The 72,089-nt window shown below is 41.7% G+C and overlaps 4 protein-coding genes across 5 annotated transcripts; 2 read left to right on the top strand and 2 right to left on the bottom strand.

Annotated features, from left to right (window-relative positions):
- The first annotated feature begins 2,175 nt into the window (after positions 1-2,175).
- LOC134078917 (uncharacterized) lies at positions 2,176-2,832 on the top strand. Its single transcript, XM_062535082.1, has one exon. The coding sequence runs from the start codon at positions 2,176-2,178 to the stop codon at positions 2,830-2,832; it is 657 nt and encodes a 218-aa protein (XP_062391066.1).
- Positions 2,833-12,349: 9,517 nt separating this feature from the next.
- On the bottom strand, positions 12,350-28,406 carry LOC134078696 (uncharacterized). The gene is made up of 9 exons (XM_062534804.1): positions 27,519-28,406; positions 23,624-23,914; positions 15,531-15,633; positions 15,183-15,343; positions 14,839-14,905; positions 14,696-14,714; positions 14,478-14,554; positions 14,356-14,368; positions 12,350-14,242 (listed from the first exon to the last, which is right to left on the bottom strand). Exons 2-9 carry the CDS (start codon positions 23,730-23,732, stop codon positions 14,150-14,152), a joined length of 642 nt encoding a protein of 213 aa, XP_062390788.1. The 5' UTR covers positions 23,733-23,914; positions 27,519-28,406; the 3' UTR covers positions 12,350-14,149.
- Positions 28,407-29,416: 1,010 nt separating this feature from the next.
- On the top strand, positions 29,417-36,631 carry LOC134078916 (uncharacterized). The gene is made up of 2 exons (XM_062535081.1): positions 29,417-29,505; positions 33,715-36,631. The coding sequence occupies exons 1-2, from the start codon at positions 29,417-29,419 to the stop codon at positions 36,512-36,514; spliced, it is 2,889 nt and encodes a 962-aa protein (XP_062391065.1). The 3' UTR covers positions 36,515-36,631.
- Positions 36,632-41,852: 5,221 nt separating this feature from the next.
- Positions 41,853-71,325, bottom strand: LOC134078694 (uncharacterized). 2 transcript variants are annotated; one of them, XM_062534803.1, is made up of 3 exons: positions 71,263-71,325; positions 64,921-64,966; positions 41,853-48,590 (listed from the first exon to the last, which is right to left on the bottom strand). In XM_062534803.1, exon 3 carries the CDS (start codon positions 48,312-48,314, stop codon positions 42,183-42,185), a length of 6,132 nt encoding a protein of 2,043 aa, XP_062390787.1. In that variant the 5' UTR covers positions 48,315-48,590; positions 64,921-64,966; positions 71,263-71,325; the 3' UTR covers positions 41,853-42,182. The 2 variants fall into 2 exon arrangements, with proteins under 2 accessions (XP_062390787.1, XP_062390786.1); XM_062534802.1 differs by lacking the exons at positions 64,921-64,966; positions 71,263-71,325 and adding an exon at positions 55,624-55,750.
- Positions 71,326-72,089: the final 764 nt, after the last annotated feature.

Below are 72,089 nucleotides of genomic sequence, written 5' to 3'. Positions count from 1 at the left end.
TAATAAGTCGCCATAATTCAAACCTTCGCCATTTCAATATACTTTTGAAATTCAAAAATCTGTTCGCAATTTCTCTTGGGCAACCCCTCAAGATCATTTTACTGCTGAAATGACATGATTTCGATAAACTGTCTAGGAGAAGTGTTTCAAAATACATGATGTGCAAAAATCATAATCATAATCATAACTCAAATTCTTCTAATATTTACTATAGAGTGTAAATGTAAGAGTTGTTCAGATTAATAGAACACACATGCCCACCAAATCTGGGCCATTTTCGTGAATGCATGTGTCAACCACAGCAGACAGCGCGATAGGTGGCGCTATAGAGTCCCTGAGCCACGCCCTAGGCCAGAGCTCTGTCACTGAGTAGCCACATAAACTCCACATGTAGCTGCCAAAATACAAGAGTTTTGGAGCATGCTAAGTTGGTGAAAAAAGGGCGCACAGGGTAAGACGATGAAAGAATAATAATAATAATAATAATAATCTGAGCAAAAACAATAGGGCCTTGCACCTACGGTGCAGCCACTTTCAGTGGCCGCACCTCGGTGCTCGGGCCCTAACAAGTCGCTACACAGATTGATACACAGATATAAAATATTTAAATATTAACGTTTTTCATTGTGTTTGGACCGCTTTGGTGGTTTAAATGACGATTTCAATCACTACAATGCCTTACTGCGTCTGTATCACTGCAGTGTTCGAATTACCATGGGGCCCGGTAGTGCCCAGCCCCCTTAGTTCTGGCCAGGGCACTACTAGTTTTGCTCGAAATCACTGTCTGAGTATGGATGCACGCGTGAACGCAGAGCAATATAGACTTTATTGCACGAAAGAGCTGAAGCGGGGCTTTCCAACGAGACTAGACACTTGTCTGTACGATCAAGTATGACAATTAAAAAAAATCATGAAGTTAAATCAAAGTATATCATATTTACAGTCTATATTGGTCTGCGTTCACGCGTGCATCCATACTCTCGCTTGAATCATGCGCGAAACCGGCATCGCACAGACATGCCACGCATATCAAATGAAAGAGGAGAAACATAGTTTTCTATTGATACCAAATACATCGATCCTTTTGTGTCACAAAAACAGAGGAAGTGACAAACAAATAATAATGTCATATAGCTTATGCTACCATTACTCTCGTTTGACTTACTCGTACCCACGATTAAAACGATATGGCACGCAAACCAGATGAAAGGGGAGACACAGAGCAATCCACAGATACCAGATGCAACCTTCTAGGTCATAAAACAGACAAAGTGACAGCAAAATAATAACTTCATTTAGCTCCACTTAGGCCTACTCCATGTTTTTGTGGCATAATAGCCTATGTTCATTATCATATGTTTCTCTATGGCAAGGCACATTCATAATCCGGTTTTGAGATCCTAGCAAACTCCGGTGCAGCAGCCAAATATGTTGCTGCGGTGGACATGTTATGTCTCAAGGTGCCACAAGGTGTCCGACCGAGGAGGACCAAGATTTTCTTCGCTTTATTTGGTGGCCAAATGGAGATGTCACTAAAGACCTGGTGGAATATAGGATGACGGTACATCTGTTTGGCGCAGTCTCCTCCCCCAGTTGTGCTGCCTTTGCACTGAGAAAAACTGCTGATGATAATCAGTCCAAGTGTTCAGGGGAAGTACTGCAATCTATTAAACAAAATTTCTATGTGGATGATTGTTTGAAGAGCTCTGCCACGGCACAGGAAGCTATCCTGATGATTAAAGACCTCATTGGTCTATGCTCAAAGGGGGGTTTCTGCTTGGAAAAGTGGATTAGCAACAGTCGTGTTGTTTTACAAGCCATTGCTGAGGATCAAAGGGCTCAAGACCTGAAGGAGTTGGACCTTGATTGTGACAAGCTTCCAGTGGAAAGAGCTTTAGGCTTACAGTGGTGTGTGGAGACAGACACCTTCAAGTTCAAGATGGAGATGAAAAGGCAGCCTCTCACTAGACGTGGTATGCTTTCAATCACAAGCTCAGTGTATGATCCTATAGGTTTCCTGGCGCCAGTCACTTTACTTGCCAAAATGTTGCAGCAAGAACTCTGTAGACAGATTTACCACCTGACATCTTGCATCAATGGAAAGGATGGTTAGAAGACCTGGATTTGCTAGCAACGTTCAGTGTGACCAGATGCATCAAGCCGGTGCATTTTGGAATGATTGAGAACATCCAATTGCATCACTTTGCGGATGCAAGTGAAGGCGGTTATGGAACCGTAACGTACATTCACATGTCAAATACATCAGGCAACATTCAGGTTTCCCTTCTTCTGGGCAAGGCCAGAGTGACTCCGCTGAAGGCTGTAACGATTCCACGGCTGGAGTTGACAGCGGCTGTCCTTGCAGTCAGAGTAGATGCAATGTTGAGAGCAGAGCTGAAACTTAAACGGAGTCACTCAGTCTTCTGGACTGATAGCACTTCAGTGCTTAAGTACATTAACAATGAGGATAAACGTTTTCATACATTTGTGGCAAATAGAATCACAGCTATCAGAGATGCATCTGAGCCATCACAGTGGCGACACGTCCGTACCCAAGACAATCCAGCAGATGAGGCATCGAGAGGACTTAAGGTGACAGACTTGCTGAAGAACGACCGGTGGCTTGAAGGGCCTGCATTTCTCTGGAGGAACGAGGAGGACTGGCCTAAAGCCGTACTGGACATTACTATGGACTCCAGTGACGAAGAGGTTAGAAGGGAGGAGACCGTAAATGCCATTAATATATATGATGCATCTAATCCTACTGATCATCTCATTGTCTATTTTTCTGACTGGAGGCGACTGAAAACAGCAGTCGCCTGGTTCTTCTGAATAAAATCTATGTTGTTGGAACGGAGTCGCTTGAGGAAGCAGTTGGAAACTCCTTTGGCCGGCAAACCAACAAGACAAGACAACATCCTGGCGTTGCATCTTAACTCTGGACGAGCTGTTGAGAGCGGAAGTGGTCATCATTCGCTATTGCCAACGATGACAATTCAGTGAGGAGATTGCTGCTTTATCATCTCAGGTGACCGTAAGATGTCAGAGTTCCCTATACCGGTTAGATCCAGTTCTGGATGATGGACTCCTGAGAGTTGGAGGGAGGTTGAGTAAAGGGGTAATGCCTGAGGAGGCCAAACATCCACTCATACTCTCCATGGATCAGCACATCTCTATGCTCATTATTAAACATGTGCACCAGAATCTGGGCCATAGTGGACGCGCTCAAACATTGTCCACAGTGAGGAAGAGGTACTGGATTACAAAAGCCAATTCTGCTGTACGCAAGGTTATTACTGAATGCAGCTTCTGTAAGCGCTATAATGGTAGAGCAATAGAGCAAAAAATGGCAGATCTTCCAAGGGTGAGGGTCCTCCCTGATTTACCACCATTCACCAACACGGGAGTAGATTACTTTGGCCCGGTCGAAGTAAAGAAGGGAAGATCGACCTGCAAACGATATGGAGCTATATTTAGCTGTATGGCAAGCAGGTCTGTCCATTTAGAATTAGCAGGGTCATTGGAAACAGACGCTTGCATCAATGCTTTGCGACGTTTTATCAGCAGGATAGGACACAACTAAGGTCTGATAACGGCACCAACTTCATAGGAGCAGAAAGAGAGCTGAGGGAGGCTTTTGCTGCTTTGAATCATGTCCAAATTCAAGGAACCCTTTCTCAGGTCGATATTCGCTGGACCTTCAATCCACCAGCAGGCTCACACCATGGAGGAGTGTGGGAGCGAATGATCCGCCATCCAATAATCCAAATGATTTGGAGCCACTCACTCCTAATCACCTTCTACTTATGAAGGGTAAACCAGCTTTGCCACCTGGAGTGTTCGGGCCTCATGATCAGTATGTGAAAAGACGATGGAGACAGGTTCAGTATATCTCGGACCTTTTCTGGAAAAGATGGGTACGAGAATATCTGCCCTTACTCCAAGAGAGACAAAAGTGGAATCAGAAGAAAAAAAGTTTGAGCACAGGAGACATTGTGGTAATTATGGATTCCTCAGCCCCACAGGGTTCTTGGCCATTGGGCAAGGTGCTTGAGGTCTTTCCAGACAAACAAGGTCATGTACGTTCTGTGAGGCTACAAACCAAGTCCAGTAGAATTGAAAGGCCTGTAACGAAACTGTGCTTGGTGCATGAAGTTTAACTTGTCTGTATGAAACTTGATTGTTATTGGGTTTATTGCAACATTCTTGGTGCTTTGTTGTATTTCATTTGAATTGTTATGTCTGCCTGCCATTAAAGCAACACCATGTAGTTTTTCAACCTTTTGGGGTTCGGATTACGAACCGGTACGAACCAAAGAACTACAAAATTCGACTGCTTTACGGCATAGGGCACACTTCCCCCACCACTTCCTCAAATTCTGTGCGAGCGTTGAATAGACAGTTGATGCCTTATAAACATGAGCTACGTGATCTTTTGGCGTTTGAATAAAATAAAACCCATGAAATTATATTCCTATGATGATATGCTAAAATGCATGCTATGGGCTAGGCTACCTGGAATAGCTATACATTTCACACGCAACGCAGGCAGTCCGAGTTTGCCCAAGACGTGAGAACTCCTCCTGCAGAAATCGGCTTATCAACAAAAGCATGTGTATCCTAGCTCTGTCATCTAGTGTCATCATGCTGCCAACCAAACCGCACGGGAGCTGGTTATGTGTGACAATTATCTTGAAAAACAAAGTTATCACGTGTAAGATTCTGTCATCATATTATAAGAGCTCTGCCTCTCCAAACATTTTGGGCGTGCAAATATAGCCTATGCCACTATGGAGGTAAATACCATAGAATACAATATCTGGTGACCATCATTTTTTTTATGTTATAAAGACAATAAAAATGAACACCCTAGATTAGGCTACGCTATTGCTCATAAATATCGTAATCGTTTTTTTAAAAATAAGTAATTGACCAACAATGACCAACATCATCCCAATACCGAGAACGTGCACAGACCTGAGCTGAAAGCCTAGTTTTACAAATGTATCACATAACTGGTATCGTAGCACCACATAATTTAATATTTAATGTGCAGCCTCAAGTCTAGCCTATACTGTACGCTATGTCTAACTTGCTTCTGGTGTAACCGTGACAGATTTTACGACATAAGTAGAAGAAATTACCGTTTCCCAACTGTAGGGGGACCCCGACAGCAAAACTTACATGGTGTTGCTTTAACAAATAGGGGCCGGTATGTAGCAGCCAAATATGTTGCTGTGGTGGACATGTTATGTCTCAAGGTGCCACAAGGTGTCGCTGTGTATCTTTGTGGGTATCAGGTACATAGGTAGGAACCTTACTGTTGTGGTTAGGTGTTGACCCCGGAAGGGCAAAAGGTTTTTGACCGTTCTACCGTGGAGGTGCGTTTGCCATGCTGTTTTAGTTTAGTTTAGTTTAGTTTATTTATTTAGCACAAATTGAAGTATCTGTGCAAGGTGGGAACGAAGCCTAGAAGGCTTGTACAAAGTTCCACACCTATTGCCACATTAGGATTCACTTGTAACATGCAAACTAAACATTACACATGTTCACTCAAAAAAAAAGGAAACATTGAATGCAAAATAGTTACTTTGATCAAATCAAAGCTAGGATCAAGACAAAAGAAGAAAAAGACAAATCTCAAAAATAGATATTGAGAGAGAAGAAAGGACACAGGCAAAAATTGCTTCATATTACCAGTAAGTGTGTCTTCAACTGCTTTTTAAAAGCAGTGGAGGAAGAAATTGATCTAAGCTGTGGACTTAAAGCGTAAGTTTGGCGGAAAATGAAAATAAAGCTATTTTCTGAATGAAAATACATCAACTAAGCCGTGGAGGAAGTAATTTTCGCTCATCACGCAGTACAGAGCTAGCACTGGCAGGACCTACAGCCCAAAATCGCAAACAGTGGGTTAGCATGGGGCTTTCAGCCATGCGCTTTCAAAATCGCATTTTTAAACCATTAACATTGCTCAAAACAGCGGCAAACCTCGTCAGCAGCTTGCTCTAGGTGTCTACACATAAAACGAAGCACCAATCAGTCTGTAAACTTTGGAATAGTCTGTATACACGTAGAATCAGTTCGAGACCGCAACCCAGTCTGAAGCACAGAAATGCCACGCGAGATCTCACACGAGAGCTCGTGGACTTTCCTTCGTGAGGAACTGGAAGGGGTTAGTGTTCATAACAGTCTTCTTTTATAAACGTTGGGTTCGTGAGCCAAGTTGTTGGTGGTTCGTTTTATGTGTAGACACCTAGAGCAAGCTTCTGACGAGGTTTGGCGCTGTTTTGAGCAATGTTAGTGGTTTAAAAATGCGATTTTGACTACCCGTAGGAATAGCTCCCGTGCTTCCGTGTGAGATCTCGCGAGACATTTCTGTGCTTCAGACGGGGTTGCGGTCTCAAATTGATTCCACGTGTATACAGACTATTCCAAAGTTTACAGACTGATTGATTCTACAAATGTTGTGTCAAAATCAGAACTAAGGTCTTTTCTAGGAATGACATTGTTATTGTTTGAGATATATAGTGAAACTCCCCCTCCTCTTTTACCCTTTCTATTGGAATGAAATGCATTATAGCCTGATAGGGGGTATAGATTAATAATATCATTATTGAGCCATGTCTCTGAAAAAGCCATGATTGAAAAAGAGTGGGTCAAGGTTGACATCAAGGTTTTAAGAGCATCATCATTTCTGGGGAGGCTTCTAATATTTAAATTGAAAAATGAGAATGTTTTTTGATAAAGATTGGGGCTATCTATGGAAGAGAACAACTTATTCAGTTGGATTTCAGAATAGTACTCACAAGACGATTTTAGTGACTTCAAATGAATGTTATTGGTATCAGGATTAAAGAAAGTTTCATATATACCATTATTATGACCGCCGCTAGCATAGCGAAGCGGTCATATAGTTGTTGTCAAAGTTTTTTTTTTTTTTTTTTTTTTTTTTTCCGTCATCGGTTCTGAATTTTGGTCAACGATTCCCAGGACACCGTAACACCGGGGCACATGAAACTTGGTGGGCATGTAGCCCCAGTAGACTTGTACGGAAAAATTTCGTTTCGTCCCCGGGGGTCACTCCCCCCCCGCGCGGCCCCCGCCCGAAGCCCAAAAATTGCAGTTTTTCCTACATAACTGCCTGAACCGTGGCACCGAGGATGACAAATTTTTTATGGTATGTTGGTCTCAAGAGCTCGCATCAACTTAGCTTATAACCAGTCATTTGTGATTTGCACCCCCATGGTAAAAATTGAAAATGTAATGTAATATTGCTTTAATTGCCCCTATCTTCAGATGAGATGCTATGAACTGCACCAACTTTCATGTGTGTGATTAACCTGACACCCTCTGGGAGTATGCCAAGTTTTGTGGAATTTCATCCATGGGGGGCTATAATAAATGTATTTATGTGTGCATTTAGTGAATGGTCCCTCAAGGGGCTGTTCTACACTGAAGCCTTGGATGGCCCGTGCCCCATGTAGCTGTGTCACTGGCCACCCCAGTGGCTACCCTGTGGTTACCAAATAAAACAATTATGTATTTATTACGATTTTATACGAGAACGTCAAAAGCAGAACTAATGCAACAACGTTAAAACACTGCAGCCTGCTGCCACTGGTGTGTGGCGCTGGCGCTGCTGAGTGAATGATAGATCAGATCAGATAGAAGAAGACAAACGAAGAAGATGGAGTTGTGATTTCTCAGTTCCGAATGGCGGCCATATTGGAATTTTCGTTACTGTCGCTAGTTTCACACTACTTGATTTCTCATGTTGCAGTAAGCTAAACGATTTCATCTCTTACGTGACTTGTTGTTCTTGCACGTAACTGTGTAACCGTCAGACTTATAAAGAAGTTGGTAAATGTCTTTACGTTTAGAAACGTAATCAAGCAAAGCCTACAATGTCAGTAGGCCTACTCAAACCACCAGTCGCAGGCTTAGGACTAGGTAAGTAAAACATCCCTTCTCTATATCTCTACTATTTTCATTTTAAAAACTGTATTTAAAGCGAACGCCTGTTTCCAAAATGTATTTATAGAGTCTGTACATGTGGTCCCTAGCTTGGTTTGCCCGAAAATTAAGTGGAAATATCCTTTAGAAGTGTTTACTTTAGGCGCTAGTTAGCATGTAACAGCATCTGAATTAATGAACTGGCATGGTGCATTTATACCTGACGATCTCTTTCAAGTAATTTAAATAAAAACCGGACCTCATGGTTAGTATTTATAGAGTCTGTACATGTGGTCCCTAGCTTGGTTTGTCTGAAAATTAAGTGGAAATATCCTTTAGTAGTGTTTGTACTCTAGGCACCAGTTAGCATGTAACAGCATGTGAATGAATGAACTAGCCACTAGCATGGTGCATTTATACCTGACGATCTCTTTCAAGTTATTTGAATAAAAAACTGACATCATGGTTAGTATTTATAGAGTCTGTACATGTGGTCCCTAGCCTGGTTTGTCTGAGAATTAAGTAGAAATATCCTTTGGAAGTGTTTGTACTCTAGGCGCTAGTTAGCATGTAACAGCATCTGAATGAATTAACTGGCCACTACTGTATGGTGCATTTATTACCTGACGATCTCTTTCAAGTCATTTAAATAAAAAAAATGATATCATGGTTAATATTTGTAGAGTCTGTACATGTGGTCCATTGCTTGGTTTGTCTGAAAATTAAGTGGAAATATCCTTTAGAAGTGTTTGTACTTTAGGCGCTAGTTAGCATGTGCCAGGTGTCATACCATTGCAGTAATCATCTCACTAAACCAATCTGTTCAACAGAGTTTGCCAGTCAGACCACTACACCTTTGCCAGCACCACCACCCAGCAAGCTTCATCAACTCCAGCCATGCCGGTAAATACAGTGCCTATTGACAGCCTACACACCCCTGTTCAAATGCCAGTAGCTTTGTTCATTGTTAAATCCTGTTGTTCTGTGTTATTGTGTTTTGGAAAGGTATTGCATTACATTACTCTTCACCTTTTGCTTTTGTAGGCTAGTAGAAAACATGTTGATGGTAGTGAAAAGGTAGTAAATTCAGCTCAATTTTGCTATTTTGGGAGGAAACACCACCAAAGATGCTGTTTAAGAGGATGCTGGGCCGGGCTTTGAGGAGGTCCCTGGCGCTCCAAATTAATTAGACTGGTGCAGCAGGAAAGGTGGCTTTTAAGTCCTTACATCTGAAGAGTGTGTTGCATAATATCATTATTAAAAATAATTTTAATAAATTGTTTAAGCATGTACAATAAATAAAGCATGTAAATGAGCATGTAAAATAAATAAACAAAAGCATGTAAAATAAATAAATAAACAAAATGTATTGAACCTAATACTATGTGTGGTGAGTCTGTGTGATAGTTGCTGAGGATAAATGTTTTTATATTGGATTATTAAATTACAGAATACATTTATAGGTTTCTCATCAGCAGGCACTGTCTTCACCTTAGTAAATTTGGTAACTTTGGTAAGCCCTGTAAATAATTGTAAATTGTTCTGATTGAGGGCAAATGGAAAGTGTTATAATGTATTATTGCTATTTTAGTACATCATTTTCATTATTATGGCCATAAATAAGGCCAATTAGAAGCTGGTGGGTAGTAAGCGGCAAAAGGGTGGCCCTTTATCTGGAGCCACCTCTGAGCCGCCGGTGGACCGCCAGAGAACTGATGAGCAAAACTCCAGCGGGCCACTGGTGGGTACCCGCGTTGGACCGCCAACTCTGCCGCTGGTTTGTAACAGTAATTTTAGCATTGCCCATGGTGGATTAAATGATTGCAAAATATTTATTGAGGTGAGTTTAACAAGTGTAATTTCATTGGCATATAATTCAGGCCTAAAGTAGATGGCTAAATGGCTACAATAGAAGGATACACGAAAAGCCCAAACTACCAAAATCTTCATATTTTATTACCACAGTTTCTATCTATAGGCCTCTCTTATTTGGTATACTGACTAGACATTATTGAACAAACAGAGGCTATTCATCTGTATTTCAGTATCTCAGTATCTCAGTAGGTTAAAGTATTTTTAGATACCTCCCTGAAATTACTTTTTGCAGGTTGTGATGTTGACGTTACTGTCAAAATGGCGTAACTGTTAAATTCCAATATAGTGAGTAGGCTATTGGCAAAACCGATTTCCATTTTTATGTTGAGCCGGCAGGGGGCTCAGTTTAAAAAGTAACCAAGTTCACACACACACATATCAACAGATTCACAAGCACAGATAAACACACTTCCACGGATTCCACACACACACACGCACACATGCACATTCACACACACTCAGACAGACACACACACATCTTTATACAAGCAAACTCACACATGCACACACTCATATACACATGAGCTGCAAGAGAAGGAGATATATACATACAGTATATTGCACAAATCGGAGATACAGGAAAGTTGACAAGCGTAATTCGTTTTGGAGAGAATGTGCAGAACTGAGCGGCGGTCATATTGTGTACCGCTATGCGGTGCATCTAGTTGTACATATACCGCTCAAAAGGGTTGAAAAAAGAATCAGTGACAAGGGGGACAGCCATTTCTTGTATGGTAGATCTGAATGTTGTATTGACCATTGATGGTAACGTGAGAGTCTGTAGTGCTTGGGATCAGCAGTCCGATTGACAGTGCATAAGATGAGGTCAGACATGTCACGAAACCGACTGATGTCAGAACATACCACTTGTTGCAGAGAAAGACCATGATCAGAAACGACAGTATGCCTAGTCAAGTCAATTCAAGTCAAGTTTATTTATATAGCGCATTTCATACACAGAGGTCATTCAATGTGCTTTACATAAACAAAAACCAAACAGTAATAGCAGATAAAAGCATAGATGAGCAAAGAGTAATAATAATAATAATAATAGTAATAATGATAAAATAAAAAATAAAAAGAAAGCAATAAAGAATAATTAACATAAAAGACATAAGGTGGAATAACTAGAAGACAGGTCTGTTTTTAACAGATAGACTTTGCCAGAGTCTAATTTAGCAAACCAGTGATAGTGATCCTTCTCAAACACCAGAGCTGTTGCTACTCTTTGGAGATTCATTGACGTAGGCCCATCTGTGTGCGCACACAATATTTCCTTTCTTACTGGGCCTAGGCCTAGTCCTATCATTACTGTCTGCCTAAAAAGTGAAGTTATTGGACTTAACATTTGAATGTCTCGAGTTCGGAAATGTCGCTCACTGCCATGACTCGTTCTTCTTCCGGTGTCGCTCCTTTGGTACGGATGAAAACTTTGCAGTTCCTTATCCAGGTCGCTTTAATCTTGTTCTCCTTTCTGAGGAACCGTGCTACTTTTGCAATGACTTTTGCAACGTCAAATAAATGGATTACATTCCGAAGCAAGGACAACGCTTGGGGCTCTTCTTAACGGTAACAAGACACTAAAACGTGTCAACCAGGTCATTCCGGGGCCTAACATCTCAGTAGATTGGCGGTAGGCCAATCTTCTATAACATCCGGTATGGTATTTTTTTGACAAATTTGTTTGACAAATTTGGTTGCCTCCTCTCTTGTCGTACTCAGTAAGTCAAAATTAGGAGGAGCTGCTTCAATAGGTGTAGACTGTAGAGTCGCTAGTAGCTTGATCAAGTCAGGTTTCAGTTAAGAGCATAAATTCAAAAGTTTGTGGCCACAGATATAGTTAATTAACACTAGACTTGCCTACAAGAGATCTGACATTCAGAAGTGCTATTGTCAGCCACACGGCTGGGTAACTTTGCCACCAATGTACCCCGTACTCACTCCCTACTCCCCCAAGTCCAGATGCCCAGAACACAGAAGCAACACAAGTGAAATAAGTATACAAATACAATTGTTTATTTTAAGTCAATAACTTAATCTAAGTATTAAAACAATGTTCTAAAATGAATGTTCCGTCTGCAGGTCCCAGTCACCGTTCAATGGCTGCTGTTGTATGGAGCAGCAGAAAATCCACCAGATGAGAGCCGTCTGCAATGGGAATCCCGTAGGCCATCCCGTGGTCGGCGTTCGTGGCTTGCGTTCGTGGTCGGCGTTCGTGGCCTGGTCAACTCCAGTCTCGTCCCAGCTGCCAGGCCTGTTGTCTCCGCCCGAATTCCCCGTAAGTCTGTATTCCTCCCCCTTTATACACCTCAGTTCATTCACTGATAGGCTAGGCAATAATTGTTCGTAATTGTTCATGGCAAAAGGTGGTAACGAGTCATTTGTGCACACCAATGGAAGTCCGTGTTAGGAATGGTACTATCAGGGGTGTGATTGGCAAAGGACAAAAAAAAAGGAAAATATATCCGACCCCTATATACACCCCCCCCATCCCCCCCCCCCCCCACCACCACCCCTTTTAATACGCGAGTCAGTGGTCCTTGGGGGCTAAAGTTTGTGAACTGCTGCTCTAGTGTATAGCTAAGGTACTATAGTATCGGCTACTGTGCACTTCAATGTAATTTACTAGGGGCGTCCGGGGGCATGCACCCCCGGGAGAAAATTTTGAAAAATAACCCCTTAAATGATGACATCTGATGACTTTTATGAGAACTATTGATAGACTGAGATACATATATTTCAAACATTATAACATATTACAAAATAGTCTATAAGGCCTAAAGAAAACACATTTATAGCAAAGTAGTCAAGGGCCTGCTTAAGACTAAAGCAGATATGGCTGAAATATAGGCTATCATGATCATTTTGCCAACAATGATGTAGAATTATGGATTTTCTCAGTTCATGTTTTGTTTCAACTTAAACCAACATAAAGTTATAATGTTGACTACATTATTTAGTAGGCTATAGGCCTATGATAACATTTAGCCTGCCCCCTTACAGTCGTCTAGTCCTGTACAATATAGGCCTATTGATGCTGATTGAAGAGGTTGCTTGAAGGTTATTGATATTTAAGTTGGAAAGAAAATCAAATTGCACCACTCCCTCTCCTTCCAAGGTAACATGTCCTCCTCTCCTCCTAAAATAAATGGCAGGCCCTACTGGTATAGGCTACATAGTTGTTCAAGTGCACACACTCAATGGAGAGCTAGAATTAAAATTCAGAATGTGCCTTTAAATAGGCAACTTTTTTCCATGTATCAGCACAATGCTACAATAGGCCATTTCCACTAAAATAAATCAGCTCAATATTATGTGCAAGAGTCAAGACTGATGTTTACCAAGAATGCCAAAGTGTCAATCTCTTAGCACTATCATAATACGTTTTCTCATAGTGAGATGTCTATCCCGAAATATGTTTTGAATGACATGGGGCGCACGGAGGTGAACGGCTGGACAAACGCGGAATGACAGGTGTTAACTAAACAATTTAGTAGACCTAAGCTAAGGTAGACGGGCTTTGTGGTGAAAACGATGAAAACCAGTAGGCTAGTCTGTCACAGCTATCTTCAAGCACAGTAGCCTAGACTAGTTTACACGCGCAGAAATTAAAAGTACCAGGAGATTGTCGTCATTATCGGAAAATTCAGACACGTCAAACTGGACGCGAACGCGAAGCAAAGACTTAATAAATACTACTTAACTTAATAATAATACTTAAACAAATAATTTGACCTTTACCGTTTCATGGCTTCTGCTAAGAAACAAATAGTTTACCACACACTCACACATCGAACTTGCATCAAACATTCATCAACCCGTCTGCTTTCACTTTCAATGAATTCCACTAGTGAGAGAACGGACTAGGCTTGCGGAGTGATATGAATGAAAGAAGCACCATACCCGTCGTCATTGTCAGCGGCCTATTATAAAGCAATGGTCTGTGTTTAGGCTACAGAAATAAACCTCTGAACCCCCCCCCCCCTAAAAAAAAACTCAGCGGATCTATACGAATTGCGTGGGTCTCATTTTCAGGCCTAAAAAAACGGAATTCCGTTTAAAAACGGAAGAATCACACCCCTGTACTATAATCACGTCACTCTAAGTATAGGCACTGCAATCGGTGATTCAATTATGAAAACGGCAAAAAGTACACAGCAATATATAAAGCAAATCACACACACACAGTGAATCACAGCAATCCAAATAATATGCTATTCCTTATACAGTCCCATTTGGCTGACACTATTTTAGCCAGAACTGTAGGCCTGTGGTCAACAAGGGGGTCCCCGGGGAGTTCATGTCGATTTAGTTGACTTGGTCATGTATCATCTTCGCTGGAACTCCTCCTTTCTTCAGGCATCATGGGGGCAGACTGTTCAGGAGAATCTTTTGATGAGCTGATTTCCTGCATCTATGACATAGATTCATTGTTAATCAGAATCAGTGTCTACAACTCATGTATGGTGGATGCCTGAATCATTTGATATGATACTTAAAATGGAAAACAAACGGCTTAAAGCTTACCGGACATTGATGGCTAAAGTGAAAGGGAAACAAGAAACAGAGGGATAAAATGAAGCTAACATCTTGCATTGCATTCAAAGAAGTAAACATGACTAACTGAATACACATATTATAGTGCTTGCCTTGATTGTTCTGAATCCTCAATAGGCTCAAAAGACTCAATAGGCTCAATAGGCTCATTTGCTGTTTCTTCTGCAGACTGGGAAAACAATTTAATTCACCCTTAATGATGGCACACTTTATACAACATATCTGTTATATGTAGAAACCACATTGTATAATATACAGTATTTTGATGACATTTTGATGTTTTGTAAGATGAGAACAGAACATCTCTCACCTTACGTCTCGACACAAATCTGTTGAAAATATAGAGGGGACAAGTGTAGTTTCAGTAACAACATATAACCCTTTATATAACCCAACCCTTTTGTACATGTGTGTTGGAAAGTAGTATGTATAAATACTGTATTACAGTATTACCTGTACAGTAGGCCTAATGTGAAAACACCAAGCCCAATGAAAGAAATCCAGAAAAAAACGTAATGTCCTGTAATGACAGAGTGAAAAGTACAGACAGGGAAGTGAATCACATTCCTAATGACCTTTTGCTATATATCATACAGATCAAGGGGGTTGATTCAATGCAGCCGATAATTTAATAATAACATCCAGATGTCCAATTTGATGCTGTCTAAGTAAATAAATATAAATATAGTAAACCTCATTAATCTACAGGAGCATTCTTAGAAAATCATGATTGAAAGAATCAATTAATGAGTACCAAAGGGAAAAAGTTGGAATTGAAAAAAAAAAGAAAAACTCACTTTCATTTTTGTGAGTGTATAGGTGTAAGAAACCTGTTGCTGACCCATACATATTTGAAACCTCACAATCGTACAGGCCATTCATGTCAGATGTAAATTCCTGAAAGTGGAGTTTGTTTACATCTGCTTTAACTCCATTTCCAGAGATGAGACGTCCATCCCTAAACAGAAGATATTGATGGTTAATTCTCTGATTCTGATTCTGAACTCTTATCTCATACTTTTCTAATTAACAGTAGTCAGTGCAAACCACTTATTAAAAAAAAGGTTCCATATACAGGTTCACATTTGACATTTTGCTTCAGAAAGTTTATGATTGAACTTAACAAACACCCTCCAACAAACTACCTTCTCCATGTGTATTTTACAGCCTCTGGATTCCCGTCAACTTGACACTTAAATCCTAAAGACGGACTCTCCAGAAGGGTAACTCTAGGAGGCAAAGGGGGATCTAAAAGAGAATATCAGTTGTACACATATCAAGTTGACAATTTCCAACATCATGGACAGACCCCCAAGTAACATGTACACAAACATTATAATCACCTTCAAACCAAAGTCCTTTCTGTGATGGACTATCATAACAAAAACATTAAATTAAATGTAAAGACTAATTACACCAATAAGGATATTTTTCTTCAATATGCAACATTCTACAGCACAGTTTTAAGCAATAAGCCCGGAGAGGCCGTAATTTACGCTGATTTTAGAACAGCTAAGGGTCAACTAGGGAGTGTAAACTACAGACTTGAGTGGCTTACTGGTTTTCTAAAACGGTTACTACTTCTTTCTGGCAAGATTTTATGAAATATATTAAGAAATATATTTTCTCCATTTTTGCCAAGCAACATTCAGACACAGCTACTCTAACTTTTGTGTAAGTTGAGGTACAGATGGTACGGGTTGAGAATGCTCCTTTCTTTCCCGCACATCGGGACTCCCGAAGCATCGGGAAAACTGCAACCGCAAGGGGGCAACATAGACCGCCCTAATAATATGAAGGTTCGGCTCATGGAAAAACCCGAGGACTTGGTGGTGACAAGCGGAGAAAAGAGACATGACGCTCGGCATGTTAGATTGCAGTTGCAGAGTTTTTGAATGTTTACAGCCTACCTCACAGCTCTCTCACTCGACGTAGCCTATAACTCAGTCAGTCCAGCAGAGATGCCAGAGCAACGTTTTGGTCAATGGAGAGGGAGAGAAATGCTTCGCATATCCGTCTCATTTAATCATTAAAATTAAAGTGATGACTGGCGAAATTAATCAAACGATGTTTCAATAAACCATTGTTGAAATGAATGAAAATGGTTTTAGAAACATATAGGCCTATCAGAAGGAAATAGCCTTCAATTCAACCTGAAATACTCGAAAGGCAACCAGATTAATTCATGAATTCATTACGGTTACAAGACCGCATTTCCGTGAATAGGCTATTATTGTCAACGTCAAGGCGAAGACGAAAGAGATGGACAAGATGGACATTTTGGCAACATTTACATGCTAGGAATACTTAGAAATGTGTAGGCTATTTTAAACGGAGGCATGTTCATTTTAACGGCGACGCTGGGTAGCCAGCACTTGTTATCACAGATTTTGTCCCCACCACTTTTGACGACTGAAAATAAAATGTATTTAACAGAAATCTCTTTAATACATGCCTATGCTTGTCACTTTACTTATAGCCTAACCGTAGGCCACATGCATGGAGAAGATCGCGCATTTTGTAACATTGTAACAATGGATGGTCAGATATGCGATAGGGCAGTGAGGGTAATTCATTGTAACCATCGACTAGCAGGCCTAGCTCCGCAAAATAAGTTTCTAGCAACGTATGTATCGTATGCATGTTCATGTTGATTCAGAGATTAATAACTAACGTCAGTTTAACATGTCAGAACTTTTGATCGGCGTTTCAAGTACATGTGCCGAATAAAGCCTGTTAAGATTCACATCCAACTGTGGCGCAAGTGGTTGAAGCATAGGAGTCGTACGCCAGCGACCGGGGTTCGAAACCCAGTAGAGGCACCTCTCCGGAAATCATCAAAACACAATGCATTGATTTATTAAAAAAAATTAAAGACTTTCTGTTTTGAGATTCATTTTATGTTTGCGATGTCTGCTGAAAAGAAAAGTTAATATGTTAATTCGTGGTTCAGCGCGCACTCACACACATTTTTACATTGACATAGTGTCGGGCTCAAGTGTCGTCCTCAGTGCCGCATAATGTAGTGAACTGGTTAGACGAGTGTGGGGGAGGGGGAATGATCGCACAAGACAATTGCTCTTCATGAAATGAATCTCACAGGCGGCTGTCGATTTTTAAATGTAGCCTACTACACCACTTGCGAAATCGGACGTGGCACATAGCCTAATTATTAGGCTACTGGATAGCAAATCCATAGACTTTGTTATATCCTTGGGGGAGATAATAATTAGGCCTATCAAATTAAAAGCACACTACGACAGGTAGGCTATACTTGTGTGATCACGCAACACAAGAGAGCATTTAGCGATGGGACAGTTGTGAATGAGTGCTTAACACCCTGGAGTCTAAATATCCCCGGGGGATTTGAAAAACTGTTCCAAACACACATCTCAATCTCTGCTTTTATCATATTATAGAAACACCATTAGAAGCCTTTAATCAACTCATTTTCAAATATATAACCTATGTTTTAAGAGAATATGGCAATGATAATGGCACTTTCTAAAAACAATAAATTCTTAGGATTTGTCCTCTCACCTGCAGCAGGCCCATTCAAAAGCCCATCCACCTAATTTGCATTTGAAAGAGCCAATCACTAAAGTGACACATTTAGTCTAGCCTACTTTATGAGTTTTTTTTGACCCCTCTAATAAATTAGTCCTACTACGATAATGGAGGAAGGGCTGCCTAACTGTTCCCCCTAAGAGTTTTTTCATAAGATAAAATGTTTACTCTATTTAAGTTTAGGATTTGGTAGACAAGACAACCTCGGAAAAGTTCTTCAGATAAACAATGTTTTATTGAATTAAAGGAAAGAAAATGTATCGCCAGGGTTTCGGGGCTTGCGAAGGCATTCGTTGATCTTATCGATGCAGTCCTTGCGGCCACTTCTCCCCATCGTAGGAAACTTTCTGCTTAGTGTTGACAACACAAAGGTCTTGACGTTGTGTGGCAGTGCTTGCTTGCCCTTCGATCCATCCCAGTTGGTGGTTTTGCACCAGGCTCTGTAGTGCTCCTTTGTGGTGATGGCTCTGAAGAGCAGGCATCCGTATCTACCAACGTTGCCGCGACTCTGTTGGTGAATTCGAGCATGTTGTTCTGGGCCAACAGCAAGCAAAGTCACGTCATCGTGCTGAGAAGGAACTTGAATGCTGTTGTCGAATGTGGCAGAGAATACAGAAGAAGACGTTAACTATTACTTATATATTCTTATGACGAAACGCGAAGAAAAAATACGAGGACTGACCATCTCGCCTCTCCGCGTTTCCCCCAATATCATGGCGACAAAGAGAAATACATATGATTTGACATTTTAATGTTTGTAGCGCGCCAGTTTACCCAGTGTGTGTGCATTGAGTAGTTCCTTAAAATACGGAACAAAGAGCGTCCCGTAGGCTATCTGTTCAATACAGAAGAAGACTTTAACTATTACTTATATATTTCTTATAACGAAACGCGAAGAAAAAATACGAGGACTGACCATCTCGCCTCTCCGCGTTTCCCCCAATATCATGGCGACAAAGAGAAATACATATGATTTGACATTTTAATGTTTGTAGCGCGCCAGTTTACCCAGTGTGTGTGCATTGAGTAGTTCCTTAAAATACGGAACAAAGAGCGTCCCGTAGGCCATCTGTTCAATACAGAAGAAGACTTTAACTATTACTTATATATTTCTTATAACGAAACGCGAAGAAAAAATACGAGGACTGACCATCTCGCCTCTCCGCGTTTCCCCCAATATCATGGCGACAAAGAGAAATACATATGATTTGACATTTTAATGTTTGTAGCGCGCCAGTTTACCCAGTGTGTGTGCATTGAGTAGTTCCTTAAAATACGGAACAAAGAGCGTCCCGTAGGCTATCTGTTTAATACAGAAGAAGACTTTAACTATTACTTAGGCTATTTTCTAATCCTTATAGATCGCAAATGGATCTTATAACGAAACGCGAAGAAAAAATACGAGGACTGACCATCTCGCCTCTCCGCGTTTCCCCCAATATCATGGCGACAAAGAGAAATAACTATGATTTGACATTTTAATGTTTGTAGCGCGCCAGTTTACCCAGTGTGTGTGCATTGAGTAGTTCCTTAAAATACGGAACAAAGAGCGTCCCGTAGGCTATCTGTTTAATACAGAAGAAGACTTTAACTATTACTTATATATTTCTTATAACGAAACGCGAAGAAAAAATACGAGGACTGACCATCTCGCCTCTCCGCGTTTCCCCCAATATCATGGCGACAAAGAGAAATACATATGATTTGACATTTTAATGTTTGTAGCGCGCCAGTTTACCCAGTGTGTGTGCATTGAGTAGTTCCTTAAAATACGGAACAAAGAGCGTCCCGTAGGCTATCTGTTCAATACAGAAGAAGACTTTAACTATTACTTATATATTTCTTATAACGAAACGCGAAGAAAAAATACGAGGACTGACCATCTCGCCTCTCCGCGTTTCCCCCAATATCATGGCGACAAAGAGAAATACATATGATTTGACATTTTAATGTTTGTAGCGCGCCAGTTTACCCAGTGTGTGTGCATTGAGTAGTTCCTTAAAATACGGAACAAAGAGCGTCCCGTAGGCTATCTGTTTAATACAGAAGAAGACTTTAACTATTACTTAGGCTATTTTCTAATCCTTATAGATCGCAAATGGATCTTATAACGAAACGCGAAGAAAAAATACGAGGACTGACCATCTCGCCTCTCCGCGTTTCCCCCAATATCATGGCGACAAAGAGAAATAACTATGATTTGACATTTTAATGTTTGTAGCGCGCCAGTTTACCCAGTGTGTGTGAATTGAGTAGTTCCTTAAAATACGGAACAAAGAGCGTCCCGTAGGCTATCTGTTTAATACAGAAGAAGACTTTAACTATTACTTATATATTTCTTATAACGAAACGCGAAGAACAAATACGAGGACTGACCATCTCGCCTCTCCGCGTTTCCCCCAATATCATGGCGACAAAGAGAAATAAATATGATTTGACATTTTAATGTTTGTAGCGCGCCAGTTTACCCAGTAGTAAAGTAGTATTGAGTAGTTCCTTAAAATAGCCTACGGAACAAAGAGCGTCCCGTAGGCTATCTGTTTAATACGGAAGAAGACTTTAACTATTACTTATATATTTCTTATAACGCTGGCTGTAGGCGATTTCTATAACCATTTTCATTCATTTCAACAATGGTTCATTGAAGTGTCGTTTGAATAATTTCGCCAGTCATCACCTTCATTTTAATGATTCAATGAGATTAAGGAGTCGACTATTGACGGATATGCGGTCTTCATCATTAAATGCAGTTGAAACTTTCTGCCACCTGGTGGTTGTTTGGGTACATTGCCTTAGACTCGGAAAAAATCGGCTTGACGCACTGCGGGATCTCTTCGGGAGTCCCGCGGGAGAAGGTGCATTCTCAACCCGTACCCACTGTAGCGCATTACTAACGAAATGCAGTCAAGGTGTATGTTTGTGTTGGGTTTTATAATGGCATCGAATGTGATTCAGGCAATCATAATCAAGGATCAGAACTACTGTATCTGTTTTAGAACAAAAATAACTCTTCAACAGAAGGTGATCTCTGGAATAACAATAGGACTTCAAACAACAGCAAACTACAGGTTGTGTATTGTCATTCTTCTACATCCTTCATCCTACATAGATTTCTCGAAAACATGCGCGCGCGCACACAAGGGGCAGAAAGCACCATGAACAGCATTAAGCAGCTGCTCTCTGTGAAAAGATTAAAATGAATTTTAATGCCGAAAACAGCACTATTCCAAATGACGATGGTTAGAGAATGTTCAGGAATGTAAAGTAATGCATTTATTTGCCAGAAACCACCAAAACCGCCAAAAAGACGATGTTATATAAATAATGAAAACGAACGACAAACTCTGAAATAAACCCTGAAATGAGATGTTATCATCATTTAGACAACAGTGGCATACAAAAAATGCCGACTGTATAGCTTACAGCAGCTGGTTATTAGGTTAACTTTATGTTATGACCGGCCATCCGGCGTCTTCTGCCCCTCGGCTGTGCGTGCATCTAGTTTTGCTAGTAAATGGGAAATCTGTGTATAAATAAAAAAAAGTCAAGGGTATTGATTCCAGAATCTAAAAGCACAAGAGATGGTTTCAGCTCAACAATTACCCCAATAGGCTACAGGCCTATAGGGTGAATACATCATGACTGACAATTTCAAATATCCACAGGAGAGATGTTATATTTCTAGTTCTACAACTAGAACTTACGCTCAATTTCTTTTCCCTTCAGTAGAACCTACTCCATCGTGAATATCTTGATCCACCTTCGCTTATTATATCTGTCCAACCAGCGAATAGAGGGCGTGCCCGAGGGCAATTACATTTAAGTTTCAAGCCTACCGTTACCGCTGTGTCCCCCTGTGGTTAACATAAGTCATTACCAAACGTTAGTGGTTGAACTCTAAGCGTCCACAAACCAGGAAATACACGTTAGCAAATGGATCTAGGCCAGACTCTCTGCGAAGTCAGAGTTATGGTTTCCATATTGGAAATGATGAAGCCAAACAACCAAGCCTATTTACAGTTAAGTGTAAGTTTGGCGGATATTGAAAATACATTTTTCTGAATGAAAATACATCAACTAAGCCGTGGAGGAAGAAATGTTCGCTCATCACGCAGTACAGAGCTATCACGGGCAGTAGCGACAGCCCAAAATCGCAAACAGTGGGTTAGCATGGGGATTAGAGCCACACGCTTTCAAAATCGCATTTTTAAACCACTAACATTGCTCAAAACAGCGCCAAACCTCATCAGTAGCTTGCTCTAGGTGTCTACACATAAAACGAAGCACCAATCAGTCTGTAAACTTTGGAATAGTCAGTATACACGTAGAATCAATTCGAGACCGCAACCCCGTCTGAAGCGCAGAAATGTCTCGCGAGATCTCACACGAGAGGTCGTGGACTTTCCTTCGTGAGGAGCTGGAAGGGGTAAGAGTTCATAACAGTCTTCTTTTATAAACGTCAGGTTCATGAGCCAAGTTGTTGGTGCTTCGTTTTATGTGTAGACACCTAGAGCAAGCTTCTGACGAGGTTTGGCACTGTTTTGAGCAATGTTAGTGGTTTAAAAATGCGATTTTGACTACCCACAGGAATAGCTCCCGTGCTTCCGTGTGAGATCTCACGAGACATTTCTGTGCTTCAGACGGGGTTGCGGTCTCGAATTTATTATACGTGTATACTGACTATTCCAAAGTTTACAGACTGATTGGAGCTTCGTTTTATGTGTAGACACCTAGAGCAAGCTACTGATGAGGTTTGGCGCTGTTTTGAGCGATGTTAGTGGTTTAAAAATGCGATTTTGAAAGCGTGTGGCTCTAAGCCCCGTGTTAACCCACTGTTTGCGATTTTGGGCTGTCGCTCCTGCCCGTGATAGCTCTGTACTGCGTGATGAGCGAAAATGACTTCCTCCACGGCTTAGTTGATGTATTTTCATTCAGAAAATAGCTTTATTTTCAATTTCCGCCAAACTTACACTTTAATAACAAAAACACTAACAAAGCAAACTTTGTGGGCAAATAAACATTACAAGCACAGCCTTTCACTGGGATTAATGTGGTATACCTCACACAATGTGGTCATGATTTGTCCCTTTTTTGGCCATTCAAACTATTGTAAACTTTTGCTCACATAATTACTATGTTGCTGACTTTGTCCAGTAGGTGGCAGTGCAGGGTAGGAAATAGAGCAGTAGAAGTAGTTAAAGGCAAACTATGCAAGATTTTCTGGTAGTGGAACGTAATAGGGGAATCGTTCACCTAGCATAACCATACAGCATAGCCAGCAATGCAGCTTCAAGAATTGCCGACCCGATGACATCTCCAGAGAATCACAAATATCTTGATTCAGCTTTGTTTACTCCGGCAAGTCCATCTCCGTCCAATCAGCGAACAGAGGGCGTTCCCAAGAGCGATTACGTTTCAAGCCTATCATTATTGTTGTGTCCCCCGTGGTTATCATACGTCATTACCAAACTAGTTAGTGATTGAACTCGAATGAATTCAAACTTCAGACAAGCGTCCACAAAACAGGAAATAAACGTTTGCCAATGGATCTATGGCACATTTTACAGAAATGCTAATGAATGTGTGCTGTCCTTATAAATAAGTAAATAAAAAAAATACATAATCTTATTAGCTGGAACCCAACTCTAATTTCCATGGCACTGTTACTCACAATGTGCGCTGAGGGAGTAATTGATTGTCAGCTCTTCGCCATTCAGCGTTGGGTGTCTGATCAAACACTGGACCTCCTTCCGGTAGAGGTCTCTGGAGGGCACACCCATGAGATTGGAGGTGACATTGGTAGTCCCGTCTGGGTTCTCAGTAGAGTTTGTCTTAAATGTAACTATAGGGGAGTTGGTAATCCATGACACTTCAGCAGCAGGGAAAGCATTGTCTGCACTGCAAGTTGCAAGTGTTGCCTCACATTTGCCAACCAATGGTGTGATGGTTACCTTGGGTTGAGCTAATGGAATCCAAAAGAAAACATTATTTGCCAAGGGTAAATTCACAAGTAAGACATAGTGTTTTTTTTCACCTCTAAAAACAAATGTGAATCTGTGAACTTTGCCATTAAAGAGGAACTATGCAGGATTGGCGATTTCATCTCTGGTTTCGGTTTCGTTGTTCGTTTTCGCTCGTTTTATGCTTGCATTTTCTCTGCAGAGCTTCCCCGACAGCTTTAGCGTGTATATTTATACATGTATAGGCTATATTTAAATATATAAATTGCAGGCGTGGTTCTTCGTCTCAGACTTCCAGATGTAAACAAAGAGCGATCGTCTCCTGCAGAAAGTTGCATAGGGTCTCTTTAAATATGAAATTTGCGAACAAAACATTTCTCAAGGCTTTTACTTAAGAGAGCATGGCACAGTCCAGGCAGCAGGTGCAGGCTGAATAACATTTGACGGATTTCTCAATCCAATACCTGACTGATAAGATTACCTCATTAATAGTTCTGATATGCAACCATATATTTAGGAGCACACATCTGGACGAGATGTAAAACATCACTGAGATCACTTCCTTCAATCCTAAATTACACATTTTGCAATGTTAACAAAAGTGAAGGTCTACTTGAAAGTAGAGATGCACCGATCGATCGGCCGCCGATTGGAATCGGCCGATTTTCACGTGATCGGCCACGACCGGCGACCGGCCGGTCAGTCTGAGACATGCCGATTTTATGCCGGTCAAATGCACTCGCACGTACTTGTAACAACATCACACTCACACAGCTGAGTTTGCAAAGTTTGATGAAGCTAGGCCAACAGTCAGGGCTGGATAAAGCGCTAATACTGAGTTTTTCTATGCAGCGAACGCTGTGCTTTGCCACATTGCGTGGAATTTACTATACTAACACTTGTCCTAACCAGATCCAAGCGAGCGACTGTCAAGATTGTCTGTCTACACTGAATCCGTTAAATATGCCATTGTGTTGCGTCACGGGATTCCATATTTCTCATTGAAAATAGTAGAGCAATGCGAGCGTCAAAAAGAAAATAGAAACGGGGCGTCCGACAAAAGTTCTCTCAAAACGTCGCGCTGCTCGCGTTGCAGTCAGGACACTCCAATTGAAAACAATGGAATTAAATTGATTTTATCGCTAATGTTCGCTCGCATCGCGTTCGGTTAGGACACGGTGTTACACCTTGTCCTAACCGAACGCAATGCGAGCGAACATTGGCGATAAAATCCATTTAATTCCATTGTTTTCAATTGGAGTGTCCAGACTGAAGCGACGCGAGCAGCGCGACGTTTTTAAGAGAACTTTTGTCGGACGCCCCGTTTCTATTTTCTTTTTGTCGCTCGCATTGCTCTACTATTCTGAATGAGAAATATGGAATCCCGTGACACAACACAATGGCATATTTAACGGATTCAGTGTAGACAGACAATATTGACAGTCGCTCGCTTGGATCTGGTTAGGACACGGTGTAAGCTGTCACTTCAGGTTACAGCGCTCATCAAAGCCCGTCCTTGCCGCTAATTGCGTACCCACAGCTGAACCACAAGCGCTATCAATAAGCAGCGACATAGCCTTTACTCAACTCAAGGTGAGACACGGCAGGAATAAACATAGTTTTGCTTCGGTTTGCCAACTTATCATGTATTCTTTCACACTACTACAACAACTAAGTCCGATTTACACATTTAGAGGTTTATTTCATTACCTTTTGTCCGATCACGCCTGTATATTTCTTCTAAATTCGCCAAAAGTTAGCATTCTAACGTGTCATAAACTACCGCGACCGTGATACAAAACATATCATGCGTGGTGTCGTTGGAAAGCTGAGCTCCTGCATGACGTTTTGCCATCCAAATATGGACACTTCCTTAGTATCCGCAAGCAATCGCGAAAGTTCAAAGAATTGAGTGTGGACTGAGAATGTATGTCATTTGCTGTGTTTCAAGGCTTCTCAAAATTATTTTTTTTTTGTTGTCATTTTCCAACATCTCAGCCTATGTACCACTAACTTCAGTTATCAGTATTCTGAAGATATTTACAGTTGGATATTGCATATGGATGTGAGAAGAAAAGAAATAGTGTACCTAGTGCATTTCTACATGTGTGAAATGAATGTCCCACACTGGGATTAATGCAGCTGAAGAAGACTTGAAGAAGAATCTGTCTATTCACATTTTTCTACCAGCCATTGATAAGTTGATTACATTTCTAACATGTTGTATTAAAGAAAATATAGGCTAGAAAATAACTCTTTGTTTGTGCTGTAAAGTGGTTAGAAGAAATTAAATCGGAATCGGCTAAAATCGGTATCGGCCGGTCAAACTCGATGAAAAATCGGAAATCGGAATCGGCCAAAAAATTGCAATCGGTGCATCTCTACTTGAAAGTTGGATTTTCTCAATGTGTAAATTAAAGACACAGACATAAGAAGGATAACTATAATGTATGGTGGAATAGCACTTGGGAGCACTTTGACGCGGCACAGTAATATCCTCACTCCAAAGTGAAACTCCAAGAGTGATGATATTACTGCACCGAGTCAAAGTGCTCCCAAAATGCTATACCACCATACAATATAGTTATCCTTCTTACCCGCTTGGAAAAATGCCACGTTTTATTTTGGGTCACCATAGTTGGTCGTGTAACTACTCATGTAACTGTATTTTAATAGGGAAAACGTGGAGGTGTTCGGTCGCTTCTAACTTCTTCTCTGTTTAGATCCTAAATTGAAATCTTTCATGGGGTCCAAGATTTCTGGCGGCGCCCCTGTTGTATGCATTGAAACGCGAGAGGTGTGTATCAACTCGTCTTAGCACAAGAGTAATATCATTTATGTTTCATAGGTTAAGTTTATTCAGAGACTACACTGCCTAATCAAAAGGCAAACACCATTACAATCATATTTGTGCATGGTGTTTCTGCCTAGAACTAAAAGTTACCACCAGAATGTGTTTTTATTTCTTTTTCTTCACCGATGGCCCTGACATTATCCAGGCAATCGCAAACATTTTATTAAGATAAAGTGAAGTCAAGTGCATTTAAGATTGTTATCACATTTACACAGACGTAGGTGCTGAATAAAGAGCACCGCAGGGAAGTTAGATGGTGTTTTTGATGTTTCTCAACAATAAACGGTGTGAAACCAACGTTGCAAGATGTCGCCGACTGTATAGCTAGTCGCTAAACGTGTCACTAGAGATGCCCAAAAGTTGCTAAATGGGGACAGCCATTCGACCCCTGACCAGTAGGAAAAATGTGGCCATGGGTGAGCAGTGCTCAACCACTCTCCCGTGCCCACATCCACGGCTGAAGTGCCCTTGAGCAAGGCACCTAACCCCTCACTGCTCCCTGCGCACTGCTGTGGCAGGCAGCTCACTGCTCTGGACTAGTGTGCTTCACCTCACTGTGTGCGGTGTGTTTCACTAATTCATGGATCGGGATAAACGCAGAGAGCAAATTTCCCTCACAGGATCAAAACAGTATACTTATACGGACGCCTCATATTATATCATAAGTATGAGATCATTATCTTCAAGGACAATGAACACACACATCACAACTTCCACCAATTAAATTATGTTGGATTATACTAAAGACTTACTGTACACAGTATTCCACAGAATTCAGTATTCCGAAACAGCTGCTATTAATGTAAGTTATGTCCATAAGTCATGTGGCTGACCAGAGGCTGGTCCCACAGCACGAAGTACATCCGGGAACATGCCTCTTCCTCTTGACTGGAGTGCTTCAGTTCGTTCCGAGCAACACAGGATGGTGACGGTCATTGTTCAGTCTCAAAGATCCATAGTTATGGACATAACTTACCATCTATTTAGACCTCTCTCTGACCGGCACGGCACCATGGTCTTACAACAGATGACTAGTATCAAAAGTATAGCGAAGATTCCCTTCACTTAGTCTGTTCGGCTGCAGCCATGAGAACAGTGCCGCTGACTGTGGTTGAGGTCGCATTCATTCTATAAAACCTGGCAAAAGTACATGGAGTACTCCAGGACGCAGCCGTACACGTCAGCAAGAGTAACCCATGAGTGCTCAGTGCTGCTACCCATGAAGTGGCCATGCTACGAGTAGAGTGAGCCACCAGGCCCTCAATACCCTGTTCAGAGCATGCCTGGGAAATAGTGTCCACTAGCCAGTGTGACAAGCGCTGTTTGGACACTGGCTGACCCAATTGGTTATCAAAGAGCTGAGTGTGATCCTGTCTCAGTTGCTGTGTACAATCAACATGAGCACGAAAAAACCTTACTGGGCACAGTAGTGTATGAAGAGCCACCCCTGTTTGACAGGCTGGCTCATGGTGAAATGCCTCCAGTTCAATAGGCCTGTTAACTGACTAAGGATTGAACACCTTGGGGTGGAAGAATGGATTTGGCCAAAGTCATAATGCTGTATCTGAGGTTTCCACCTCCTGCAGCTCAGAGAGTGCATGCAGCTCACAAAAACATGGTGTTTTTTTCCAGTTAGCCTATTTGATGCTCATTGAGCTCATTGATGCAAATCAAACAGGCTAATAGGCTAACTGGAAAAAAACACCATGCCAATCTCTAGCTATGGTGAAGGGTATGTGATGATGTTGGGCTATTTTAATTCCAGAGGCCAAGGGAACTTTATCTGGATGCATAGTATCCTGGACCCATGAAATAGCTGGACTTTAAAAATATAAAAAAAAATATCCTGCTCCTATTTAAAGGAATATTTCGGTATTTTACACTTTAAGCCCATTTTCTGTATTGCCCAGCATGAAAACAAGTGTTTGACACCGAAATCTCGACGATTGAGCCTGTTTGTGGAATTGGGCAGCTTTAGAATGGAGCTCTGTATGGCTTTAACATTGCTCGCTTTGTGCATGGACTATTCTGTCCTTAAAACACCCCTAAACGTTCATTTTTAAAAATGTGCAGCTCACTGAGTGGTTACTGGTCTTCAACGATATTCCATAGCAAGTTTCGCAGTGAAATTCAAATTCTGTTGTGTTATATTAGGCACACACGGTTGTGAGATATCTGAAAAAGTACTTCCGGGATTTCGAAAATCATGATAAAAGATGACAGAAGCTGTATTTCGCTGCTAAACTTGCTATAGAAGATCGTTGAAGACCAGTAACCACTCGGTGAGCTGCACATTTTTAAAAAACGAACGTTTAGGGGTGTTTAGCTAACCAGCTAGCACCCGTTACGCATCATTCAAAATAAAGTGTACTTTAGGCTATACTATTCATTAGCTTAATATTTAATTTGAATGTGAAATACTGAAATCAAAGTGAAAGTTGACAGGGGCGCATTACATATTTGTATTAGGTTATGTTTGTAGCCCTAAGTGCGCTAATAGTGAAAGAAAGCACTCCTTAGCCTGTTTCATACAGCCTTTATTGTGATGTTAAGAGGTGCGAGACAAAAAAAAAAGTAGGCTACTTTAATTGGAATGATTTTAGCTGTGTGATTTATCACGGGCACGGGTCGGGTAACGGGCCAAATATTAATGGGTGTGGGCAGATGCGGATTTCATTTTGATATCACGGGTGACGGGTCGGATCTGGTGCTGAACTTTACAGGTCTGTGCGGGCACGGGTATCCAAAAACAGACACGTGCAGGACCCATTAAACGTAATGGCAACCACTCATGCAAACTTGCGGGGAAAAATAAGTTGGCCTAGGAGCTGTGTATCAAAACTTAATGACAGCCACTCCAACCACATGCAAACGAGTTAGGAGTACATTGAACTGTAACGGACTTATTCAAGATAGCTATCAAACAAAATTGCCAACCTTCAAGCGAACATGCAGGGGACAGAAACAGAAGCCAACTGCAACAGGCAGAGGGCTAGTTTATGTTAACCAATGTATCAACTTAAATAACCATTTTAACATTCAACCCTTCACACGATTGTGTGGGGAAACAAGAATTAAAATAAGCAAGGTTTGGTAACCTCAGAGAGGAATCGCGTATCAATCCTCAGGGACTAAAGGCACCTGCACAAGTAACGTGACAGATAGGGGATTTTTCAATTTCAAACTTAAGTCTCGGAAGCGAGAAAGAAGAGAGGAAGAACCATATTGGTGTGGTCACAAAGACAGCAAGACAGCGGCTCTTCTTTCTGCGACGTCTGTGAAAATTTGGCATGGACCACAATATATTGACCAACTTTTACTGCTGTGTATGGTAACTGCACTGCCCAGCAGGGATGGAAATTAACTTTTTTGCCCACCTGCCACTGTGGCAGGTAGATTTTAAAATCTACCAGCCACTCAACATTTTTACCAACCAATATATTCAACCGTTCCATACATTATACTGCCAAGTAGAGATGTAACGGTATGAAAATTTAACCCCACAGTTATAGTGACCAAAATTATCCCGGTTTTCGGTATTATCGCGGTATTGTGTTCAATAAGAAAGCACTGATAGGCCTACACAAGCTGAAATAGTTTTTAAAAAGTGTGACTGTCTATTACATTACACTAGGCAAAACCTTATTGCCTTAAGCTGGATACAGATAATTCAGAGCAGTGGCAATCCTAGTCTCTGCTCAACCCTGCTCAGAAAATGGCTTGTCTTGTTTCTATTTCATATTTGAATTCATACACTTTATATATTTTGTTAACAATTTATAGCATATGCATAATTAGGCTACTCAAAATAGTCAGTCATTTTAATACTTCATATTGATTAAACTTGTCTTTAATGATATTACAGGGGTGGTGTGTATAGGTCTAATTGAGTGCCTGTCACTTTAAAAAGTACGTGAATATAATTAGGTTTCATTCGGTTTTAGGAAAATCATGCATAGTTCAAGGATACATGTTTTCATTAAATAACGTGAATGTTCAAGAAAAGTAAGAAGGTAAGGAAAATATTTCTGGCGTCAAAGAAAAGATAAGTGTCTTCCAAATGTTAACTTCTATGATTTAGGGAGGTTACCGTGGTATCTTATGACATGTGAGTGAGTTGTCCGTTCATTTTTTCCTTGGTCATGTTTAATTGGCTGGGTGCTTAACTTAGGTACCATGACTCGGAGTTTGGTATATCAATCTGTTATATATATCCAATGTATTTCCTACCTAAACGTATTAACCGGTAGCCTCGTTGTAAATGTATACAGTCAATTGTAGGCTATCTAGCTGCCACGTTAACTGGAAGAGTAGGCAATGAGTAGGCGAGTAGACGCAATGATGAGAGCCAACTAAGCGCTCCGTTCCAGAATGTTTGTTGTGATCGTTATATCGATGTTGAGGATTATTGATACAAGGCGTGTGTTCTTATCTCTGCGGCAACTGCTAATATTCTGATTAAATAAACAACTAGAAGTAGAAGTAGTTGCTTACCCGCCACAGTGGCGGGTGTGTTGACATATTTCACCCGCCAGCGCGCAAAACTACACGCATTTGGCGGGTGGCTAATTTCCATCCCTGCTGCCCAGGATCAAAAAGTGCTACAAAGAGTTACTCAAAGAGTACAAAGAGATCAGCACAGCATATTACAAGGACTGAGTTACCATTACCATCCATCCAGGACATCTACAGTCAGCGATGTAAAAGAAAGGCCAAGCGTATTGTTTCTGACCCCAGTCATCCCAGCCACCATCTCTTCAACCTCCTGCCTTCAGGCCGACGAAACAAGAGCCTAAGGACCTGTTCCAGCAGATACCCTACCCTCAAGTCATCAGGATGCAGAACTGTCCTATTATATATATATATTAGTGATGCGCGGGTCGGCCCGTAACCCGCGGGTAACCCGCGGGTCGGGTTGGGGCGGGTAAAGAAATTATCACTTTATTTGCGGGGCGGGTTGGGGCGGGTCATTAAAAACAAACTTACATTTTAAAATCCATGTATGTTGCGTGCAATTCCCTATAGCCTATATTAATGGAACCGTATGTAGGATTGTGGCCAAAACGAGCCCACTGCAATTACTTTCAAAATACTGTTGCGCGGCGTATCGCCTCTCCCTCCCCTCTGAGTCGCGGCTGCCAGCTTGCTGCAGGATCCAACAGGAACAGCAACAGGCTGCTAGCTTTCAATGGCAAGTGCTAATGTTGTTTTCCTCAGCATAATGACAGAGAAACGAACTCTGATAATGCATTGCTAACGTCAGCAATGACTAGCCGTTATTATTTCCCAAACAATTCCTCTACCTTTTCAATTCAATGAGCCACCTCCTCCATATGGCTCCACATAACGTTACTTTGCACAAACATGCATAACTTGTTTGTTCGACTGTCATAGGCTATTTGAAATGTCAATTTACACTATAGTAGCTTACAAGTAGGCTAGGTTAGCCAAACTGATGAATCTTTATCTGTCCAGGAGCAAATTAACAACACTGACTGTCTTCAAATTCTTCTCCGTTTTCAGCCGCCTCAATCTCCTATACAAATCCTTGTTTTCTTTCGGACGTATTTCGTAGGCTATAATGTTTAACCTAGATTACAAACGCTGCTTTGTAGGTTTTTGCTGTGTATTTCTAGATGTTTTAAATGTGTAGCCTATCATCTTGTTATAATGACCTGATTATCGTTCATATTCATAATCATAGCCTTTGTTGTTGCCAGTTTACAGGCGATGTTTCCAAGCACTTACAATGCCCAGTAGCCTATGTAATAGTCGCGGGTGCGGGGCGGGGCGGGTTGTCAAAATAGATACAGTGGTGCGGGGCGGGCTGGGGCGGATCAAATAATTTCATAAAAGCGGGACCCGCGGGTTGAAAAAATACCCGACCCGCGCATCACTAATATATATATATATATATATATGTATATGTGTATATATATATATATATATAAACTGCTCACAAAAAGTAAGGAAACTTGACTTTGGCCCATTATATCTCCCCTTTAGTAATACCAACCAGTAAAGTTTTTAATATCATTTTTATCGTTGATTTGTCACCTTTACAATGAGGTATAGCTTGTAAGCATAGGGCAATCATGGAATGAGCAATACAGCCAAATGTCTGAGTAGTGCCAACCAAAAATGTGCCAAAATGGCCAGTAATAGGGTTCTGCTGCCAGACATCTCGTTTTGGGCTTCAAGTGCTACCAGGTGAGTTTAGATACTGGGATGAGATTCTGGAGCCAGTGGCAATTCCATATCTCCAGAATATGGGACCAAATGCCATCCTCCAGGATGACAACGCTCGCCCCCATAGAGCTGGGATCATCAGAGAGTACCTCCAGAATTTGGGAGTGGAGAGGATAGAATGGCCTGCCGTGACGTGAGTCCAGACCTCAACCCAATTGAACACTTGTGGGATCAGCTTGGGTGTGCTGTACGTGCCAGAGTCACCAACAGAACCAGGTTGGCTGACTTAACAGATCCTTATCGAGGAATGGAATGCCATCCCACAGCAGAATGTAGCCAGGTTGGTGACCAGCATGAGAAGAAGGTGCCAAGCTGTTGTGGCTGCATATGGATCCTCTACACGCTACTGAGGACCCTGACACTGAGTATAAAATGAACGAATGTATGCCTAAGATGTTTTGTTTCCCTCATTTCTGTGGAAGAGTGCAATCGTCAATGCTTGAAGTAACAAAGGTGAATTCCAACAGCATAACAGGCCATTTTGGCACATTTTTCGTTGGCACTACTTACACGTTTGCTTGTATTGCTCATTCCATGGGAGCCCAATGCTTACAAGCTGTACCTCATTGTAAAGGTGACTAATAAACGATGAAAATGACATAAAACACTTAAGTGATTGGTATTATTAAAGTGGAGATATAATGGGCCAAAGTCAAGTTTCCTTACTTTTTGTGAGCGGTTTATATATATATATATCAGCCAGTTACGACAGGAGTTAAGATGCCTGGGACGCCAGTACAAGCAGGCAAGGGAGGAGGAGAAGGCAGGCTTGGCAGAACTTCGCAGTATGTTGAGGAAAAGACTTACCACTCTCAGACGGGCAGAGTGGCACAGGAAAAGGGGCAGGGAAAGAGCGAGGAGACGTGCTGCCTTCATCGCAAACCCCTTTGGGGTAACCAGGAAGATCCTCGGGCAGAAACGAGGTGGCAAACTTACCTGCTCACAGGAGGAGGTAGATGCTTACCTCAGCACCACCTACAGTGATGCTGCAAAGGAAAAGGACCTCAACCCTTGCAGCACCCTGCTAACCCCCCCAGATCCAATCACAGGGTTTAACATCAAGGAGCCCACCCTAAAGGAGGTTGAAGAGGTCATCAGAGCGGCAAGAACCAGCTCAGCACCAGGTCCCAGCGGAGTGCCATATGTGGTGTACAAGAGATGCCCAAGGCTGTTGAAGCGGCTCTGGTTGATCATCAAAGCCATCTGGAGAAGAGGTAGGGTGGCCCAGCAGTGGAGACATGCCGAGGGCATCTGGATCCCCAAGGAGGAGAATTCCCGCTCGATCGAGCAGTTCAGGGTCATCTCACTTCTAAGCGTGGAGGGCAAGGTCTTTTTCAGCATTGTCTCCCAACGCATGACGGAGTTCCTCCTGAGAAATGCCTACATAGACACATCGGTGCAGAAGGGTGGAGTTCCAAGGGTGCCTGGTTGCATAGAGCACACAGGTGTAGTTACCCAGCTGATCAGAGAAGCAAGAGAGGGCAAAGGAGATCTTGCGGTGCTGTGGCTGGATCTAGCAAATGCCTATGGCTCTATCCCGCACAAGCTGGTGGAGACTGCACTCAACCTGCATCATGTTCCAACTAAGATCAGGGACCTCATCTTGGACTATTACAGTTGTTTTAGTCTGAGAGTCACCAATGGAGCATTAACATCTGCATGGCATTGTTTGGAAAAGGGCATAATCACTGGTTGCACATTGTCGGTGATTCTGTTCTCCTTAGCCATGAATATGCTGGTGAAGTCAGCAGAAGTGGAGTGCAGAGGACCCCTCACAAAGTCAGGTACCCGTCAGCCCCCTATAAGGGCATTTATGGATGACCTCACGGTGACCACAACATCAGTACCAGGGTGCAGGTGGATCTTAAAAGGCCTTGAACAACTCATCAGCTGGGCAAGGATGGAATTCAAGCCCGCTAAATCTAGGGCACTGGTAGTGAGGAAAGGGAAGGTGACTGACAGGTTTCGTTTCTCTGTGGGAGGCACCCCAATTCCATCAGTTACAGAGAAGCCTGTCAAGAGCCTGGGCAAGATGTTTGACAGTACCCTGAAGGACACCGCAGCTCTGCAAGCAACCAGCAGTGAGCTGGGAACCTGGCTTTCAGCGGTGGACAAGTCTGGGCTGCCAGGCAAGTTCAAAGCCTGGATTTACCAGCATGGCATCCTGCCACGACTCCTCTGGCCACTGCTGGTCTATGAGGTTCCGCTTACTACTGTTGAGGTGTTTGAGAGGAGGATAAGTCAACACCTGCGCAGGTGGTTGGGGCTGCCTCGAAGCCTCAGCAGCATAGCACTCTATGGCTGTAAGAACAAGCTGCAACTTCCTTTCAGCAGTCTGTCGGAGGAGTTTATGGTCACCCGGGCCAGGGAGGTGCTGCTGTACAGGGACTCCAATGACACCAAGGTCTCCTCAGCTGGCATCGAGGTTCGAACTGGAAGGAAGTGGAAAGCATGTGAGGCAGTCAAGCTGGCTGAACGGCGGCTGCAACATGGCGAGCTGGTGGGCACGGTGGCATCAGGGCGAGCAGGATTGGGAAGCTCTCCAAGGCCAGTCTACAGCAAGGCCCAAGGGAAAGAAAGGCGCCGGCTAGTCCAAGATGAAGTCCGGGCTGGCGTGGAGGAAGGCCGCTCCTGCAGGTCAGTAGGCATGCGGCAACAGGGGGCTTGGACACGTTGGGACCAGGCATTGGACCGTAAGATCACCTGGGCAGAGCTGTGGAAGGCTGAACCACACCGGATTAGATTCCTGATCCAGTCAGTCTATGACACCCTCCCTAGCCCATCCAACCTGTTTTGCTGGGGCCTAGCAGAGACTCCAGCTTGTCCCTTGTGCCAGAGAAGGGGATCTCTGGAGCATATCCTGAGTTGTTGCCCGAAGGCCTTGGGAGAGGGGCGCTATCGCTGGCGTCACGACCAGGTGTTGAGGGTTATAGCTGAGGTGATCACAGCAGCGATAGCTCACAGCCGGAAGCAACATCCAGCAAGGCAATCCATCGCCTTTGTTAAAGCAGGGGAGAAGACACAACAGCGTCCAAGTCCACCAGGAGGACTCCTGGCAACAGCACGTGATTGGCAGCTGAAGGTCGACCTTGGGAGGCAGCTCAAATTTCCAGAGAACATCACTGTGACAACACTCAGGCCAGACATGGTCCTGGTGTCAGAAACATCAAGACAAGTGGTCCTGCTGGAGTTGACTGTCCCCTGGGAAGACCGTATGGAGGAGGCCTTTGAGAGGAAGAGAGCCAAGTATGAGGGACTGGTAGGCGATTGTCGAAGCAGCGGATGGAAGACCCGATGTGACCCCATCGAGGTTGGCTGCAGAGGCTTCGCAGGCCAGTCCCTGTACCAGGTATTGAAGCGCCTGGGTGTGAGAGGGCTGCAGATGCGGAGAGCCATCAGGAGCATCACCGATGCCGCAGAAAAGGCATCCAGATGGCTGTGGATCAAGCGGGGCGATCCGTGGAAAACCAAAGCTACTTGGGCACAAGCTGGGGACTGATCACCTCCAGCTGGGTCGCCTGGGTGAGGGTGTCTGATGTTGAAAGACCCGAAACACCCGAGGACCCCAGGTTACATCACTGATGATGTGCCCAAGTTGCATCAGAAGATGTATGTAAGAACCAATATATATATATATATATATATATATTTATTATATGGCTCTCTAGAATGTTGAGGGAGCTCCCATTCACTTTGAATGGGCCTCTCAATGTTCTACCGGTCCGTTATATCTGCATATTGACCGCTCCGAAGGTATAATGACCGCTGCCAATGGCAACGGGTTCACTCCGCTAGTTGTTGCGGAAGCCACGAAACGGTAGCCAAGTTATTGCTAAAGACACATTGAGATAAGTTGATTTTCTCGCTTTGGCAAGTAGCCATATAATAAGCGCGATAATGTATAGAACGCCGGTCATTATCTGAAAATAATTCCCTTCTGTACGAAGCAAAACCCCTCCACTGCGCGTCGGGGTTCTGTCCGTCCTGTCGGGAATTATTTTCCGATAATGACCGGCGTTCTATACATTATCCCTTACATATGTGTGTGTGTGTGTGTGTGTATGTGTATGTAAATATGTATATACAGTGGGGAGAAAATGTATTTGATACCATGCTAAAGTTGCCTAAAAAGAGGAATATAAAATCATCATTTGATCTTAGTGTCTTAATTAAAAAAATGAGTAAAAATAAAACTGCTAAGTACACCAATTTTCTTTGTGATTGAAGAATGTATCGTAAATAAATAAATGTTCTTCCTAAATGCTAGGGGAAGGAAGTATTTGACCCCCTATGTAACCCTATGGGAATTTAACCCTATGAGCCCGACAGACGCAAAGTGCGTCAAAAAACGCACACATTTTCTTTGTTACATTGCTCCGCTATTATTAGTCACAGCGAGATGAGACTTATATTGCAGGAAAGAGCAGAACCGGGGCTTTCCAACAATACTAGACACTTGTCTGTACGATCAAGTATGAAAATAAAATAAAATCATGAAGTTAAATCAAAGTATATCATATTTACAGTCCATATTGCTCTGCGTTCACCGGCGCATCCAGAACTCTCGCTTGAATTACTCGCGGACCACGCATCGCACAGACATGACACGCATATCAAATGAAAGAGGAGAAGCAGAGCTTTGCATTGATACCAAATACATCGATCATTTCGTATTATAAAATCAGACGAAGTTACAAACAAATAATAATGTCATATAACTTTGGCTACCTTTCCTCTCGTTTGATTTCCTCGTGAAATCGCGATCAAAAAGATATGGCACGCATGTCAGATGAAAGAGGAGAGCTAGAGCTATCCACAGATACCAAATGCAACCTTCTAGGCCATAAAACAGACGAAGTGACAGCAAAATAATAACTTCATTTAGCTCCACTTACCTCGTGTTTTTGTGTGGCATAATAGCATGTTCATAATCCAATGTTTTCATGTGTTTCTCTATGGCAAGTCACGTTCATAACACGGTTTTGAGATCCTAGCAAACTCCTGTATGGTATCCAATTCAAGACTCATATTGCATCCAAATTTGTTTGACAAATAAACACTTTTTGCCTTTACTTTGTTCATTGCAATGCAGTAAAACAAATATTATAGAGAATCATCATCTGTGCACGTCATGTGTGCTACCGCAAACAAGTCATGTCAGATCAGCTAGTGTCACAAATATGGAGTGCAAAAAGTGCCAAAAAGTCATTTTTTCATCACTGAATAAAAATTGGCATTTATTTCTGGAAGGCACACACCACATATTTCTGTAAATTGCTCAGCCCCAAAGTGTACCTCCACCATGGTTCTTATATTGCCATTTTCAGGACAGTCAGGCCTACACAACCATGCAAGTTTCGTCGAGATGTGAGCTTGCTGTGGTGAGATACACGTCAAAATGTAAGAATTTGTATAGTACGCTTTTCAAATTTTTATTATTTAAAAATCTAAATCAAATCAATGCAAGTATTTATACATGATATTGTGGCAGATCTGGATAGCCTAGACTGTGCTAAAAAAAAGCAATATGTAGCATGTGTGAATGGCACTTACAATGACCAGGATAAATGCTTCTAACTAGAGGTAGTGAAAATGCCCTTAAAACAGCTTAGGGCTCATATTAACACATAGGGCTTACATAGGGGCAGGCAGATTTTTATTTTTTAAGGCCAGCTATTTCATGGATCCAGGATATGCATCCTGATAAAGTTCCCTTGGCCGTTGGAATTAAAATAGCCCCACATCATCACATACCCTTCACCATAGATAGAGATTGGTAGATAGAGATTGGCATGGTGCTTTTTCCAGTAGGCCTATTAGCCTGTTTGATGCTCATTGAGCTCAATGCAAATCAAACAGGCTAATAGGCCTACTGGAGACAGCAACACCCCCGCCAAAGACATCACACATGCCTGCCCTTAGGATTCCCTTGCCCTCACACACTCATACACACATACACACACTTACAGTGCCTATAGAAAGTCATCATACCCTTTTGAAATAGTTACTTTTTTTGTCTTATAGCCTGAAATCAAAACCCATTTTAAAAACAATCTTTTTCAGTTTTATTCACAAATGTAGGTGCACATAGTGCTGTGCGATATGGACAAAAAGTTATATCCCGATATAGGCTATTCTATACCACGATAACGATATATATCCCGATATAGAATTCCTACTTAAAATTATATATTTACAGCCACACATTAATGCAAATTTTTCTTATAATTTCAAAAAAAAAAAAATTCATCAGTTGTGGTTGTGTACAGTAGGTGTAATTAAGTGCCTGTCACTTTAAGAAATACGTGAGAGAAAATAATGACGTTAAACCCAATAGTAAGCCTAAATGATCTAAATGCCATAGCCTAGATTGGTTAGCAACATACATTTGAGAGATGCAAATGAGCAAATCAACTTGATATTAGCCTATACAGGGCTGTACGCTAAGCTTTTTCACTAGGAGCGCAGGTGCTCCTAAATGAAAAAGTTTAGGAGCACAGAAAAAAATTTAGGAGCACTATGAAATTTCCTTGAAAACCTTCTTGCCTTAAAGGGATAATCCGGAGTGAAATGCACTTTAGATCAATTTTTCGGACTATTGGGAGTACATACGTTGAGTTGACACCAAAATCATGTCATTCGGATGTATTTTGAGAAAGTTCGAGTTCACCGTTTTTAGCCAAAACTCGTTAGCCTGGAAGTGACCGGGGCAGGTCCTTTCGCCACTACAAAACGCTATTTTTATACCTCTTCTACTGTTCCAAACAACGCTACACTTACGTGGTAGTGAGTAGAGGGTCCCTAAAGCCAAACCGAAGTATCCCCGCGTCTTTATGTGGTCGGATAGAGAGTCCAGAATGAATTTAATCGAGTCAGTACGTTCCGGAAATGGCGCTGCGGCAGCTGCGCAACGCTTCAACAACACTTTACTAACATTTCCGGAAAGGTACTGACTCGATTAAATTCATTCTGGACTCTCTATCCGACCACATAAAGACATGAGGATACTTCGGTTTGGCTTTAGGGACCCTCTACTCACTACCACGTAAGTGTAGCGTTGTTTGGAACAGTAGAAGAGGTATACAAATAGCGTTTTGTAGTGGCGAAAGGACCTGCCCCGGTCACTTACAGACTAACGAGTTTTGGCTAAAAACGGTGAACTCGAACTTTCTCAAAATACATCCGAATGACATGATTTTGGTGTCAACTCAACGTATGTACTCCCAATAGTCCGAAAAATTGATCTAAAGTGCATTTCACTCCGGATTATCCCTTTAAGCAGGATACAGATCATTCACAGCAGTGGCAATCATAGTCTCTGCTCAAACCCTACACACACAGAAAATGGCTTGTCTTGTTTCTATTTCATATTTTGAATTCAGAATTTGTATACATTTTGTTATCAATTTATAGCATTTTAGGATCTGCATAATTACTTATAGCTTAAAATATTCAGTAAACTGAATACTTCATAGGCTATTGATTACACTGTAATGATATTACAGGGGTGGTGTGTAAGGTCTAATTGAGTGCCTGTCACTTTAAGATGTACGTGAACATAATTAGGTTTCATTCGGTTTTAGGAAAAGAGTCAAGCATAGTTCAAGGATACATCATGTTTTCATTAAATAACTTAAATGTTCAAAAAACTAACAAAGGTAAAGACAAATATTTCTGGTTGTTCCGTTTTCTCCCCACGGAAAGGGCAACCCAGTGCACAAAGAGGATATTACTCGGTATTCCACATTTGTTTGTTTATTTTTCTTTAAATGCAGCCAACAGTCAGTCAGTCAGAATCATCAGTCAGGTAATAAACCTGAAATGAATGAGGAATGCAATGTTTCAAATTTCATGTGCATAGTTTAAACACAGCCCCTCAATTCTGTCTAAATAGCCCATTAACAATAAGCAACAATAAATAACATTTACCCATATCAAATACCATCAAATATGTATAACTCATAATAGAACAGCACAAATCATACGCATTAATCAAAGTACAAATATACAATACTAAATAATAATAATTTGAATGTACGCTTCACACTTCAAACATTTAGGCTATGCACCATATTAAAGTCCAACCAAACTGCTATGCAAATGCTGGCAATCATTAGTATAAGCAGGTAACTGCAGGTAACTACAGCTGAACTACAGCTCCCAAAATGCCCCGCGGCAAACCAGGAAGTGAAATACCAGCCAGCAATTCATACCACAAACATTTACAAATCTAAGAAAGTACACATGAACGGACACATGTGGGCACAATGCAATGTCAAGTCTGAATGTTAACTTTATGTCCTACAGCTTGCCACCGTATCAATTTATAACTCTAGAGCATAGCATTATAATGAGTTAACTGAACTGCTTAACTTTACATCTACCGGAGCACAGCTTTCTCTAAACAATGGACGCAAACACAGCAAACATAGCATAGCGACAGCAGACAACATGAAGCGTACAACATAAAGGCAGACAAGAAACATTTGAGATAGAGAGAGCTTACCAAGTGGCTGCACACCGGGTTGAAATTCATTTCAAACTAAACGAATCTCGCGCTTCCTTTTAACACACTCAATGCTGGTCACATGACTCACGGCACACTCAACTCTTAAAGAGATACTACACTATTTGGCAGCTACACCTCTGTTTATCTCAGTTTCTCTCCATAAGTGCAATTGTAATTCTGGTTTAAGGTAAGTATATATGAAAATAAGAAATAACAACTTTACAAATTATAATTCCACAGGAAACACAACACCTCCCACTTAAGTTCCTGATCTCATGATCCAGGGAACTTACCAAACTCATTCAAGACCCCTCTTAGTGACACCATCTTTGATTTTTTTTTTTTTTTTTCTTTTACATCACACACATTATTTTTCTTTTTTCACAATTTTCTTTTTCTTTGCACAATGTCTCTGTAAGTGTCTGATGAGCATCTTAGTCCAATGTCCAAGTCAATCACATCCCTGTGGCAGGTGTGTGGTGTACTGCCCGGGTATGTGAGGTATGAGATGTGTATGCTCTTACTTCATGTATGTGCAAAGTGATTGGCATGGTGGCAGCGCTAGGCTTACACCAACCAGCCAGCAGGGGTCAGGGCAGTGACAGGGTGACAGGGGTTTGGGCCAGAATGAGAGGGTTTGGGCCAGGGGAAGAGGGGTTCAGGAAGAGGCGGGTTTCATGGCAGCTGGTGGATGAAGTTTTTCCTCCACTGGGAGAAGGACCACCAGTCTTCTCACGTCTCTTCTAATTACAGTCATGGGCAGTGAAGAACTCCTCTTCTTCTGGCCACCTGCCAGGGAAACAGGAAGGCCAGCACACGTTGCAATGTCAGCATCCCTGACAATCCCTTTGCTGTCAGGATAAACTGTCAGAATTCGGCCCAGACGAAACTGACCTCTCAAAGCATTTGGGTCAGCAATCCAGACAAGGTCGCCGGCTTTGACGTTCCTCTCTGTCCGGTGCCACTTGTGTCGAATGAACAGATTTGGGCCAGCTAGTTCCCTCCACTTTGCCCAGAACTGGTCCACTCCAATTTGAATAGCCCTTAGACGACGCCAGGAATGGGTCTCTAGGTCAAGCCCGCTGGTGTCTCCTCCAAGCGATGCTCGACCCAGTATAAGGGAGTTGGGTGTTAAATACCCAACCGAATCCTCCTGTTCTTGAGCTCTGGCATCGATTGGGCGTTCATTTGTCAGGTTGGCCGCCTGATAGAACAGAGTTTGGAGCTCTCCCCATGTGAGAGACCCTGTAGCTCCTCCAAGGCTCATGAGCGCCCTCTTCAAAAGCTTCACAGCAGCTTCTGCCGCTCCATTCCTGTGGGGTGCATCTGCAGGGTGAAAATCCCACTTCCACTCAGTCCCATTCTTAGCAGCTACATCTTCTATGGACACAGCTTGCAGGCAAGCCAGATGTTTATGCAACTCATGCATAGCCGGCTTGGCCCCAACAAAGTTGGTACCTCTGTCGGACCATAGTTTCCTTGGATGCCCCCTCAGAGCAACAAAGCGGGAGTATGCTTGGAGGAAGCTTTCTGATGACTGGTCATCGGTGAGATCCGCATGGATGGCTCTCGAGGTCATACAACAGAAAACAATGCCCCAGACCTTCTTGCTTGTCCTTCGTTTAACAGAGTCTTTCACCTCGAAGGGGCCAAAAAGGTCGAGGGTGGTATACTCAAATGGGCTTGCTCTTTTAGTACGCTCTTGAGGGAGATTACTCATTACTTGCTGGCACATCTTGGCTCTTTGCTTTCTGCAGGTGACACAGTTGTTCAGTACCTTCTTAACTGTTCTTCGTCCCTGCATGATCCAGGCTTTCTTTCTTGTCCGTAGAAGAGTAGAAGCGACACCTTCATGGTTTTCTTCATGTGCCTCACTGGCCAGTAGGGTTGCAAGCCACGACTGGCATGGGATTAACGGTACAGCCACTCTGTCCTTATTCCAGCTTTGGATTCTTCCTCCGCAAAGCAATAGTCCAGTCTTTTCTTCCTTCTGAACAACCAGTCGATCCAGGGTTGTGTCGCGGAACTCAACACCATCTTGAGCTGCGAGAGCTAGATCTTTGAAAGCTGTTGCTCTTTCTTCCACAGACAGGTATGGTCTTGCCTCCCACTTTGACTGACCTGGGGCCTGGCTGTTGCCCAGCCAGATTCCTACAGCTCGTCTCATCCAGGCAATGGTTCCGCACAACCGTGTCTGTGAACTGAACTTTTGGGGATCCACAAGGTGCACAAGCGCAACACTGATTGAGCCTGACCATTTCCTGGGCTGGGCTTCTACCTTGACCAGTGCTGAGAACGCCTTCCTCCGAAGTCCCCCAATCTCTTCAGTCACAGAGGGGTTGATCTCTCTGGCAGTCTTCACAGGCCAATCTGATTCAGGCAGCTTTAAAAATTGTGGGCCTTCTTGCCAGACTGATCCTTCACCAAGCTCCTCAGGGGATGCCCCCCTTGTGATGATGTCGGCGATGTTCTGTCTTCCTTCAACCCACCTCCAGCTGTCTACTGATCCAGCCTTGTGGATTTCTCCAATCCTGTTTGCAAAAAATGTCTGATAGCCATAACTATCCTTCTGTATGGCTCCCAGGATTGTCTGACTATCGACAAAATGGATCCACCGAGCGACCTGGATGTAGCAGTGCTTCTCGAAGTATGTCTTCAGGCGGCATGCAAAGACAGCCCCGCATAGCTCTGCTTTAATGACATCACCTTTCTGGTCTAGGGGAGTGAGCTTGGCCTTTGATTCGACCAGCTTCACTACGACTCCATCTTCTGTCTCCCACCGTAGGTAAAGAATGGCTCCGTAGGAAGCTTCACTACCATCAGAAAACGTAATCCCCATTGGGCGGCCTATGGCTCCATGGGGTGTGAGACTCCTGTCGAATCGGAGCTGGCCAAGCCTCACATACTGCTCAAAGAGTGTTATTGCAGCCTCTCGAAGACGTGGCGAAAGAGGATTGTCCCAGATGTCCTTGGTGAGATGGTCTCTTCCTGCTTCCTGAAAGGACTCTCTGATGAGCATCACTCCACGTTGCTTGGCAGGTGAAGCCAGGCCAATGGGGTCATAGAACCCTGCAATCTGACTCAGCAGCATGCGTCGGGTGAGAGGGTCGGGAGTGCTGCCTCTGATCTCATCCTCTCGAAGATCCAGACCAGTCCTCATCTTTCCTCGCCTCCTTGAAAAGTTTACTGACGTCAGCACACGGAGTTTGTCAGATTCGGGTTCATATCCTAATCCCAACGCCTTATTCTCCTCGTCCCGCATCTGGTTGGGGAGTATCAGGGTCTTTGGCTCTGTTAGCCTGATATTGCTGGAGTCAGTGGGTTTCTCACTCCTCCCACTTTGGCCTGTCAGGACCCATGGCTTGAGGGAGAAGCCACCTGCTTTTAGGATCTTTTCCACTCCTTTGGTCATCCTAAACAAAGTTTGGAGGTCATTATGCGAAGTCAAGATGTCGTCCACATAGCAGTCTTCTGTAAGGATCCGACGCTCTTCAACCATGGACGTGAACTGAGGTAGGTTTGCCGTTTCTCTCATGGCGATCTGAGCAATGCATCCGGCAGGCTTGTCACCAATGTTGACCCTGACGACAGCAAACACACAAATTTCATCTTCGGGGTTATCCCTCCAGAGGAATCGATGGAGGTGGACCTCTTCGTCCTTCAGCCACACTGAATTATACATTTTCTTCACATCACCAAGAGCAGCATACAATCTGCTCCTGAATCTCAGCAAAACACCTCGGATTGGGTTGAGGACATCTGGGCCTTTGTGCAGGAGGTTGTTCAGGCTCAATCCCTTAAACTCCTGGCTACTATTCCAGACTATCCTCACTGGCGTTGAGCTAGAATGAGGATTTGGGGCAACAAGATGGCTGATGTACCAGATTGGACCGTTCCAGCCCTCGATCTCTTCCTTTGTGAGCTTGATGGCTGCTCCTCTTGATACCATCTCGTGGATCTGCTCTCCATATGCTGCTTTCCACACAGGCTCTCTTGCCAACCGAGCCTCTGTGTTCTTGAAGGTGGCTTCCACTGCTCGGCGGTTATCTGGCAGAATCGCTGGGCTTACTTTCCATGGGTAGGCCGCGTCCCAGTGTGGGGTGTCGCTGTGTTTGTCTGCTAACACATAAGAGAGGCAGTCCTTTATTTTTTCTAAGTCCCTTTCTTCTCCAAGGGTCATCTCTTTGCCTCCTGGAGGACATTTGCTGCACTTACAGCTTCCGCATTTCGGGTCACACGCTGCTCCGATACTATCCCACTTGAACCACTCAAACACCTCCTTACTTGTGGCAGTGGTGCTGCTGAGGGTCACTTTTTCCATCCTTGTTGGGTCATCACTCAGGTCTTCAGTTGCCACAACAACCTCCTTGTACATCCTTGAGGATGTCCTCATTGACCTTGCAAAGTGAGTCTCAGACTGGTGCAGCGTTAGGTCGACCACCTCAAAGAGATCAGGGTGAGTACCGGCAACAGTTTTGCCCAATGGGCCATCCCAGAGGACTAGATCTCCCTCCAACTTGAACGGCTGTGGAACTAGTCGACCTTCCCTGTGGCTGATCAGAAGATCGATGTTCTCAGGGCGGACCAGCTCCTCTGCAGCGACGTCAGGAAAGATCTTTTGCAGTTGCTGCGGAGTGACATGCTGACTTATCTCTGCAATACTCTCCAGGCCGTAGCAGAGTAGTTTGTGTTCCATCACAGTCCCCTTGGTGGTCTTCACTCTTAGCCGTAGGGAGTACCTCTTGGTTGGAACTGTTGTTGTCATCCCTCCTATCCCATGGACGATTAACTTGATGCTCTCACCAATCAGTCCAAGTCGCTGGGCAGCGTTGTTTGTTATATAGTTGGTGTCAGAGGCAAGGTCAATAAGGGTGCCTATCAGCTGGCCTGAGTTAGTGGTCACTTCTAACAACATCATTACAACAGGGTACTCTTTCAGTCCACCTCCAACAGTGCAGATTGTGGTTGAGGCTTTGTTGGTGAATGCCTTCCTGAATTCTGCTCTTAGCTCTGGAGTGACTTTCGCCAGGAGCTCTTCTTGCTTGCTGGTCAGCCCGAGGCCTTTTCTCTCCATCCTTTTGGTACCTTGCATCTCGCTGCCAGCATCTTTCTCTTGAGCGATGGACTTGGGACAGAGAAGATAGTGGTGAGACTCTTCTTTGCGGCAGTCCAATTTACTGCAGAGAAACTTCTGGTTGCAACGGCCATCCTTTAGGTGCATGCACAGACACCGATTGCATATCCCATGGGTCTTCAGATGGGCCTTTCTCCTCTGGAGATCCATCTCCCTGAAGGCTTTGCAGGCAAACAGCCTACCAGTGTGTGTCTCATCAGCACAGGCAGTGCACGAGCCCAAGCGTGGCTTCAACGGAGACTCTCTTTGGCCTGAGGTAGCTTTGGAGAATGCTTTTCTGACTCCTCTTTCTGGCCTGTCTGCCGGGCCTTTCACTGAGGCGCTTCCCTCTCTTGGACTTGGCTCCAGCTGGTCCAGCTCCTCCAAGATTACCTCCTGCTTCTTCAGGAAACACAGTAGGCAGTCAAAGTGGTTATGTGGATCAAACCCATTCACAGGCTCAGTCTTGTGCGCAATCCATTTCTCCTTCAGAGAGCTTGGTAGCTTACTTTCAAGGGACTGCGCTACCCAGCGGTTCTTTATGACCTCCTCTTCTCCCAGGATCACAAGGTTACTAAGGGCACGCTCCACAGCTTGAATCAGCTCAATTGCTTTCCTAGGGTTGTCCCCCTTTACGGGGGGTAGGGCCTGAACCTCTTCGGATATCTTCAGGACAATTTTCGCCTTGTTCCCGAAGCGGTTGTCGAGGCGCCTGAACATTTCATCCGCCGAAGCACAGCTGGAGAGGACCAAGTCTTTCTTCACCCTGTCACTGAGACTTGCCAGGAGGTGGAACCTTGTGACACCAGCTGTCCTCCGTGGGTTTCCCAGTTGTTCCAGCTCTTCCCACTCAGCTTTCCACCGGTAGTAGTCAGTCATGTCTCCCGAGAACATAGGCAGGCGTGTTCTTTCAAGGTTGATCTGTGGTCTGAAGCCAGGATGCAGGTCAGGGATGTTTTGTGGTGGTGCGTATGGAGATGCAGGGACTACAGGTACAGGTTCTGCAGGTACAGGCACTCCATTGGGGATTCGGGGCTCCTCACCAGAGTCGCTCAGCTCTCCATCACTTGCATTAAGCTCTCCAGTCCGCCTCAACTTTTGCCAGCTCCGCACCCAGTCATGCAGTCTGTTGCCCAGCTTGTATAGCTGCTGCTTGTATGCTGTTGTCTTGGCTCCAGAGAGAAGACCTTCCCATTCAAGCACCTTCTGCTGAAGCATTCTGATTCTCTCCACCAGGCTCTCTCTCAGGACTTCAAAGTCTTCTTGTGGCAACTTCTTCACATCAGTACCCTCCACTTCAGTACATTTCTCCTCTGCACCGTCGGCGTACAATTTAAAGTCACCGTAGGCGAATTTGGACCATAACGTCTCCCTAGCGAGCTCGAGTGCTTCTGTATAGGTGACAAGGCAGGTCGCCGTTTTCTCCTTTACGTGAGCCGCTTCTTTTCCTGCTTGTTCTTTTTCTTTCTCACTTTCCACTTCTCCAAGAGCATCAACATATTCGAGACCAGCATCGTGCACCCTTCCAAAGTCCACAGCAAGTGCTCTGATCTCGTCGATAAGCACCTTTTTCTCTAGGAGGTCTACAGTGAGGGACAGCTTATTGGCTTTCTTGCTGAAAGAGGCTTGTGCTTTTGAGCGCTTTCCTTTTAGAGCAGCTAATTCGCTTGAATCCATCTTCCTTTCTTTCCCTGCACTGACCAAAGCGCCGTTACATAGAGGGGTCTATTCCTCTTCTCTTGGTGCTCCTTCACTGGTCAATGCTGATAGGGCGGGCAGACTTAGCTTGATGCGCTCAGGCCGTTTGGTTTATTACTGTTCCGTTTTCTCCCCACGGAAAGGGCAACCCAGTGCACAAAGAGGATATTACTCGGTATTCCACATTTGTTTGTTTATTTTTCTTTAAATGCAGCCAACAGTCAGTCAGTCAGAATCATCAGTCAGGTAATAAACCTGAAATGAATGAGGAATGCAATGTTTCAAATTTCATGTGCATAGTTTAAACACAGCCCCTCAATTCTGTCTAAATAGCCCATTAACAATAAGCAACAATAAATAACATTTACCCATATCAAATACCATCAAATATGTATAACTCATAATAGAACAGCACAAATCATACGCATTAATCAAAGTACAAATATACAATACTAAATAACTAGAAATGCAATTCCAAGGAATTACCAGTGCATGAAAATGCAAAAATATATAGATAGATAATGTAGATATGGTTACTAAGGTGTAGCTAGGGTAAACATGGTGGTTGCATAGTTTAAAGAGAGTTAATGTGTGAAGGTAGACAGTTTAAAGGTTAAACATTCCAGTTGTAACTTAACTAATGATTTCTAAAGGGTATGTTAAAATGTTAACAATGATAACCAGGTTGATTGGTTTACTAAGCTAATGATTTCTAACAGTTATGGTAAAAATGTTAACAATGCTAACTATGTTAACAATGCTAACCAGGTTGATCAGCTAACTTAACTAATGATTTCTAACAAAAATGTTAAAAATGTTAACTATGCTAACAATGCTAACTATGCTAGCAATGTTAACCAGGTTGATTAGCTAACCTAGCTAATGATTTCTATCAGTAATGCTAAAAATGCTAACTATGCTAACAATGCTAACTATGCTAACCAGGTTGATTAGCTAACTTAGCTAATCATTTCTAGCAGTTATGCTAAAAATGCTAACTATGCTAACAATGCTAACTATGTTAGCAATGCTAACTAGGTTGATTAGCTAACTTAGCTAATCATATCTAGCAGCTATGCTAAAAATGCTAACGATGCTAACTATGCTAACCATGCTAACTAGCTAACTTGCTACTGAGGACTTTTATTTTGAAACATTTGTTGATAGGGTATCCATGGCTGCCACTATCAGGAATAAAGAAGTTACTGTAGTAAAATCATGTTGGTTGCTATGGAAACGGTCATAAACGCTTAATTTTGATGGTTGCTATGTTGGTTGCCAGGTACATGGAGGTCTCATGTAGTTGACTGGAGGCATAGTTGATGATAACTGACAGTTGGAATGGTTGAACAGTTAAATAGTTGAGTAGTTTCAATGGTTAAATGATTTCATAGTGTATTATTGCAGTGAGGACTTTTATTTTGAAACGGTTGTGGAAAGACGAAACAGGTTAACAGGATATGTAGTCTTCACAGAGAGTTGTATGCTTAAAGCCTGAGAGAGAGAGAGAGCTGCTGCAGGTGGGGCTGGCCACCTGGCATAAGATTCTAATTGCTTAACGACCCGACTGTGATGTCATAGAGGCCAATGTTAAGTCTATGGGGAAATTTTTAATAGTTTTTAATTTATAGTTTAAAAAGTATAAAAGTTACAAAGTTGAAAAATACTTAGCAGCATGCCCCTATTGAAGACCTACGTTACAACGTTTGAATGAAGTTTCTAGGTTAAACGGTTCAAGCTGAATAGAAAAAATGAATTTGGTAAGCGGAATAATAAGAAGAAGAAGAAGAAGAAGCCTAGGAAGAACAGTACAGTGCATTTTCATGCACTGTAATAATAATTTGAATGTACGCTTCACACTTCAAACATTTAGGCTATGCACCATATTAAAGTCCAACCAAACTGCTATGCAAATGCTGGCAATCATTAGTATAAGCAGGTAACTACAGCTGAACTACAGCTCCCAAAATGCCCCGCGGCAAACCAGGAAGTGAAATACCAGCCAGCAATTCATACCACAAACATTTACAAATCTAAGAAAGTACACATGAACGGACACATGTGGGCACAATGCAATGTCAAGTCTGAATGTTAACTTTATGTCCTACAGCTTGCCACCGCATCAATTTATAACTCTAGAGCATAGCATTATAATGAGTTAACTGAACTGCTTAACTTTACATCTACCGGAGCACAGCTTTCTCTAAACAATGGACGCAAACACAGCAAACATAGCATAGCGACAGCAGACAACATGAAGCGTACAACATAAAGGCAGACAAGAAACATTTGAGATAGAGAGAGCTTACCAAGTGGTTGCACACCGGGTTGAAATTCATTTCAAACTAAACAAATCTCGCGCTTCCTTTTAACACACTCAATGCTGGTCACATGACTCACGGCACACTCAACTCTTAAAGAGATACTACACTATTTGGCAGCTACACCTCTGTTTATCTCAGTTTCTCTCCATAAGTGCAATTGTAATTCTGGTTTAAGGTAAGTATATATGAAAATAAGAAATAACAACTTTACAAATTATAATTCCACAGGAAACACAACACTGGTGTAATAGAAAAGATGAGTGTCCACAGTCCAGTAACGTTAACTTCTATGATTTAGGTAGCCTACCATGGCATGGCATCGTGAGTTGTCACTTTTTCCTTGGTCATGTTTAATTGGCTGGGTGCTTAACTTACTCTACCATGACTCGTCTTGGAGTTTGGTAGGCTATACTGTATCTGTTATATCCAATGAGTGACAACCAGAGGTCAAAATACAACGTTACGGTATTCTCCTGATAACGTTAGTGGAATGGAATTAATGTGAATGTAACCTCCATACAAAGACTCAGAGTGGCTATATGATGCGCACATGAAAATGTTCCGCCTTTTTAAAGCAGGTGTAGCCTACACCAAATCGTGGTTAAATCCATAATTTAGACAACAGAATCTGTCGGATTTCTCTCATAGAAGTCAACCAGGCCTATGTCAAATGCAGGCTGGGGTGAAGCTAACACGGTTTCCACACCGTGTTTATCAACCGTGATAATAATAATATTTGAAATGAACACGGTAATTGTAGGCTATATAGTCAACATTCTTATCATGGTTTGCTGTTTCAACGGTAGGCTAATCGCTACAAAGTCACCAACTGATAACGAACAGATTGAAGAAAAAGAAGAATGGTTTTGGAGTGACATTTCTTGCGTGTGTGAGAGACAGCGAGGTTGATGCTGAAAGCGTGAGTTTCCAGCCAGGAGCGTTAGAGTTGTCAATTATGAAATTTGTATACAGATGCGCGAAAATTGTACTAGCCTATACTTATACTGATCCACTTGGTGTGGATTTTTAGGAGCAAAATGCGAATAAAAGGGTTGAATTCAGTACTCGCACCTGTGCTCCCATTTCATATTTTTAATTAGCACAAATATATATTTCCTCGCATTTGCGACGAGGTGCTCGCAGTGTACAGCCCTGAGCCTATACTTGTGTGTTACAATAGCATCACTTAAACTAGCAGCATGTCTCGCTGTTAATAGCACTGCTGCGCATACCAGTGCGTGTGAGGGGGGGAAAGACGCACAGCCACAGGCTAGCTTAGGGGAGACCTGCCTTGCGCGCACTGCTTCTTCAGAAGAACACATTCTTAAACGTATTGTAAAGTAGGCTAACATTAGGTGTTGTGACATTTTTAATTTCAGGGTATTGCAATACTTTTGTTGTATCGGTGCACCGTGCAACACTAGTCTTTATGCCAACGTCAGGGGAGACCTGCCTTGCGTGCACCGCTTCTTCAGAAGAACACATTCTTAAACGTATTGTAAAGTAGGCTAACATTAGGTGTTGTGACATTTTTAATTTCAGGGTATTGCAATACTTTTGTTGTATCGGTGCACCGTGCAACACTAGTCTTTATGCCAACGTCAAAAAAGTTTACTATTAGCTGCCTGCGTTCATTTGCCTGCATGGCCACCCATCCCGAGTCAGTAAATTAAGTTTACGTTGCCCGCTGCCAGAAGCGGCAACACACCTGCAGTTAAATTGTCTGAGCAGTCACAGCCACACACGTTAAAATTACGATATAAACGGTAGAGGACTGTATCGTACGATAGACATTTTTCTGTCGTACAACGATATATACCGTAGTATCGCACAGCACTAGCTGCACAACATCAAAATAATGAAAAAAAAGTCAACAGTTCTGAAAATTAATAAAAAAATAAAAAATAGAATAACAGGGTTGGAAAAGTCATCATACCCCTGACTTAATACTTTGTATAGATTCATTTTGCTTTCATTACAGCCCTCAATCTGTTTGGATATGTCTCTATTAGAGATGCACCGATTGCAATTTTTTGGCCGATTCCGATTTCCGATTTTTCATCGAGTTTGACCGGCCGATACCGATTTTAGCCGATTCCGATTTAATTTCTTCTAACCACTTTACAGCACAAACAAAGAGTTATTTTCTAGCCTATTTTCTTTAATACAACATGTTAGAAATGTAATCAACTTATCAATGGCTGGTAGAAAAATGTGAATAGACAGATTCTTCTTCAGCTGCAGTAATCCCAGTGTGGGACATTCATTTCACACATGTAGAAATGCACTATGAACACTATTTATTTTCTTCTCACATCCATATGAAATATCCAACTGTAAATATCTTCAGAATACTGATAACTGAAGTTAGTGCTACATAGGCTGAGATGTTGGAAAATGACTACAAAAAATAATAATTTTGAGAAGCCTTGAAACACAGCAAATGACATACATTCTCAGTCCACACTCTTCTTTGAACTTTCGCGATTGCTTGCGGATACTAAGGAAGTGTCCACATTTGGATGGCATAACGTCATGCAGGAGAAACACAGCTTTCCAACGACACCACGCATGATATGTTTTGTATCACGGTCGCGGTAGTTTATGACACGTTAGAATGCTAACTTTTGGCGAATTTAGAAGAAATATACAGGCGTGATCAGACAAAAGGTAATGAAATAAACCTCTAAATGTGTTAATCGGACTTAGTTGTTGTAGTAGTGTGAAAGAATACATGATAAGTTGGCAAACCGAAGCAAAACTATGTTTATTCCTGCCGTGTCTCGCCTTAAGTGGAGTATAAAGGCTATGTCGCTGCTTATTGATAGCGCTTGTGGTTCAGCTGTGGGCACGCAATTAGCGGCAAGGACGGGCTTTGATGAGCGCTGTAACCTGAAGTGACAGCTTAGTATAGTAAATTCCACGCAATATGGCAAAGCACAGCGTTCGCTGCATAGAAAAACTCAGTATTAGCGCTTTATCCAGCCCTGACTGTTGGCCTAGCTTCATCAAACTTTGCAAACTCAGCTGTGTGAGTGTGATGTTGTTACAAGTACGTGCGAGTGCATTTGACCGGCATAAAATCGGCATGTCTCAGACTGACCGGCCGGTCGCCGGTCGTGGCCGATCACGTGAAAATCGGCCGATTCCAATCGGCGGCCGATCGATGGGTGCATCTCTAGTCTCTATTATAGCTTTGCACACCTAGATTAGGGAATATTTGCCCAATCTTCCGTGCAGAATTGTTAAAATTCAGTCAAATTCTGCAGGGAACGGCGTTGGACTGCTCTCATCAAGTCAATCCACAGATTTTCTATAGGATTTAAGTCAGGGCTCTGACTTTGCCACTCAAGGATATTCACCATCCTATCCTTAAGCCACTACTTTGTTCTTTTGGCAGTATGTTTAGGATCATTGCCGTGTTGGAAGGCGAATGACCTGCCCATATTCAGCTGTCTAGCAGAGGGACGCAGGTTTCCCTCAATCATTTGGGTGTACTTGGCAGCATCCATTTTCCCTCCTATCCTGACCAATTGCCCAGTCCCCACTGAAGAGAAACATCCCCACAGCATAATGTTGCCCCCACCATGCTTCACACTAGGTATGGTGTGTTTTGGGTGTGTTTGGGTGTGCATACTGTGTTTGGTAAGCGCCTGGAGCTCAGTCCAAAAAGTTAAATTTTAGTCTCCAAAAAGTTCAATCTTAGTCTCATCTGACCATAAAAGCTTTTTCCACATGGTAGCAGAATATTCCAGATGTGATTTTGCACTGAACTCCAAGCGCAATGTTTGGTGAAAACCAAACACAGTACACCAACCAAAACACACCATACCTAGTGTGAAGCATGGTTGGGGCAACACTATGTTGTGGGGATGTTTCTCTTCAGCAGGGACTGGGCAATTGGTCAGGATAGAAGGGAAAATGGATGCTGCCAAGTACACCCAAATTCTTGAGGAAAACCTGTGTCCCTCTGCTAGACAGCTGAAGATGGGCAGGTCATTCGGCTTCCAACACGACAATGATCCTAGACATACTGCCAAAAGAACAAAGCAGTGGCTTAAGTATAGGATGGTGAATATCCTTGAGTGACAAAGTCAGAGCCCTGACTTAAATCCTATAGAAAATCTGTGGATTGACTTGAAGAGAGCAGTCCATCGCCGTTCCTTTCAGAATTTGACTGGATTTTAACAATTCTGCACGGAAGATTGGGCAAATATTCCCCAATCTAGGTGTGCAACGCTATAATAGACATATCCAAACAGATTGATGGCTGTAATGAACGCAAAAGGAAGCTCTACAAAGTATTAAGTCAGGGGTATGATGACTTTTCCAACCCCGTTATTCTAGTTTTTAATTTTTTATTAATTTTCAGACTCTTTTTTCATTATTCTGATGTTGTACAGCTGAATTTGTAAATAAAACTGGAAAATATCGTTTTTAAAATGGGTTTTGATTTCAGGCTGTAAGACAAAAAAAAGTAACTATTTCAGAAGGGTATGATGACTTTCTATAGGCACTGTATATGCTCCCTCTACTAGCACGACCCCAGGCAGTTGGGTTGGCCCCTTGAGCCGTGGATCTGCCCAAGGTTTCTTCCTGAACAAGGGAGTTTTTCCTTGCCCCTGTTGCTCCTGGGTGTCCCTTGGTGCTCCCCAACCCCTCTTTGTAGTATCCATTTATTTATTTTTCTTTCTAATTTATTTCTGGACACTTGAGCACAATGAATCTCGTTACTTATAAATTCTTTTTTTATGAGTACATGACAATAAACTTGAACTTGAACTTGTTTCCGAAAGCACTTCATGCTGTGGGACCAGCCTCTGGTCAGTCACATGCCTTTGTTGCTATAATGGTCTCGCAACAGGTAGCCTGTTGGCATCATTCGTTGTAAGATTGTGGTGACGGCCAGAGAGAGAGGACAAAATAGAGCTGGTAAACACTTACAAAAGCAGAAAAGATCATACCCTGAACTTTCAACTGGATGGTCTTGCTGACAGGACTGCCAGTTAAGAAAATGAAGTTGCATGAGTAATTCCCAGTATCCTTCATTTTTGCTTCCTTTAGAAGAATATTTCCAATGCCTTCTTGTACATTCCCTGTGAATGTAAGGCGATCCTTGAGATCATCCACTTGCTCAGGAGTTGGATCTGTTTGTCTTACTATTGTGAAAATGTTTCTTTGAACCATTTTCAGTGTTGTCCTCATCCATTCTATCTGGATGAGATCAGCGGTTTCCGTTACATTACAAACCAATTCAACATCCTGTCCTGCTAAGACTTTCACTTCACGACCTTTAATTTGGATGGCTGTTGACATAAGAGAAGACAGGCATGTTCCAACACATATAACCAGAGCAACTACACCAACTACAACATTCAATAGATAATTATAATTAGGGTGGATGAGGAGTGCAAATGCACAGTAATTTATGAAAAGACATGCAGAGATATAAAACATATTTCAAATGGGCGCTATTTGTTTTTTTGCAAGTGTTATAGATTGGAAACACTTGTACACTTCACTTTAAATGAAGTAGAGGGATTTTTCCCCACCATATATTGCAATTCCTTGTGGAAAATGAATTTCCGCCCTAGCCTAGAAATCTAGAATCCTCTCGCTGCCGGGGTAGTCTAGCAACTCTCCGTTTGACTTGGGAGCTGGGCTCAGGCAGAAAGCACCGAACCAATCACATTGTGTAAGTCGGTGGGCGGGCTTAACATGATGATGACTGACATGCGACCAGAAGTTGCGACCGTTAAGGCGAGACGCGGCAGGTGAAAACATAGTTTTTGCATACATCGGCCAATTTTGACATTTTGTGCTAGTTTGTTACCTTAGCATCAGTGTTGAGAGGATACTTTCAAAACGTATTCCGTTACAGAATACAAAATACATACCCAATAAAGTAATTTGTAACGTATTCCGTTACGTTACTCAATCTGAGTAACGTATTCTCAATACTTGGATTACTTCCGCATTTAATTGCATTTTATAAGTGTAGGAATGAGCCCATCAAATCCAGTTTAGGCCTATTCTGGTGTGTTCTTCTGTTCCAAATGGCTGAATGCGGCCCATGTACAGTGTGAGAATGTGAAATCAACTAAGTCACCTGATATTACGATAAAACTATAAAATAGCAAGATGCTTCTTGAAGTTAGAACAGGGACGTATAGCCAGAAAATATAAGGCGTGTGAGATTTTAGGTGGCATCAACCCAGTAAAAGTGAGGGGTGCAGCCTTGGGGCAGAAGATGCAGGGTGGCCGTTATAATTTTTATGGCAGTTTTGGTGGTTTTTGGCAAAAAAATGCATTCCTTTGCATTCCTGAACATTCTCTAACCATTTCGAATGGTGTGGTTTTCGGTACTAAAATTCATTGTAATCTTTTCATGGAGAACACTGCTTTATGCTGATCTGTCTCTTGGTTTGCGCGCATGTTTTTGTGACGTTGCATGGAAATCTATGCATACGCATCATATTTTAGCCTGCAACAATGTTAATTCAATATGCCTATGTTCCCTTGTCCATGTTTTTCCACAAATTCTGACGGCAAAGCACATGAATGCTAGTCTGACGAGCCGACCCACATCATGGAATAAATTATTTAATTTTGCCAGTTAACTGAGCTAGCTAGCTAACGTTAGCACAGTAAACGGAAAGTGAATGGGAACGGTTAGTAACGTTCGCTAGCTAGGGAGGAGCTAAGGACTTAAATTTGTATATTGTTGCAAATGAACCAGAAATAACATATGTTCAGCAACGATGTAGTACACTAGAACTAGCAAAAATAGTTAGGTTAGTTTATCAACTGTTGCTGGGTCTAGAGCCTTTGAGAACAGGTGACTGCACAAAAGCTTTGCTGAGACATAGTCCGTGAGCCAGAGGGGTTGGTCGTTACCGAAAAGGTGGCAAAGGCTACCATACCTTTTCTGAAAGCCTGGAATCTCAGCTTTTCAATGATGTATGATGGCCATCTGACAAGAGTAGCTGTTTTGAGTTATGACGCATAATGTAAACTAAGGTTGAAGAAATAATGCGTATAAATCAAGCAGAACACTGAAATATTTTATTTTGTTATGTTTGGTATCATTTTAAAGGGGAGACTCTGAGCTTTCATTTAAATCCTTTTGTGAACATTTTGGATAAGTACAGCCAACCTTGGAGCTCTTCAAACCTTTAATCACACACATTTTCCTGCCATCTTTTGTCTTTTAATCCTGTGGCACCTGGGAGCATCAGAGAAACAAAATCCAAACACTGAAATACTGGCATGACCCTAAGGATTCAGAAAATGTATCATTTACCCATATTATCTGATTTGGAGGGGATGAGTTTCCGTCTTATATCAGACATGGCGTTTTTTCAAAGACATAAACAGTAGTGTACTATTACCCTTAAGGTTAATTTGTTGATATGTCGAGTTGAAAGTCTGAGGTAAATATATTTGAAATAATAATTATTGATACAGATCATTTTGAAAAAGTTGTTATACAGTGCAACACACTGACATGAGGAGTGACACAGTCCCTCTTGCATGAGCAGGACAGAAACTCAAGTACTGCTTGTGGACCAATGGAGACATTGAACCAGTCTATGGAGAGCTGCAAGTCACCATCTTGGTCCAGTCTAGACCACCCATGCTCAACTGGGGAAGGAACTTCAGGGTTGTTCTCGAGGCATCTTCTCCAGATAGCACCTTGATAGTTAGCTCTGAGACCGTGCTTCCTGAGAGAATCCGAGCATGGAGTTAACTGCCAGGATTCTACGCCTTTCTTTGCACAAAAAAAGTGCATACTTCATTTCATTGATGTTGGTGATTCTGGACTTGGAGCTGTACATTTGACATGTGAACTCCTTTAAGGCTGCATACAACGCAGGTGTCATTGCCCAGTCTGCCCCAACCTTCTGAAAGGTCTCAGAGAAGTTTTCGGGCTGACACTTTACCATGGCCTGCAAATGCACTTACAGTATCGCAGCCTGTGTATACGTGTATTTTCTTGCCTGAGAAAAAGGCATTCATTTTTTAATATAAATTCCAAGAAAGTGGGGACCTGATATAAATGATATGTGGTGGATATGTATTAAGGACCTTTTTAACTATCTAAAAATGCTGAGAATGCTGAATAACAACTTTTTCAAAATGATCTGTATCAATAATTATTATTTAAAATATATTTACCTCAGACTTTCAACTCAACATATCAACAAATTAGCCTAGGGTAATAGTACACTACTGTTTATGTCTTTGAAAAAACGCCATCTCTGATACAAGACTGTAAATCACCCCCTCCAAATCAGATAATATGGGTAAATGATACATTTCCTGAATCCTTAGGGTCATGCCAGTATTTCAGTGTTTGGATTTTGTTTCTCTGATGCTCCCAGGTGCCACAGGATTAAAAGACAAAAAATGGCAGGGAAATGGTAGGGAAATGTGTGTGATTAAAGGTTTGAAGAGCTCCAGGGTTGGCTGTACTTATCCAAAATGTTCACGAAAGGATTTAAATGAAAGCTCAGTCTCCCCTTTAAAATGATACCAAACATAACAAAATAAAATATTCCAGTGTTCTGCTTGATTTATACGCATTATTTCTTTAACCTTAGTTTACATTATGTGTCGTAACTCAAAACAGCTACTCTTGTCGGATGGCCATCATACATCATTGAAAAGCTGAGATTCCAAGCTTTCAGAAAAGGTATGGTAGCCTTTGCCACCTTTTCGGTAACGGTTTCCATAATTTGAGGCCCTGGCTCACGGTCTAACAGTGACAGATCACAAACAAAGTTATTTTGATAATTACGTGACATACGAGTAACATGAAAAGGAGGCGATATTTAACATTATAATTAGGGCTGTCAAAATAACTGATTAATTTAGATTAATTAATTTGAGAGATTAAAAAAATTAACACAGATTAATCGATGACCTTTAACCCAGAGCCATTCTAGTCAGTAACCATTAGACTGTAAAATGGGGAGATGAGAATGTGCTGCCTGGATCATTGATTGGAACATTTACTGAAAAAAAAAAACGGCCTGACTGTGTTAAAAAGAAAGTGTTGATTAAAACAAAGTCCTCTGCCATGTCAGCAGCACAGAATTTGCATATCACCGGAGTTCGTCAACTCTTAAGTACCACATTACTGCAAAGAAATAGTTTTGACATTGCGATTTTGTGATCACATTTTATATGCGATTAATTTAGATTAATTAATCACAGAGTATGTAATTAATTAGATTAAAAAATGTAATCGATTGACAGCCCTAATTATAATACATATTCAACCTATTTCACTTATTGTCTCACAGCTCAACCAGCCCGTATAATTTAACAAAATGTTTCGATTCTAGTAATTTAGTCCTTGAGCCAATTTTTGGAAAGGGAGATAAGCCCACAGTGGAAAAAAGTAAACAATACCACTGAATTTGTGGTTATATCACTCTCTTGATGTCTATTATGCCGATGCAGGGCTATTTATTACAAGAGAATATGAAGCATCAGGATTTTTACTTTAGGGCTCTCCCTACAGACATGTCATTCACATATGTTTTTTCAAACTCAAATGATGAAAAAGCTATAATAGATAGATAGATAGATAGATACTTTATTGATCCCCAAGGGGAAATTCAAGAATTATTAAAGAGAAACTATGCAGGATTGGCGATATCATCTTAAGTTTTGGTTTCGTTTTTCATTTTCGCTCGTTTTATGCTTGCATATTTCTCTGCAGAGCTTCCCCGACAGCTTTAGCGTGTATATTTATACATATAGGCTATATATAAATATATACATTGCAAGGTGGTTCTTCTTGTTCTTTATGCGTCTCAGCCTTCCAGATGTAAACAGGGAACGATCGTCTCCTGAACAAACTGCAAGGTTGCAATAGCGGATAGGGACACTGGGGGCGGGAGGAAATATTACTGTTTTCGATAAAACTGGTCAGTCAAGCAAAACAACGATTTCTAAGCGATTTTATGACTATGAACAAGTTGCATACAGGGTCCCCGCGGGTCCTTAAAAAGTCTTAAAAAGTCGTATTTATTTTTTTGGATTTTCAAGGTCTTAAAATGTCTTGAATTCTAGAATTTCCGATGAGGAGGTCTTAAATTTCATGTCCTGCCGAGTAGTGTTGCTTTCGTCAACGAAAATTATGACTAAATATCGTCGTCAACGAACTTTTTTCACGTGACTATAACGAGACGAGACGCAACGTAAATGCTGGCCATGTGACGATGACTATAATTAAATTTATAAGGCAATATCGTTGACGAATAAAAACGAGACTAAATGTGGTTTATAAAATAAAAACCATGCTAACATCTCTCTTCATTTTCGAAGACCAGAAGGACAGGAATGTTATAACATTATTTTGTGTCGTTTAGTCGTGTTATTATTTTGCAGTATTTCTGTTTCCTGCGTCTCACTTCAGGGGCGCATCAGGTTGCATGGTCTGATTATCATACCAGAGGACCAGCGTTTCTCGCGTGGGCCTGTTGGTCATATTCGGTGATTCTGTCACTCATCTGATCATATTTGATCATGTAGCAAAGGAGCGGTAGATGTATAGCCTATCATTATCGCTAATAAGCTAAGAAATATAGGCTAGGCTACGTTCAGTCCGTTAGATTGGCAACTCTCTCAGTTCAACTTTGCACTAGGCTACTTATCTCACCTCCGCATGTAGATCTAATTCAGATGAAAATGTTAACAGGCAACTGCAGATTTGATTAGTGTGTAGCCTAAGCTTCTGTCCAGCTGATGCTGGCGCTGTCATATAGCCTACAATAATAACATTATTCCACCGATCAGCAACGAAGTTCTAATCATAGACACATTTGTAATGGAACCTTGGCTTAGTAGGTTATCTAATGTTGTGTGGGAATTGCAAGAAACTATTGAAAACAATTCCTTACCAACCACACAAGTGCGCGTGTGTCGTTTATTTAAACGGTAGAAAAACTGAATCAAAGACGGTGCTGTTCATTAACAAAATCAGCATGGAGTTAAAACGTAATTTAAAGTCCCACGCATTTAAAGGGGCAGCGACCACTCAAGGCATAGGCCTAGCCTACCAAAACTGAGTGATGAACGTGAAATGCGTTTTATAGGCTACAAAACACTGCATTAAGATGACAACTGTGTGTAACCACGCTTAGGCTACCTAGTTAATGGTGAAATAGCATCCACATTTACAGCATTCAATAACCTAAGGACAACTTGATCTTAAGTTAAATTGTTCTCAGAAAAGGAACAGCAGGTCTACAGAATATTCCAAATAGTCCTTTCATGGTGACAGGGGGAGACCAAACTCTGTGTAACATACCTGATTCCACTGTCAATGTTCAGTGCCTATGTCCTAACCTGTAATATTTGTAATTTTTTAATCCATGAAAATGAACCAAAATGTATCATTTCCTATTAAAGGGGTAGTTCAGAATTTTGGACATAGGACCTACAGTAATTTCCAGATTAGCCAGTGTGATATTTATCAGTGGAGACCGTTATCTGCACATTTCATCCAGTCCTATAGTTTCAGAGTTCGCTGGTGCTATAGTGCCTGCCACTAAAAACATCTTACCCAGTCTATGGAGGAACAACCCCTTAAAATAGAATTGCATTAATAAAAATATGCTAAAATCCAATTTTCATTGACTAAAACAAGACTAAAAGTCATTAGTTTTCGTCAACTAAAACTAGACGAAAATAAGACTAAAATGCTCATACTTTTAGTCGACTAAAACTTGACTAGACTAAAAGAGTATGAACGTGACTAAAACTGATAAAAACTAAAATGACAGCTTGACACAAAGACTAGACTAAAACTAAAACCAAAACAGGCCGCCAAAAACAACACTACTGCCGAGTCCGTTTCGTCAGCTTTGCGAATGTAGACACACTCAAATATTGTGGGTGTTACAATATAACAACACAGTAAAAAGTAGCGTGTGCGTTCCTACAGACGGAGATAGTGTTTCAGAGTGGCAGACGCGAGCCAAGAGTTTTGCGACTGAAAAATATTCGAGGTTGCAATGGTGCACCTGACGCTTTTCGGGTGAGAGCATACATTTCTTTCGCCTGTTTTCATTGTAGACTATGCGTGCAACTTTACCAAACAATATAGAAGTACTGTAAACCTCCTCGGCTTGGCCCTCTCTCTTTCTCTCTTTCTCTCTCTCTCTCGTGCGCGCTTAATGGACACCCACCCCTCGACATGCACATTTAATCCAAATAAAACATTCACAATCGTGAATAAAGCAATGACGACTAGCTAAATTATTATGAAATCCGGTTAGCATCATAGCATGCTGCACATTTTATTAAAACTCTTGCATTCAATTTGAGTGATCATCTCATCACCAATGTTTTCTAACTCCAAGACTAAAAGGACCTGTCCCAAGGAGAAAAAGTATCAGCCTACCTTGAAACTTAAACACATGTGGGGGAAACTGAACAGTCCAACCAGTAGACTATGATAAGCTAGTCAACTATGCTACTTTGTTTACAATATTTTGAGGCATCAATCAGACAGCTGAATTAAAGAGGTAGGCCTAGAGTTGTAATACAAATAGTAGGCTATATAATCTGCATAAAGTGTGCAATCATGAATATCAGAAATGTCAGTATATAGAAAGTAAAGGGGAAGAAAAATGGGGGAGGGGGGGTTATTTAGTTTGAATGATTATATAATGTGAATGATTTTTTATCAAATATATTTATAAAAAATAATTCACATTATATGAAAGGAGTGCGATAAAAATGTGACCTTTTGCTGTTAGAAAGATATGCAATGAAAAATGTGGGTACACCTACATTTTGTGCTGGTGCACCTGAAAAAAAAGTTAGGCGCACCAGTGCAACCAACGCAAAAAGTTAGTCGGGAGCCTTGTCCATTTTTTTAACTGTGTTTAACTTGTAATTTGCAACTTGATTTGTTTACACACTGTTTGTACGTTATTTACAGCAGTATTGTTGTAGTATTGAGAAGGCAGTTGCCTGACGTGCACTATTTGCACTGTCACTCAAATACAAATGTGCTTTGGTAAACTGAACAGCCTAGAGCGTACTTTTTATATATATTTTTGCCGTGGTCATGGTCTTAATTTTTATTCTTAGAGGTCTTAAAAAGGTCTTAAAAGTCATTAAATTTGTTGATAAAAAATGTGCAGATACCCTGTGCATAGGGTCTCTTTATATATGTTGCATTGTTCCTTTTATGTAATAAATATCACCACAAACCATAGTTGCTTGTTTAGGGTACATCAAGTCCATATGTTTTTGTAATAAAAGTGTTCTGATATTTCATGTTTCAATATAATGCAAATAAGGTTGATACTGATATACATAAAACCAGCTAATTACAGTTACCTGTACAGGAACACATGCTAAAGTTGACGATAGAGAGGAATAAAATAATATTTTGGAAATTGATCTTAATGCCTTAAATAAGTAAATAATGAAAAAAAAAAAATTCATTCTCAGAGCTCAATGCAAATCAAACCAGCTAATAGGCTATGTGAAATAAAACCATGCCAATTTCAAGGTATGGTGAAATGTGAATTCCAAAGGCCAAGGGGACTTTATCAGGGTGCATAGCGTCCTGGATCCATGAAATAACTCACATTTTAAAAATAAAAAAATAAAACAAATTGGCCTGCCATTAAGGGAATTTTAACACATAGGGGTTAAAAATTCATATATTTTAACATATAGGGGTTCCAATACTTATTACCCCTGTATTTTAAGGAAAACACTAATAAATTCACAATTCACAAAGACAATGGATGTCCTTAAAGGTTGGATATTTCCTCATTTTTTTAAGATCAATTTCCAAAAGACCCCCTTTATAGTCAACTTTAGCATGTGTTCCAATACTTATGGAGGTACAGTAACTGTACATTACAGCATGCTATATTAGCGGTTGGGTGACGTCATGTGTGTAACAAATAAAGTGGAATAGCTTAAAAACATAGTAGCACAAATGTTAACGGCACAAAGTAGCACAAACGATTGAGACTATTTTGGGAAATTTGGACGGGTATGGGGGACTGAGTGACAATGACATCACTGGCCATACAATGTATTTTGTAATTTATTTAAATCCTTTTAGAAATGTTTACAGCACAAACAAATAACAGTGTTTTTAATCATTTTTTAATAACATGGGGGGCCAGATTCATCCAGTACATTTTCACTTCTCAGCCACCATACTTGACACTTATTAGCAATCCTGAAGGCAAAATGATGACCGGTATTGTTTTTACCTTGAGTGATGCTGCAGAAGACCAACAAATGTAGAATCCTCTGGTCCTATAAAAAGTAAATGTGTATTTTTACATCTGTAAACAAACAAACGAGTATGTGGAATTAAAAAAAGTAGTGCTAATGAAAAACACAAGTTTAGTTCAAATATTCTTACAAGTTACACAAATTAAATGATTCATAAGGAAGCAAACAATATGCATGCCAACCGTAGAGATGTAAAATGGGTGGTGAATTGAAAAATATTGTGATAAATCAAGTAATTTGATCAATTTAAAAGTGATGAAAAAGCTAGCCTAGAAATGCAGACCCACATCTACAATGAAAATGGCCCAACTCGAGGGTGTCACCAAGCATGAAAATAATCACTGCATGCAATTGAATAACACTACAACAAATGTTTACTGACTGATTCAGGAGTTTAAAGTGGTTACACGCAGTTGCCAGCTCATCAGCCAGGCATGAGGTTTTGGTTGTCAAAGCTAACCAAATAGTAACAATTGTAACAATTTGGTAACCAAGGGCAACCAGGCTACCATTAAAGAGTCACTTCACCCCATAACTCCACCCACTTCACATTTCTGAAAAAGGCTTTCAAAATGGGCAGGACGTTCTGAAATTTGGAAGGAACTACACTCTCATCTGGCGTAATAATCAAGGCAAGTTGCAAACGTACCATGGGCGCAGTGATATCTGAAAATAGTCCCCATAGGCAACAAGCAGGAAGTATTGCGTGATATCACTGCGCCCATGGTACGGTTGCAACTTGCCTTGATTAGTACGCTAGATGAGCGTGTAGTTCCGTGTCAAATCAGCCTAGAAAAACGGCAGGTTTCATTTTCAGTTGGTCTTATTGCACTTTCTAACTTGAGAAGAGACACGTTTTAAATGGGAAAATTACCAGAAATCTTAGTCACTTGCTAGCAGGCGAGAAGCTAACGGTCTAATCCGATTCAATGATCTATGCTAGGCTGAAGCTAAAAGTTGTATCGCCAGACTCACAGAATGGCAGGATGAACGGGAAAAAGGTATATCGATTGTTTTGCTCGAGGGGAGGTGGGAAATGAGCTTATTTCCAAAAATGGCGGAATATCCCTTTAAGGGCAGAGCAAGATATTTAATGAGAAGCCACTTCCTGGAACCCGAATCGTAAGAGGGAGGGGGGGCAAAATCCCCCTTTATGCAGAGCTGTTACATTGAAGTCTATGGGCATGACGCACCCCTTTATGCGGAGGAGGTGATCCCCGTTTTGCGCCCATAGACATGAACTACTACATGAACAAGTATCTTGCTCCGCCTTAAGATCTTTGATGTATTCTTGACGGCTGGGGAGGGTACTGGGAAGGTGTATAGTCTTGTCTCTCTAGCAGCCGACTCGCAAGAAAGCACTCAAGGATGCGCTCTTGACTTTGAGAAACACCGCACGTCTAACCAGCATGCACTGCATATTACGCAAATTATACGTTTCTGTTTGCAAGCGACTGCATCCTAACCTGACTCTCGCCAGATCCTGTAGTTCGCTGTCTGCTTCACACAAGAATCTGGGACTTCTCGATAGGAGATGTATTTATGAAGGCGGGTCCTTGTAAAACATCCTTGCACGTGATTTGATAAACCACTTGCCTGTTATCTTGAATGACGTGCTAGGCTTCTTCAAGCTCTTGCCAAACCCGGTCGGAAGAAGAGTAAAAACATCCTTGCCACCAATAAATGTCTTCAAAACCATTCTCTGTTAATTTTTTTTAAAGAATGAATACTCAATAGATTCGATTCGTTTGCATTTTGTGATGTTATATCATTTTTCCATTTTAGTATATTTTCCCAAAAAAGTGAAAAATCACCGCTCATCCGTGTGAGGTGCAAGATTAAGAGTGACTGGATATTTTAAAGAAGAATCCGCACACTAAAGCTTTTTTTGCACAAAGACTTGAGTTGTGCGGATTCTTCTTTAGTATATTTTCTAGGGGTCGACCAATTATCGGCCGGGCCGATTATTATGGCCGATATTTAGCATTTTTATAATAATCGGTATCGGTCATATTTTCCACCGATAAGCCGATATTGAAATGAATAAAGAATGAGACGCGCTACTCTCACTCCCTGCATTTGACATTCTGTGGTCGAGAGCACTGTCCCGCCCCCTACACCATCTGATTTGTTAGTCAGGACGAATCCAGCCAATCAGGATGAAGACTGAATGTCAGTTTTGACTTCTCGGCAGGCTAGATAGATAAGGCACGTTCAAGTTGGCTGCGCAGCACAAGATGCACGTGGTTAAAAATCTGTCCACGATGGTCTAGATGGGCGTGTTTTCGACTCGGCAGTCGGTATCACATGGCCTCAACTTATCGCGGGAGCAAGGCGTGGCCAGGCGGCTGCTCCGCAAAAGAGCAGCCGGTCTGGAGGTACTGCGGAGAGCAGCGGAGCCTAGACCCTGCCTTCATGACGTCAGGTCTTTGCCCTAATTGGCTTTTACATCCCTGACGTGTGTGCAGGTGTTTAGATGCCTCCCCATATCCACAAGAGTCCGTGCGGGTCCGTGCCTCGTATTCGTCACATGGTCAAGTCTAGCCAAGTCTACACTACGGGAAGTAGAGAGTGTACAACTTCATAGCAGCGTTTGCATCCCCGCCCCTGCTGCCACCGGCAGCTCTCGTTGCTGCAAAAGGTCATTTGGAGTTGAACTTGAACACGGCTATAGAAACTTGCTTTGACTGCGCATGGAGGTTTTCAACCGTAGCCTACATTTAGGGTTGCCAACTATGAGAAAATAAAATACGGAACAAAAATACCTCACCTACACGTACCTCCATCCACATCAAATCATCATTATGATTATCATTATCACAATTATTATTATGATATTGTTAGACATGCACTTTCACTTCAAAGCAGTCAATATTTGAAGTGCTTAAAGAGCTAGTTTGTGAAAACTATGCGCATGTGTAGCCTACATATGCATCTATGCACATCAGAGCCCTGCTTTACTAATGTAAGATATATACAATAGTTCATTGCTTTTGCATGGTTGCATGAGAAATACTTCTGAAAACAACAGCAATTATGTGGGTGCTATTGTTTTGGGATGTTTCCCTCATGCAAGCATCATACTCTGGTAGGCAAATGGAGAAAAAAAATATATGTTCTTAATGAAATTTCATTTGAATGCCTGAATGTTAAGATCCAGGAAACATAATACCAACTTTTGTCTATGGTAAACGGTCCAGCATAGGCGTAAATCACTTATCTGGAGATCTTTAAAGAGTCACTTCACCCCATAACTCCACCCACTTCACATTTCTGAAAACGGCTTTCAAAATGGGCGAGAGGTTCTGAAATTTGGAGAGAGAGTGCAGCACTGCTGCAACCAATCAACCATGGTGATTTCGTGTCAATCTGGGAATGAGTGCTGCAGACATGGCTTATCACAGGTAGGCTAATCAGGGCAGCAGGTGTTGGGGCGTTTCAGTCCTAATTTGTAACGACCCGGTGACGTAGTGTCGGACTAGAAGTGCAGGACAACGTCAGCATTCCAATAGTACTTTGGACCAACATGCCATGGCATGTTTTCAAACGGTAGTATGCGCGAGAGAGCAATATCTCCCATACAAAATCAGACGAAATGTTACTTTTGTCGAGAAACACGATTTTTGTCAATATTAACCCTGGTAATAGTGCAGTTCACCACTTATGAGTATTTTCAATCAATCAACAGCTCAAAAAACCTATTTTAGGGTGCAGTGACCCTTTAAATGAAAGACTAAAGATACAATCTTTTGACCATGTTATATTCAAATTTGACCAAACAATAGCCTACTCTATGCCTTGCAGACCAGCAGGCTCCACGTTGTGTCAGGGAGTTTTTAGTGTTTTTTATTTTAGTTTGTGTGCATTGAGCAGTTTCTCAAAAATACGGAACAAAGAGCGTTCCGTATTAGTTCAATACGGAGCAAGACTTTCAAGTTAAGAAGTCTAACAATTTGGGAGTGACGTTTGGGAGTAACGGCAGGATAGCCGAACAGACGTTCGATAACAAACGAGTCCCAGTGCGATAGCGAACGTCAAGGACTGGCAGAAAAGACTACAGGCACCCGAGCCAGCCGTAATAAATTTGACCTGACTAAATCTCGTTCCAAGCTGACTACCGCGCCTTTTAGGCCCACAAACGTGTATCTTATATTATTATTACTGTGGACACAGATTGTATGCTTAGCCTAATTTTAAAACTGCTTCGTTAAAGTACAACACTTGAATAATCACACGTGCACCACTCTCCCTCTCTCGTGCACTCAGACACACTCTATGACAAAGCATCATTGACAGATCCCTTAACAAGCACACTGCCCTGTAGTTAATTCAGCTCTTGGATTAATATGATAGCCTACACATGATCTACACTGCAAGTTGATATAGAGTAACAAAAGAAGAAAGATACATTTGCATAATGAAATGCTTTTAAATTATTACTATTACAATTAAGTACTATTATTATTATTTTTTACATTTTATCTAGGCCTACCCCCTTTTTTGACAACTGAAATATCGGTTTTACATATCGGTTATCGGCCTCATTTGTTGGTAGGGGGAGAGCCGGGTCAATTGAAACGCGGGACGAAAGTAACACAGCGATTTCCTCGAGAACCATGCACATCTGAAATGTCATATGTCGTCAGTATGTTCAACACACAAGACTTACCAACCACGGAAAATCTCGTGCCATGACGTCATCGAATTCCAACGTTATCCCCGCAAACCTATTTTTGACACCGGCAAGTAAAATCTTACGTGCGGTCATTTTTTTGTGATCACAACTCGTGTTTATTGTTTCATGCAATGATCACATGACCATACGAGAGATGAATCATTACTTAAACATGTCTGAAAGTGTTGAATGTCAGCATTTTGAAGTTTAGAAGCAAAATATGTTTAGGTGTCAGTTAGCACTGTCGGGACGATTGAAACAGTTGTTTCAATCGTCCTGCACTATCAATGCAAAAAAAAATCAATTGTTTCAAAATAAAACAGGAAGATCAATCGTGAATCCCTCAACAGGGCTTACAACGGGAAATAAGTAAATTAGATGGAAATGTAGTCATCAGCATGGTATAAAATGAAGAAATGTGAGTTTAATCAAAATGCGTATCTCGACATTGACGCACATGGAAAAATAAATGTTTTGACCTACTTATATTTTTAGGAATCAGGTGAAATTTTAAGCATGACAAGTACAGAAGTATGTTGTTAGGTATGTTTCATAAAAACTAGAGTAAAGTGAATGGTTTCTGTTTACAATATGCTGTTTCATTCGTCCCGCACATGTGTTTCAATTGACCCGACTGGGCGGGTCAATTGAAACAAACGACAACTTAAGTTCAAAGTTAAAAAACAACACGATCACTCAAGGTGTAAATGAAATTACACTGGTTACTAAGAGAAGACACATGTGAGTTGTTGATCATAGGACAAAATTATTTCTATCCCCTTCACCTGTTTTGAAAAAGACGTTTAACTGAAAAGTGTTTTAATTGACCCTGCTCTCCCCTAATAATTGATATCGGTAGGCCTATCGGCCCTGAAAAAAAACATATCGGTCGATCCCTAATATTTTCCCAAAAGTTTTCCCATCTTGGCTTATTTATCATTTCCCACATCGTTTACATGCGCTGTCTCGGAACCTTTATTTTGAAAAGCTGCAGCCTGCCCGACGAAATGGCAGTAAACATGGGAAGAGAGTCCTTGGATGCATGAATGTGATCTTAATGGCAACATTGATTGCAATTTTGCCTTTTATTGCATTCAATAACATTTAATATATTCTCACAACTAAATCGCACTTTGTGAGTAGTTTATTCAGCGTTGAACTTGAATGAGATAGAGAACTCAATGTTTTGAATGTCTGGCGAATGTCTAATTTCAAGCTTAACCGCGTTACTAGTCTACTGGTTGATCAACTAAAAATATGACATGCGCCCGGTAGTGATGTTGTAGTAGGCCAACATTCAGATAATTTAATTGTACGAGAGGAATCTACATTTCAGGACACAAGGCCGCGATGTCTTCAAGGGTAGAATGAAGAGATTTGCGAAAATGTGCGTATTTTTCCGGTGAAGCACCCGATTTGGTTCCCCCCCAGTTCGTGTTTGTCGTCCGATTGGCTGTAATGTAGTGATCATGGCATATGAAAAGCGGCATAAAAAACTTCACAACTTAGGCTATTTGTGAATGTTTGACCACTCCTGCAGCTGTGGTCAGCAACGCGAGCACGCACAAAGCAAACAGACGGCAGCAGTCGGTCCATAGTTTCAGAAACGCACTAGGCTACTCGAACAATTACTTAGGCCTACCTTTCGGTGAACTGTCTCGGAAACACCGAGCAGGAACAAAAAACATTTCATTTTCCCGGATCAGCGAGAATAATCAAAGATCAAAGAAGACCGCGGAACAATTGTTCCACCAAATTCTGAGTCCTGTCGAAATGTGTTCCCTCTAGAGGAAACCGCCGTCATGTCATCCGGCACAAGCTTCCTTGGTCCTCTGCCATCAGAAGGATTACTATGGAAGCATATGAGTTCCATAATTCAAATGAGAATGCATTCTGCAATATGCAATTCTAAAAGACATTACATTAGGCAATTGCTAATTCATTATGCAATTTAATATTACAATTTGCAATACTTTCTTTCAAAATGCATTTTAATATACAAAGTGACAATGCAATCATCAAATCAATTTGATTTATTTTGGTTAAAAATTTGAATAAACATGGATTGAATTGCGTTCCATTTTGCCATGGTACTTTAGTCTCAAAATTCAAATGGCAATTCATTTTGCATTTCAATTTTCAATATTCAGTTTCATCTTTTAATTGTCAATTACTTTTGCAATGTAATGTTCAAAATTCAATGTAGAATTGAATTATTTTTTAATTTTTTAATGTATTTAATTTTTTTTTGAAAATGTTTTTAAAACAAATATTGAAAACATTTTGAATATTTTTTGGCAAAAAGTTTTGCCCGGTTTGCAGAAATAGCGCCCCCGTTATTGCATAGCACTTTGTCACGCTCTTTGTGTCTCAAAATTCAAATGGCAATGGCAAACGCGATTCCAAAACACATTGCAATCTGTCAGTCTTCCATCACCCATGGCGGGAACTACGTCACGTCCGTGTTTA

Source organism: Sardina pilchardus, chromosome 4, assembly GCF_963854185.1.
Source record: "Sardina pilchardus chromosome 4, fSarPil1.1, whole genome shotgun sequence".
In the NCBI taxonomy this organism is placed as follows: Eukaryota; Metazoa; Chordata; class Actinopteri; order Clupeiformes; family Clupeidae; genus Sardina; species Sardina pilchardus.
The sequence above is the reverse complement of the archived record's forward strand: the minus strand, read 5'-3'. Positions and strand labels throughout refer to the sequence as shown.

Excerpts from the sequence above, each read along its gene's own strand:
- LOC134078694 (XM_062534803.1), bottom strand. The coding sequence starts at position 48,314 with ATGGATTCAAGCGAATTAGCTGCTCTAAAAGGAAAGCGCTCAAAAGCA.
- LOC134078917 (XM_062535082.1), top strand. The coding sequence starts at position 2,176 with ATGATTGAGAACATCCAATTGCATCACTTTGCGGATGCAAGTGAAGGC.
- LOC134078696 (XM_062534804.1), bottom strand. The coding sequence starts at position 23,732 with ATGGGTGTGCCCTCCAGAGACCTCTACCGGAAGGAGGTCCAGTGTTTG. Across the intron at positions 15,344-15,530 it reads GTAAAATACACATGGAGAAG|GGATGGACGTCTCATCTCTG; the intron begins GTAGTTTGTTGG and ends TCTTCTGTTTAG. Across the intron at positions 14,906-15,182 it reads ATACACTCACAAAAATGAAA|GACATTACGTTTTTTTCTGG; the intron begins GTGAGTTTTTCT and ends CTGTCATTACAG.
- LOC134078916 (XM_062535081.1), top strand. The coding sequence starts at position 29,417 with ATGGGTGTGGGCAGATGCGGATTTCATTTTGATATCACGGGTGACGGG. Across the intron at positions 29,506-33,714 it reads ACAGGTCTGTGCGGGCACGG|CCAGTTACGACAGGAGTTAA; the intron begins GTATCCAAAAAC and ends TATATATATCAG.